Genomic DNA, 72,089 nt, shown 5'->3' with positions numbered 1-72,089 from the left:
GTCCTGTGTTATATTGAAACTTTTATCTAGTTTGTGAATGCTAAGCTGAATTAAAGTTAGAAGTTTGCAAATTTAAAGTTTTCTCCTGTTTTACACCGCTAAAAACAGCAAGGGTGATACATATTTCTAAATTTAAGTAAACTTCACCGGCAAAGTTTGTTTAGAAAAAATATACGAATAAAAAACTAATTTTTGTAGCTTACTTTTGTTTTTATCTTTACTAATTTCAGAATTACAAATAGTGTTAATAACAATATTTAATAAGTTTTAAAACAACTGCTTATTAACAAAAAAACCAAGAAAAAAAGAATTAACTTACTATGAGTATTGGTATTTTATTTATTTAAAACAGCAGAAATGTTGTACTGTTGGTTTTAGAAATCGATAACCTCTCGTTTTAGAACAAAATATTTAAAACTTTGGACTAAAGGACTATAGCTATTGTATGTAAGGCTCTTAATTAATTTATAAATGTTATAATTGATACAACAACTTGATGAACATTTTTTTAATGTTTTTACTCAAGCAAACTTTAAGAAGGTTTAGTATTTTAGTTATTAAAACCCTGGACAAGACGTTACAAGGTATCCGTGGTTAGCGACTCGATTACCAATAGGTTTTTCGTGCACCAGGTTTTACGACCCAATTTTTTTAGTGGATTTTTTTTGTTTTTCAATCAACTATAATTAAGACAAACTTTAAACACATTGTTTAATTCCTGTCAAAAATGTGAAAACGTAAAAAAATCAGACGTAAATAAGAAGTTTGTGTTTTTATAACATGTTTGTTTAAATTAAACACTTAAATCTAGCTGAATTCAGACTGCAGTGTTTTTTGTTCTTGTAGATTTGTATAAGCTAACAGTATTTAACTAAAACGTTTTAATTAAATTTGTTATGTTAATAATTTTTGGTAAAAACACTTATGCATAAATTACTTAATTTAGATAGAGTTATTTTTATATTATTAGTTTCGTTAGGTCCTCTTAAGATATGTATTGCTAAAAGTAATGATTTTATAGTAAAGAAAAAGTAAATTTTATGTAAACATCAGGTCATAATAAAAAACATTAAATTAATAATTTTGAATTAAGTTATTATCTAATGATTCAATGTCAAGTTTAACAAAGAAACAATATAACTAAAATATTTTTAACATATCGAAAAAAAACATTAAAATGGAACTAAACAGTAAAAATGTTTTGTATTTTACGCTCTAAATAGTTTTTTTTTGTCCATGCGATACCCTTTATAAATAAAATTAATAAGGACATGAAAAATTTAAGGTTATCTTCATTATTAAAAATGAACTTTTTCTTTTTTTGTTACATGATATTATCTTCTGTTTATAAATAGTTGAGATGTACGACCTACGTAGTTATTGCGGAAATTACTTTTGCACATAATTACATTTTTGCAGTAAGTAGTACTAAACTAATTACCATAATTTTGACACCCGAGGAAATAGCTAATTTAACGACAAGGAAACAGCTAATTAAACGATAAAAGTATTTAGTATAAAAATAAATGCTCAATTATTGGAACAAAAACTTCCATTGAAATCGATAGGAAGACAACATGAAATTGGTATCATGTTTATTTATGGTATGTTTAAACGGTTTGTTAGATAGCTTTTATACAGTCATACTTTATTTAAAAATAAAATGTAACTTTTTGTTTCAGTTATGTCAAGTTATTAAATATTTTTATAGCTTTTAACTACTGATAAATACTAAATTTGAAAATATTTAACGTGTTTGTTACTATCTCTTATAAAAAGTAATGAATATTTTTTTACTTTTGTATTCATGCTTATATCTTTCTATAGGATTAAATTTAATTTTAAATTATAAATTTAGATTTTAGATTTTAGATTTAATTTAGATTATTTAAATACAGTTCTGTTTGTAATTCTACAGATTGGAAAAAAATGGTTGAAGTTTTTATATATCTTTTGTTTTTGAGGGCGTAGATTATAACTATTGCAAATTTTATTTTAGCTATTGTCTGAAAAACTATTAAAAGTTAACACAACAGAGTTTATGTTTATCGATTAGTGTAGTTAAAACAGCTTTACATATATAAATTTATTAATAAATTAGTTGTCGCATTTAGTTTTATTTTTAATGTAAGTTTTAAGTCTTTATTATGTGTGTTTTTTTTTTGGTACATTATAGTTTTTATACAAGTATGTGGTGTACTACCAATCTTTTCGTACACCAACTCCTTATACCTATTTTTTGGTTCAACACACTTTTTGTTGTACAGATATTTGAACAAAGATTTTGGATTATCTTTTACAAACTGTTGTTAAGTTTATTGCAATACAACTACACAGCTTCAAGTTACTAAAATTATTAAAAGCTTCTATTCATAATATTAAAAGTTTTAAACTAAAACTAAAAACTTTATAACTAAAAAACATGTAAAGTTTTAAAATAATAAAAAAACACTGCGGAAAAATATAAAAGAGAATCTTTAAATTTTTCAGATTGTAGCGGCTTATTGTGGCTTATCCAATGCAGCTACCGGTAAGTTTTAGTATTTTTAATTAAATGTTAGTTTCTAACTTCACGATAATTGAAAAATATATTAACTTAAGAATTATGATATTCAGTTTTTAACGGTTCAAAATAGTATAAGTTTATGTCAAATATATAACTTTAAAAGCTTAAATTTTGTACCAACATAAAAAAATAATTTTTATAACAATAATTAAATAGAAAAAACCACTGGTATCATTTAAAACCTTATTAAATAGTATACCCTTATGAAATTTTTAAAATAAGAAAGCAAGTTTTTGTGGAAAACAACTTTACTGACTCAAAAAAACCCTACTAACCTAAAACCTATCAAAAAAGTCTTTACAAACTGTTCAACGTTCTCAGATTTGTACTACGTTCAAATTGACGCTTTGATGAACGGATGGGATGGAGACAAGTGCGATTTGTCGCAATCAACGTACCGCAACAAGACCTACCAGTTCTGCATCTCTGACGATTCTGCGCACGGAGGCAGCCCGTGGTGCTACACCACTTTGTCTGAATGGGACTTTTGTCGACGTTTGTTTTAAATTAAGTAAAAGCAATAACATTTTTAACAAAGTAACTCTTACCAAAGCTGTAATCGTTGCAATTGAGAAAAACTTTGCTTTTTGTTTCGGTTTTATTTTGCTTTTAGTTGTACCAAACATGTAATACTAAACAATAAACTATAAAAATCGGTGAATATTTTGTTTTAAATTGCACGAATGTTTAAGGTTATGTTTGGAAAGTGAAGTTTAGTCTCAGTGTTATCTCAAACGAGACCAACGACCACAGAGACAGAATATACTGGTTTACCCAAGACTCGTATTCAGTGTTTCAAAAAAACGCAGGAAACTTCAAAACAAACTTCACCGTCGAGGGCGACTCTAAAACAGGATACAAGGTTTGTTACGTCATAACGTTGTTTGTAAAACAAACCAGGTGTGAATTTATTTATTTACACTATTATGCTGAGATATATACATAATTTTCCATGAAAGCTTAAATTTTAAAATTTCTTTATTGAGTTAATAGGTACATACCTCATTTAAGAAAGCATAACAACTGGTATAAAAAAAAACTTTAGATATCAGCATTATGTTTTTTGATTATAAAATTGATAAGTAGATAAAAAAAAATTAAAATATCATTTTTTTGCACATAAATATTATACTTTTCTCTATCTTTTTGTTTTATTTGGTAATATAAAAGGTAGTCTCTTTAATAAGAAATTAATTTAAAATTGTGAATCACTGTATTTAAAGTTTTAAATGAAATTTTACATAAAACTTTTTATTTTACTCAAATAGATTGTTGTACCAGAAAAGTATAATGAAAACAAAGAATTGTCTCTTAAAAGAAAAATATACGAAGAATCGATGGACAATCTTCGGTAAGGGGTTGAAAAAATGTTGAAAGAAGTATTACTTCTTACAAAACCATTAGTTTTACGTTTTTTTTTAAATTTTATAAAAAATCACAAACGTAGTATGTTCAAATAAAATATTTCTAGGCAAATACTGGCACCGTTTGCCGGTACACCCCATATATTCAACTGGTGGGTCAACGACGTGAATGGGAACAACAGGGACTACTGCATCGTTTACAACTCCCAAAAGCACTTTGTGAGAACGGTCGATTGCGACCTCACCGACATGTGCCTACCTGGTTTGCAGAACGCGGCTGTCGTTATCGAAAATGAAATATTTTAATTTTACATGTATATTTTACAAAATGACGGAAATTTTAGTGCACGAGAGTTTGTAAATTTTAAAACTTTTCCATACTTGAAACTCTACTTATGTCTGATCATTGTAAAAATATTTGTTAGCGATTCATATTCTAATTATCGTACTTGATAAATTGATTTTATTTGTGTTTTTGTCTTGTTTTATAAGCTTGGTTTAAGTTATTATTTTAAACGAAATTTTTAAAAATGTAAAAAATAGTACTTTTTCTATAGCATTAAAGAATGTTTTCGTTAGAAAATAAATATGTATTACCTTAAGTTAACTTTTTAATCAATTATTTAAAAAGCTGAACAGCTACTTAAAATGTTTAATAAATTGATATTTAATATCAAATTATAAAACTTCACCAAATCATTTAAGGGTTTTATTAGTGTTTTAAAACGTACGGCCCGCGGAGTGAAAACTATTAAATTCAAGAACAGATCTACGGAGTCTATAAAATATTAATATTTTATAGACTGTAGATCTGTTCTTAAATTTATTTGAGAGCAGTGAAACGCCGTTAGTCGGAATAAAGTTTCGACACAAAAACATCTGTGGTGTATATATATATATATATATAAAATAAGGTTATGTTTAAACTTAAACACTTTCAACTGAGCCCACTTGAAGGGCTTTTAAATAATTTATTTAAATGGCAATTTTAAAAATTCTGGAACATATGTTTCACAAAGCTTTAATTTTTCATAAAGCTTTGATCATCAGCCAGTTAAATTCAAAATAAAAAGCACTGTACTAAACAAAGATACAAAAGTTATGCAAAAAAACAAAAAACAGTATGACGTAATATTGTACATTACAAATATTCAGTACAAAAATCGATCTACCTTCTAACTAATCAAACAACTAAAATTAACGAAAACAACAGTTAATTGACTATAAAATGCTTCAAAATTTGTTGTGTTTTAAGAGAAGCTTTTTTATATGTCGACAAGACGATATAAATTCGCTTCTCTTATTTAAACAACCTTCCTTTTTTAACGCATACATAACGGCTGTTGATTCTTTTAAGCACAGCCTACAAACAGGGTTGTTACCATCTGCTATTGGCTGTGCTCTTTTTATCACCTCCCAAGTTAATTTAAAATCAATGTTTTTGCGCTTAAGGCCGCAAACATACTTCGAAAGCTCAGTTTCATTTTCGTATACACCACCTTTAAAGGATTTTTTATGGTTGGCATACCGAAATCTGAATTGAGTGGAGCATAAGCCGATGTAGAACTTCTTTTCAAGGTCAGAGTTAACTGTTGCCTTGTAAATAATGTTCTCTCACCGGCAATTGCCCCCCTTCAAATTGTATTTACAGCCACCGGCGCAATTACACTGATTTTTGATTGAATTACTTTTGTTTAAAATCCTTTGATTATGTGACTTGATTAATCTCTCCAAATTCGCCATACATGAATAACTGATTCGCATATTATGTTTGTTAAATATCTTTGATAATGGGTTATTTTTGTTGAAATGTTTTTTTACTAGATTTATAAATTCTCTGCCGATGTTTGTTTTAACTGAAGTACAGAATGGGGGATTATACCAAATTATATTTCGTTTTCTTTTACTTTTATTGGTCGTTTTGTTTTTTTGCTCCGTTGTTTCAAAATTAAGTTTATCATTGTAACCGCATTTTTTCATTATTAGTTCGTAATCTTGTTTTGTCTTTAAAAAGTTTTCTTCGTTGCTTGATCTTTTATTTAAACGTTTATTAATTATTTTTGGTATTTGGTTTATAATATTTTTTGGGTGGCTAGAATATTTATTTATATACATAATTTTTGCGTTTTGCTTTTTATAAGGCATATAGGAGAGATCATGCAAGTTGAGCTTCACATCCAGGTAGTCAGTCGTCAACATTGGTGATTCAATAGTGACTCTTAACCCCATAGACTTGAAGAAGGCGTGCGTTTGTTTTTTAAGCCTTTCAACTATAAAGCCAGAAGAATTGGGCAGTACAGCTAGTCCATCGTCCCTGTACAACCCAACTCTTTCTAAACCAAAGATATTCTTCAACCCATCTAACAAAAAAAGACCTACTAATTCACATAACTCTGCACCCATGAACGATCCCTGCGCTACATCAAAAAGAGAGCTGGTGTTATTTGCTCTCTTCTTGCGTATGTTTGCGGCCTTAAGCGCAAAAACATTGATTTTAAATTAACTTGGGAGGTGATAAAAAGAGCACAGCCAATAGCAGATGGTAACAACCCTGTTTGTAGGCTGTGCTTAAAAGAATCAACAGCCGTTATGTATGCGTTAAAAAAGGAAGGTTGTTTAAATAAGAGAAGCGAATTTATATCGTCTTGTCGACATATAAAAAAGCTTCTCTTAAAACACAACAAATTTTGAAGCATTTTATAGTCAATTAACTGTTGTTTTCGTTAATTTTAGTTGTTTGATTAGTTAGAAGGTAGATCGATTTTTGTACTGAATATTTGTAATGTACAATATTACGTCATACTGTTTTTTGTTTTTTTGCATAACTTTTGTATCTTTGTTTAGTACAGTGCTTTTTATTTTGAATTTAACTGGCTGATGATCAAAGCTTTATGAAAAATTAAAGCTTTGTGAAACATATGTTCCAGAATTTTTAAAATCGCCATTTAAATAAATTATATATATATAACTAAAATACACAAAATAAACTTTTGCTTCGGACAGCTGTTTCTGCGTTTAATACGCGTTTTCAGCCAAGTTTTATTCAATGAAAAACAAAATTGTAAGTACAGCAATAAAATTATACAAAATTAGGTATTACGTAATAATAGAATAGATAGTTAGTTTTTGACAAAATTATTAACAGAGTTTTTAGATAAATTGTTTTCTCTAATGTATGCAGCCAGTTTGTAATTTGTTTCTTTTGTTTAGAGATTCAGATTTTTTAACTTTTAAAATTTCGATTTTTTCCGCATTGCACAATTTACATCCGTTTTTTAAATTATACTTATTTTTCGTTCTTGTTAATATTTCCCACTGAATTTAAAAATTGACCTTGTAATTTTTTAGTTTCCAAATATACTGCGATAATGTTGTCGTATTTTTATGTTTTACGTGTTTGAAGCTGTACTTGTGCTTTGTGTAGCGATTCTTGAACGATAGTCCAGTCGAGCCGACATAAAACTTAGTCTGATTTTCAGTTATGACTGTTGCTTTATATATAATATTTTCCGTTTGGCAACTTCCATTTACCGGGCATTCTTGTTTTTTGCAGTCACACATTCGCCTCTCTTTGTCCTGCGTGTCTAACATCTTTCGATTGTGTGCCATTATAAGTTGTTTCATGTTTGGCATGCAGGAATAGGACACTTTTAGTGTCTTCTTGTTAAAAACTTTACAATATGGATGGTCTTCAGTAAAGTTTTTGTCCACAATCTCTAGGAAGCGCTTCCCAACCCGTGTTATTTGCTTGGTTAATTTTTTATATACAAAAATATATTAAAGTTAAAGTCAAATAAAACTTTTTTATGTGCCTTATAATACACTTGAGACTTTCTGAAAATACAACAATTTATGCAAAATCATTCCATATCATGGATTATATATAATATTTCTATACTTCTTTTATACATATGTATACGTATATATATATGTATACATATGTATAAAAGAAGTATAGAAATATTATATATAATCCATGATATGGAATGATTTTGCATAAATTGTCGTATTTTCAGAAAGTCTCAAGTGTATTATAAGGCATATAAAAAAGTTTTATTTGACTTTAACTTTAATATATTTTTTGTATATAAGAAATTAACCAAGCAATTTCATTAAGTATTGACTATGATCTTTAAAGACACTCTTTCCTATACTATTTTCAAGCGTTTATAATTCCTTAGTTAAAAATGTCATAATAACAATAATATAAAAGTGTAAATCTCATTTTATTCATAACGTTTCTTAACTATCGCATCCACGTAGTTTTTATACAAAGTTTTAAAGTTAGTTGTAAAGCTAAACATAGATTTGAAATGTACTATGCTACTACAATCTTAAAAACAACCGCAGTGTAACTGATACTTGCTTTTAACACGACATACAGCTCATAAAAATAAGTCTTTTTTTATCTTATTAACTCAATTAAAAAAACTTTGTACACTTAAAAATCTTCGCAATTCAAAACAAGTTTTGTTTAAATCAACTTAAATGTTTTGACAAAATCAATTTAATTAATATGCTACACAAAATATCTATTTAATCTTTGAAAATTAGTATTTTTCAACTAAGTAAAAGAAATAATAGTTATATTTTAGCAATGAAAATATATTTAAAAAGGTTTAAAAAGCTAAGAAATGTTAATTTCCTAAAACTTGCAACTAAATTTCTAACATATTTAAGTGTTGTTTTATAGCTAAAACCTAAAACTTTTATTAAAACACGACTAGGTAAGTTTATAGAAACTACTGAAAGAAGTTTTGTTATATGTGTAGTTTTTTTAGTTGCAAGTTATAAATATTAACATTTTATCTCAAATAAAAGCATAAGTTTACTTTTCGATAATGTTTAGTGTTCGCAATTTAAATTTTCAAGTAGTAATTGTTTTTTGAGACAAACCAAGTTTTAATCCAAAAGTAATCAATGTCAACAGTTGTTATAAATATCAAGTGATATAGATAATGTATTTATTTTCTAACTCTAGTTTTATAAGTTAGCTTGTACTTTTAGACTAAACAAGGTTTATAAATAGAAAATAACGCTAAAATCAGTCCAGGATACGGTCAATTTATTGGTAGTGATGTTTCTTCAATATTAAATACGGAATTTGAAAATGCAATTCAACTTGTATGTTGTCCAACGAAAATATGTAGACTTTTCTAAAGAATTGTTTGATTTTTTAAATCTTTTAACAAAGTAAAGAAACATACAAATCGACATTAAACACAATATTTTAGATTTCTGAGAAAGGCTTGGTGCGTGATCAAAATAGGTGCCCGAAACATTATCAAGCCCGAAACACATTAAAATTAATTTCTGTATTTTACAGTACAACGATCTTACTCTTGAGTATGCACTTCCAAGAAACAAACTTTGGCTCGTACTTTTTAACATAACAATTTGTCTACAAAATAGTTTAATTGTACGCTTTTCTTTGTGAGTACGCGATGTTTGTCTGTGTTCAAAGTGTGTACCCAAGTGAAATACTACTGTACATTTAAAGTTATATACTGTATAGTATTCAGTATAAGAAATTTTTTAACTCTTTAAATTTTTAGTAGAAATTTGAATAAATACACAATAGTTTAAACTGCTTTTATGTTGGGCTTTAACATTTCTATGGTAGATAATATTAGTTGTTATTTAAGTATTTTTTTGTTAAATATTTTTTTGCTTATATTAAGAGTTAAATGGGCTACTACTTCTGTTAATACTTATTAATTAAATAAAAAACTCTTTTGTAACTTATTGTTTTATTATAAAACTAAAGGCAAAAAAAGCGCTTTTTTAGATATTTAGAACAGTTACTTTTAGAAAGCGATAAGAAATAACTACAAACATATTAACAATAAAGCATTATATAAAAGCTCAAGCAATTTAAATTTAAACAGTCAATATAAATGTGATAACTTTAAATAAGTTCCAAATTCTATAGCTAATCATTAACCTACAGTACATGTTTAAACATTAAAGCTATTTTAAATCTAATCGTATTTGCCAAGTATAACCAGCAACATCAAACTTGTGAAAATCATTGTTGTTCGAAATACCCGGGAGCCAGGACGGGACGATTGTCCAGCTGAATGACGTTGCACAGCTGGCTCATGAAGAAGTCCACGTCCAAGTTTCTCAGGTCCTGGGTCACCCTCGTGTAGTTCACCCACATCCACTCGCAGCGCGGCTCCACCCCCTTCGCCTTGCCGTCGTTCTGGTAAACGACCAGTTTGTCGCCCGGCATGAAAAATGGCGCCAAAACGTTCTTGGCGCGCACGAACGGGTCGACCGTTTTGTCCGGCAGCAGGACGACGAAGATCCTGGCGACGCCGCACTTCCTCGGGATCCTCCAGCCACCCACGGATATGCGGAGGGGGCCGACGCGCGTGTCGACCCGGTAGTCGTTGCGGTTGATCGAGGCGCACCGGGACGACAGCTGGCCGGTTAAGATTCTCACCAGGTTGTTGGGAGTGGTGTCGTAGATGATCACTTGCTTTTCCATTTGAGTTGTTAAAACAGTTCTGTGGAAACTAATTTTTTTATGCTGATCATATTAAGACAAACGTTAATTGCAGTGATAAATTTTAAGTTTATGAACTCTTTAAAATTGCAAACAAAATATAAAAGCTAAAAAAGTTAGTAATACCGACTTAAGTTCTACTAAAACTGTGTAGATAGATCAGTAAAATTAATTTACATATATTTATAAGTCTAATCAGATGAACTTTAAAATAACTCGTTTTACGTTACAAAAGGCCCTTATGACTGTAATTTTATACGCTATTTTAGTTTTTTTTTTAAATTGAATAGTTTCAATTTATAATATAATTCGTACCATGAAAAATATGAAATATCTCGTTTTGTGTTAAGACAATTAAAAAGCACTTTTTTAAAATTTATCAAAGTGTGAACTTTATAATTTCTGCAAGCTGAAATATATGTTTCTTTATTCAAAACTTATTATTATTTTCAAAATTTTGAAACATGATATAACTAAACAACACTATTTTAAGACGAGCGTTAACTTAGCTCGATTAGCACATTTTGCAATTTAAAAAAATGTCCAAACTTTAGATCCAACTATTTTCCTTGTCTTTAAAGCTAACTAAGATTTTTTTTTATTCTAGACAACTATCCTTTGTCTAAAATTAAAAAAAAAAACCATTGGATTTTGGTTTGAATTATTGAGTTGGGCCCCTTAAAATTTTTTTATTTTTTAAATTTTACTGTGCTGTGTTTTCAAGATATCTAATATTTTGATAATATAAACAAATATGCTCAATTGTAAATTTCAAAAACCTTCAATTTTCTAACGGTCACTGTAGAAAATTGATAGTTTTTAATAACTTATATTAATACACTTAACAATGACCATTTTAAATGGTCCACGCTTTTTTTTAACAATCTAATATGTTTTTAAGTAAGACATAACCCATGTACGTTTTAATAAAATTATCATTTTTTGAACGTGAAATCCCTCATATTTCTTTTTAAGCTGGATTCCATGTTTAAATAATGATATTTTTATTAAAATCAATATGGGTTATATCTTACAAAAAAACAGTTTAGATTGAAAAAAAGCCTAGAGCATTTACAATAGCCATAATTAAGTGCATTTAAATAAGTTAAAAAAGTTTTCTTTTTTTTTGCTACAGTAACCGAAAAAAAAATTGAAGGTGTTTCAAATTTACAATGGGGCATATTTGTATATATTATAAAAATGTTAGAAATTTGAAAAAAAAAACAACGTCCCTTGAAAACACAGCAAAGCAAGAATAAAAAAATCTATTTTATGGGTAAAAAATCAGTTAGAGTAATAATTAAAAAAAGTTTTCTGAGGGGCTCCATTCAAACATTCAAACCCCAATCCAATGTATTTATTTTAATTTAAAGGCAAAGGAACATTCTCTAGACTAAAAAAAATCTTGGTTAGCTTTAAAGATAAGGAAAATAGTTGGATCTAAAGTTTGGAAATTTTTTTGAAATTGCAAAAAGTGCTAATCGAGCTAAGTTAACGATCGTTATTTCAAGTTCCATTAAAATATTTTTGTTTAATAGTATTTCAAAAATTTTATTAGGTATGCTTTAACTTTTCTAAATTTTCATTATTTTATTAACACCTAAATGTTTTTCATATTTTACTTTTAAGTAAAACAACAAACAACGTTAAATGTAGATAGCAGCTAATTGATTTTAAATATATACCTTTTGTTTATTTATTATTTTAAAAGAACTGACATATAACATTCATTACAACTTTTTCAAACTGATTAGCTTAACCTTTTTCAACATAAGCTGGAACTGCGACTCGACACCTAGCTTAAACATTAGACAACTGCTATTTTTTCTTAAGCTAACTATTTTTGTTATCGCTTGAATTAATTTCAATCAAAAATAGCTTCAAATTTCCACTTGACTAGCTACAAAATAATTATCTCTCTCACTTATAGCTTAGTAAATTGATATTTCTGTTAACTTATTTACTTGTTTTTCATTGCTCTTTGTTTTTTAAAACTAAAAATATTTTTTTTAATGTTTTCTATTTAAAGAATACAACTGATAACGTTATTTATTCTGGATATAAAAGCTTAAACCAGCAGAAACTATCTATTATTAAAACTTAAAATTAAAAACTAATATATATATAAATCTAAAACTGAATTAAAAGTTTTTTTAGTCAAACTAAATTAAATTTTAAAAGAACAAACAGTATATTGATCATGATCAACTTAAAAAAAAGAAACTACAATAAACATAAAGTAACAAAACAACACTAATTATATAAAAGAAACAGGTTAACATACAATAGTCATTAGTTAAAAAACTTTTTTAATTTAAACTTATGTTTATACTTTAAAAAAATAAACAGACCTTAAGTCTTTTATTTTAAATGTAATAATTACGTTTCGGGCTTTCATGTAAGAAAGAACGGTTTTATAACCTTAAAAACTTTGTGTTCATTTTTGTGGTAGCTTTTTTAATTGTTGAATTTTTGTTTTTAACTAAGATTATTTTTAATTCCGGTGTTAACAAAATTAATTTTCAAGCCTATGGTAATGATATCTGAAACATATTGTAATTGTATTATTTACCTTACCATGCAATGTAAACTATTTGAACAAAGCTAAACTAAAAGTAATGTGTACAAAACCTTTCATATTAGTCTCATATCAATTTAAATTAAACAAGAATAAAAATATTTCATAATATAATGTTTAACATAAACAATTTACTCATACTAAACTAATACTTGTCAAACTTCACTAATCAAAGTAAAACCTCATTTTAAACTAGCTAAAACAACATGAATCAGCTCATTTATATTTTTGCTAACTGCTTTTAATTTAGTTGCATAAATTCGTATAAGAAAATAGTTCCAAAGTTCCACTCCACTAGTTTTTTATTTGATATTTCTCACTCTTTTCCCTTGTAATACGATATTTCTGTTAGTTATTTTGTTGCTTTTTGTTACGTTTACAGCTTTGAAAAAACTAAAAACAATATTTGCAGCTAAATCAATAACTGTTTTTATTCAGTTTATAAGTAAATAATTTTTTTAAACAAAAACGATTATAAATTAATAAAAAATGTTGGTCAAGGACTTAGGTGTACAAAAAGACATCTTGGTTATTGTGTAAGTACCATTTAAAATAGTCAATATATACAATAAATTTTAAACGTGTTATATTTTAGTTTGTATTAAAATTAACATCATTTTAATACACTATGAAAGTTTACTGTAATAAACTAAAGTGTTAATAAAAGTAATAATAAATTAACATGATACGCGACAAAAAGGTTTTGCTGTTTACATCTTATACTAAACTTTTATAAGACTTAAAAAATTTAAATAAAACCAATTTGTGTTAGTTTAGTTAATTTTTGAAGTTTGCTTAAAATTCAGCTTTTATTTTATTTTTCACTAAAAAACATAATTTTAGCTAAGAATAATATTGAAAATTGTAAAAAAAAATATAAACTTCTTTTTAAAACTTAACATATACGACAGTAATATTTTTCTCTAAATTAACTTAGTTACAATTTCAAAAACTGGGTGTTACTAATGTAATGTTTTTAATTATTAAATTAAATAGTGCAGACAGTTTTTGAAAAAAAAAATTTGAATAAAAGTGATAGCATAATTTTGTTTTTTAATTAACTTCAAATTATTTCCCATAATCTACTAATAGTTAAAGTTATATTTATTTGCAAAGCTTTATGAAGTAAAGTTTATACTTTCATCAAAAAAAAACCAAAAATTGTTTTTTTTTTGTCATACTTTAGAAAAATACGAATAATTAAAAAAAAATTATTAGAAAAAAGAAACCAAAGCTCAAAAAAAAATGGTTGTTTTTATAACAAACTTTTTATTGTTTAATAGTTTTTAACTTTTAACTCAAATTTACATTGAGGTTTATCATTAGTATATTTTGAAGGAGATTTTTTCTAGATTTAGTAATTGTGTAAACGTATGTAATTGTAAACTTTCAAACATCTTAAGCAAATTTATAAGATTACTAACCGATAGGATAAGATATAGGAGGAATTGATCAATTTAAAAATAAAAATAAAGTTGTTTTAGCTCTGCTGTACATGTATTTTCTATAAATTTCTATCTTATATATCTATTAATTTATTATATTGATATTTTTATGAAAAAAAGCGTATGAACTCAACTTTTCCTTAACTATGTGTTCAAAGATTTAAATTATTTCATCTAAATTCCATAAAATATATAGTGTTTAATACTTTTTTACAAGTTTAAACAAACATATATTGAATCCACATTAATAGTATAGATCAAGCACACAGCTTGGTGCGTTTCTGCTAATCTGTAGAAACATATACTTATGTGCAAAAAACTTGCTTTTATTTCAGCTTGAAAAGACTCTGCTTTCTTAGCATTTAGTATTCATTTGTACTCAATTAAGCACTCCTGAGAAATAGTTTTGACATATATGTGCTCTTTAGCAATTTTAGTGTCGTAAAAATTGAACGAATTAGATACATCTAAACTGTATACATTTGGTTTACTATCATTTCTAACCCAATCACTTCTAACCCGATCACTTCTAACCCGATCACTTCTAACCCGATCGTTTTTAACCCGATTGTTTCTAACTAGATTACTTCTATGATAACTAGATCATTTTTAACCCGATCACTTCTAACCAAATCAATTTTAACAAGATCATTTCTAACCCGATTATTTAAAACCCGATTTAACACAATCATTTCTAACCGATCATTTCTAACCCGATCATATCTAACCCAATCATTTCTAGCCCGATTGTTTCTAACCCAATCATTTCTAACCCGATATGTATTAGTATGTTTGTTTATTATTGTTTTAAAATAAGGGTTTGTTTCAAAAACAAATTAATCTCAACAAAGTTATTTTTTTAATAAAAAAATTAGTTGGTTTTTTTTAAATAAAAATTAATTTTTTTACAACTTTTGTTAAAATTTGTTATTTGATATTTATTGCTAATGGAAGTTTGTTTTCCTACGCTAGACCCAGGCATCAAAATCTGAGCCAGTTAAACTGAATGACACTTAACAAAGGGACGAAAATTTATATACTTTAAAATAAAAAAAATACAGTTTTATCCAATATTTATAGATTAACAGCAAAAGAAATCAACACTTTAGTTTAATACTAATTGACTTATTTATGATTTGAAGGAGAAGATTTTTAACAAAATTGGTTTTAACTCCTTAATAAGCAAATTTAACATCAATTATTTTATCGATCAGTGAGTTCCAATAAAATCAAACACAGCTGCACAATCTTTCAATTTAGAATTAATTTCCAATTTAATTTCAACAAAAACTTTTTTTGCGAAATTCAGCAACATGTATTGAGACGATTTAGTAAATTATTTCAAACATTTTAGTGCAACAATCAGCAAAATAGTCTGAATCACGCACTTCTTCATTATAATAAGGTTCATGATTACTTTTGTAAAATTCATTTAGAACATACTAGAATGTCAGAATTCAAACAAACTACAAAAGTTCATGAATAAAATTAATTCATGTTCAAACACCAACCGGATATACACATCCTGAGTTAGGTTCTGTACATTGGTGCAACCTTTTGGCATTTCATTGTTTTTTTATCAGTTATTTTTGTCGCTATGCCATAGCATATTCGCTACAACTAAAATAAACATTATTGGAATAAAGGTACAGACAATTGTTAAAAAAAAAAAATTCAAGTGCATTTACTAACCACTAATCTTAAAATTTTAGTCCAAAGCACATTAAGAACACAGGTCAAATAAATATCTATCGAAAATATTGAAAAACGGTTTATTATTTACAGAGGAAAGGCGCTGCTAATAAAATAAAACTACAAAATAAATATAATACTACATATTAAATCAATGGTTTATAAGTTTAAAAACTTGTTAAATTACTGATAGTTTCTAGTAAAAAGTATTATATCTTAATCAAGGAATCTTAAACCAAAGTTGTTAAATTTTTTTTTTTGCAAAAAATAGTTTTGTTTGGAAGCTAATTCCACATCTAAACTGAAAGACAATTATGACCGCATGAGTTTTTGGATTTATTTTCGTGGTAATTAACTATTTTAATATGGCTTAAAAATGGATTATAAATGAATTGTAGTGAATTAGTTTTAAAAAGCATTAAGAAAAGTATAAGTCTTTTGAACTCTAAAGATTAGGTATTAAGTTTTGATAGTCGTCAATGTAAGAAATATAGTGAGTATTGCAGCCGTAAAAGACTACACCGTACTTTTTCTTTGAAGAAATTTTATATGGTTAATATATATTTTTCAAGTATGGAAACCAAATTGGCAAGTTGCATTCAAATTTAGGACGAATTTATATGAAATACAACTTTTAAAGATCATTATATATGAAACTAGTGATAATACAGTTATTAACATTTAGTAATTATAATTAGTATGGTGGTTTAGTTCAAAATTATTAAATTATTAAATTTTAGGTTCTTAAAACGAAAGTGTATACTGTTTAGTAAGTAAAAAGTAGAGGTAGACGTTTTTTTAATATTTAGAACCTGTCTTTTAATCAAGCTTAAATTAAATTTTCTTTTTTTTAGCAAATGGTAATTTTTATTTAAAGATTAAATAAGATATATTATATATAACACTTAACTATAAAAGTAAAGTGTCGAAAAACTTATTTTTTTTTTTTTCTTTCAAAATATGATGTATATAGAGCAAAATAAAATTACATTTTTATGAAAATTTAAAAGTTTTGAAAATTTAAAATTACAAAAACAGTTTCTCACCATTAACAGTAGAAACTTCTTTTAATAATTTCTTGATATCTTTTAAAAGTTATTGTTTCACAGGTTTCCAAAATCACAAAAACTTAAGATTATTAGCGATAATTAAATATGAAATATTAGTATAAGTTATTAGATTGATTTATATAACTTAAAAACATATAATATAAATATAAATTTTGTTTGTTTTGTGAAACTCTAATGTAGGTTTAAGTTTTCAATGAGAAAAAAAACTCATGACATTTATAGAAGTTTAGAGGTGCAAAAAAACACCAAGAATAAATTCAATAGACTTTAAGCTGGCTTTACTATAATGAATAAAAAGTAAATATGTTGAGTATAATAATCGTCTGAAAAAATAGTTGTTTAAAGAAAACAAGGAACTTGGTGGAATATACTTCTGCTTTTAGTTATACTTAATTTAACTAAAATTATTTTATTACTCTATTTCAAAATGTTTTTTCGTACTTATTTTGTTTTTCTTACGTTATTTCAACTGTTCATAATAAATTAAAATTTAAAGAATTATTTGTCAACCAAAGTACTAATTTAAGTCGTAATTGAAACATTTTGTATATTATATAGATTTAAGTGAAGGTTTTAAAGAAGATTATCTGGGCGAGATTAGATTAACCTCGGACTTGTTATACAAATAAACATGTCTGTTTAATTATTAGTGACTTTTTTGCTCTAGGACTAAGTAGGAATTTATTAATGATGGGAAATCAAGACGGTCAATCGACGTAACATACTTTTGCGGTTTGTTATATGACATAACTGTTTTAATATCTAGGTTATCCCTAAACATCATGCTTTTATACTTTATATGAAAAAGTATTTAATTTATCTTAGTGCTTGTTTGAATTCCATTATCTTAATAGGCCTATGCAAGTTAAATAAAAGTTTGTAAAAGTTCATAAAATGAAACTTAAAACTAACCTACTACAAAACGTTAGTACATTAGTCAGCAATAATTCAACATTTACAACAGACTTACAATGTAGTTTTTAGACCGTAATATAAAGGCTATGGATCTGAATATTACAATTGTAAAGGTTTACTTTTTAAAGTTTGCTTATGTGAAATTTATTATAGTTATGTGTATTATTATAAGATCCAAATTAACTATAGTTATAACTGCTTACTTTAAAATCCTACAAAGAATAGTTCAAAGTATTGTAAAGTAAACGATTTAGTGAATTGTCAATGGTTAACGAAACACGTCTGTTAAAGTAGATTAAAAGAACAAAAATTTATGAAGTAATGAAAAAAAATTAAAATAATGTGTAGGATTAAATATCAAAAAATGAGGTAAAAAAAATAAATTAAACTAATGTTAAATTAACACTAAAATTTATACTAACAATTTTTTTACGTAACACATTAACTCATAATGTTTTAAACAAACTATAAATAAAAAAAAATATGTTTTAACAACTTTATTTAGACTATTTGTTTTAGAACGAAATCAAGATAGAAAAAACAAAATAAACAAGTAGAATGGGTTAGAAACGATCGGGTTAGAAGTGATCGGGTTTGAAATGATCAGGTTAGAAATGATCGGGTTAGAAATGATTGGGTTAAATCGGGTTAGAAGTGATCGGGTTAGAAATGATCGGGTTAGATATGATCGGGTTAGAAGTAATTGGGTTAGAAGTGATCGGGTTAGATGTGATCAGGTTAGAAACGATCGGGTTAGAAACGATCGGGTTAGAAATGATCGGGTTAGAAATGATCGGGTTACAAATGGTCGGGTTAGAAGTGATCGGGTTAGAAATAATCGGGCTAGAAGTGATTGGGTTAAAAGTGATCGGGTTAGAAATGATCGGCTCCCATACATTTAGCGCAATAAAGATTTAATTTGTCATAAAAGCTGCATTGCAAAATTGATTCTAATGGAAGATGTAGCTTTTTCTTCAAAAATGAAAATCATACAATTTTATGTTACAAAAATTTGCATAATTTAATGTTGTTTCTATTGACTACGTTAAATGTTTGATTTTTAAAACAATATAAATGTTCTTGAGTTAATTAAAGATTTTCTTATACTTATATTCAATGAAGGTTTATGGGTTTACACAGGTTGTAAAATTTGTAAAATGTTCTAACTTTGTTTGTGACTTGTTTTCAAACTTGCTTCAAGAATTTATTTAAGTCGATGATTTATTTATTTTAAACAACACAAACAACAAAAATACAAGTTAGTTGTTAATGTTGCTTGCATGCATATCAAAATATTGAAACTAAGTTATTATGTATGTAGCTAGATTTTTTGTTCTTTTTAGCAAGACGCTCGTTTTTTTATTCTATTTCAAAAATCTTTTATTATTCAATCATAGTCTATTTCTTTGGCACTACCAATAATGAAAAAAAAAAAATCTGCTTAAAAATCTTATAATTTTTAAGGTATTGTGAAGAGCAACAGGTCTAAATTGCACGAAGACAAAAATGCACGAAGTTACTAAATTGCACGAAGCCAAATTTTCACAAATTAAAAATTGCACGAGATCACAAAGTTGCAAGAGTGAACAAAATTGCACGTAGACGATTTTGCACCAAGGGTCAATTTTGCACGAGTTACATTTTTGTACGTGAGTAAAAAAACTAAGAAAAAATAAAAACAAACAGAATAAAAATACTGTAAAAAAATAATAAAAAAAGGAAAAAAAGAAGTTACTGACCGAGGGTAAGAGATAGGGGTAACAGTAATAGTAAACAATAATAATAATAAAAAAATTTAAATTAAAAAATAAAAATAAATAAAAACATATTTAAAAAATAAAAATACTTACCGACCAAGGATAAGGGTTAGCGGTAACAGTGATAGTAAAAAAATATATAAATAAAAAAAAAAATAAAAATAATATTTAAAAAAAATTATAAAAAATTTTTACCCGTGTAAAATCGTTTGCAACTGTCTTCGCACCAAAATTACCCTTCGTGCAAAAGTATCGTCGTGAAATATTATTTCCTCGTGCAAAAAGTATCTTTGTGCAGTTTTGTGAACTCGTGCAATTTTGTCCCCTCGTGCAATTTTGTACGCTCGTGCAATTTAGAAAGTTCCCCATTGTGAAGATCAGTGACTAAGTGTAGTATTTTGAAAAGAGGTTACAAAAAATTAATGTTTTTCAAATACCAAAGATGTTCTTGTGTTAAAACTTTATTTCAACTAACGGCGTTTCACTGCTCTCAAAAAAATTTAAGAACAGATCTACGGAGTCTATAAAATATTAACACACATTAGAAAAAAAGCAGAAAAAGAATGTATAATTATGTATAGTGTTTATGTAGGTAGTAACTATAAATTAACTTTATGGTTTAAAACAAAGTTTGGGATTTTTTTGAGCTAGTTAGGAACTGTTTTACTAAATTCGTTGTCGTGCTTTACTTTAGTTAGAGTTGTTAAACGTCTGGCTGTTTTATTATTTGCTAGCGTTATGATTAAAAACTATTTTATTAGTTTTACTAGTAGATCTATCCATTTTATTTATTATAATGTTGAAAGAAAATTACCAATTCATTAAAACATAGCTATTTTTAAATATATAACACAGTCTCATTCAAAAATCAGCAGGCGGCCCACGAGCACGTTTTTTTGAATGGAATGCGGCCCGCGAAAGAAAGTTTTACGGCCCGCGAGCATGTAAATGTGGCCCGCTGAGCAAAAGTCTATTTTAAGCTATTTTTTCGGTAATTTACTATTTACTGCTTTAGCTTAAAAATGTTAAAAAGACAGATTAGCATTCCACTAGGGATTTTTGTTTCTTTTTCATAATAACTTTCTTCTTACAACAGCAAGTTATTATCTGAAAAATGATTGTAAAGAATGTTTGGATTTATTAAGTTAGTTATATCATACCTATTTACCAAATAAACTAAATGCAAATGTTTTTCAACTTGTACAAAAGTAATGCACAGTAGTTAACTGAAATCTAATTTCTTTACAGTTTAGGTTTTTTTACACATTTTTTATACCTAAATTTCTTTTACAGATGTTTTATTACTATATAATATATTTGAGTGTTCACAAAAAAACTTAAAGTAACAAAATAATAAGAACTAAGGTTATTTTTGTTTAGACACACTTTAAATTGTTAGAAGTTTGCTTTGCACTTTACATTAATTTCTATGCACACCAATGTACAAAGATGCTCACATTTAAAAAAACTTTTTATTTAATACTTAAATTAGATTAAGTTTAGTTTATGCATAATTTTCTTACATTATTTTTTCTACATGTTATGTTTAAGTGTGTACAGACACATTCAAGCCAATTTAATCATAATTTTAGTTTTAGGCTTGAAATGCTTTTTTTATACGAAAGTATCAGGCTAGTTTTTAATCACTCAGGTTTGCTTTTTTACTTTTAAAGAGTGGCAAACTAAACTTATGATGTATGTTTTGTTCAATTCACAGTTTTGGTTTGAATTATAACATATGTTAGACTTTATGTTTTACAGGTGGTATAATTTGAAATATTAACTATGGTATTTGTATACATACAAGTGTTAAAAATCAGTGTTGCCAAAAAACTTGAATTCCGGAAAAGCTTGATACTTGGAAATATTTGCTTTAAAAATCTGGAAAATCCTTGAACTTGAGATTTTTTTAAACCTGGAATTTTCAACAATTTTTACATGTAAAGTAGTGAAATTTCGATTTGACACAAAAAATTGTACTTTCAAAAACTTTAATTGATGCATTGCACCTTTGCTTTTAAAATTTTGTGCTTTGCATTGGAACTAAACCTAGAATTTGTTCTTATTTGACAAATTAATAAAAAACCTCTAAAAAAGATTCTCGGATGAGCAATATTTGTTGTATCAGTGCTCTCATCTTAACCAACTGGTTTAAATCTTAGTTTGATCTATGCGCGGCTTTACAACCTTGAGACATTTCTTAAACATGACTTCTTGTTGTCATTTAAAAAATAAACAAAAGTCGTATACTACATCCAACACAAATTATTTAATAAAGTTTTCAACTCTTTTTAAGTTTTTAGATTTTTCAACTTTTATTAAAATTGGACTGTTCTAATATAACTCAGACATGTTTGCTTTTAAAGTGGCAACAATGTAAAAGACTAATTAATTACTTTTAAGGTATTTTATAAAAGTTTTCGAGCACAAAGTATGTTAAAAAATTTGTTATAGTTTACGTACGATACAAAAAGCTTTTACTTTATTTAATAAACTAACTACTGAATTTTTACAGAGTGCAGACTATTTAAGATGCAAAAATTATTTTTCAAAATTAATATTTTTAAAAATATTAAAAAGTCTTTCATAATATAAAAAATGTATGAAAGTGACCCATAAATTTTTTCCAGGCTCAGTTTTTATAGAGAGTTAGGTTGTAAGTAAAGTAATAAAAGTACTAAGTTTAACTTATTAAGTGTTTAAGTAAGTACATGGTTTATTAAAACTTGAGATTATTAGTCAATATAAATATCCAAATAAATACTTATAATTCAAATAGGCATTCTATGTGCAGCAAAAAGTCATTTAAAATAAAAAAGTGAATAAAAGTAAAACTTTCTCTAATGTGATTAAAACTAAAACAAGTTAATTATTTAAATGACATTAAAACTAAAACTGTGGTCCGCAAATATTTTAGAAACCTTAAATTTTGTCTGCGAGTACTAACTGCCTGCCGATCCCTGGTTTACTTAAAGCAGGGTTTGCCTAACTCATTTTTATAATTGACCCTTTTTCGTAAAATAAAAATATAGATCGCAACCCTTTATTAGAAACCCTAGGATTTCTAGTTTTAGTAAGTATTTGCCGGCTTCCTTATTATCTTGCCAAAAGTTTTAAAACTGTTCCACCCCTTGATACACGGTTTTAGTAATGGCCACCTAAATTAATTAAAACTCCACCTTTAAGAAACCCTGATCTAAATGTACCCAGTTTTATTTTTTAAAGAAAAACAAAAAATAAAAAACTTTATCTATAAAAAATATTTTTTCAATTTGTATATACAACTAGTTGGCCAACAAACGACTTCGAAGTTTTGTTAATAACAAAAACTTTAACCAACTTTAAAACTATGTTATTTTATTTTAAACTTAATTTCTCTATATCCAAAGTGGTTTTAAAAACTTACACAAAATATTGGTTTTGGAAGTTAAACTTGCTTAAAAGCAATATATCATAGCTCAAAATTACTTTTATGTAATAAATTTTTTTTGTTTGTTTATCGTATAAAACATTTCTTTTTAATCCCAAAAATTTAATATTTTAAAGAACGGGTCTATAATTTGAGTAGCTGTCAAATTTGCACGAGCGTACAAAGTTGCACGAAGGGACAAAGTTGCACGAGTGCACAAAATTGTACAAACATACTTTTGCACAAAGACACTTTTGTACAAGAAAACAAAATTGCACAAACATAGAATTACACGAAGGCTTTTTTGCACCATCAGTAAAGTTAATTAATTAACACGGAGACATTTTTGCACGAGTTGTATTTTTTTATTAGTTTTTTTTTTTAACTTTTTCATAAATTTTAATTTTCCTTTTAAGTTTAATTTTTTTTTGTTTTTATTATCACTGTTACCCTAACCCTTACCCTCGGCTGGTAGCTTTTTTTAAATTAAATGGCTTGTTCATCTTTCATTTATTTTCAAATAGTAACTTTATTAATTATTTTTCATTTTTACTATCACTGTTACCCTTAACCCTTACCCTCGGTCATTAACTTTTTTTTCTTTTTGTTTTTTTATTAATTAATTTTTTTTTCTGTTTTTTTTTTACTCTCGTGCAAAAATGTAACTCGTGAAAAAATCACCCTAAGTGCAAAATTGTCTTCGTGCAATTTTTTTTGTAGCAATTTTGTGCTCTCGTGAAAATGTGTCTTCGTGAAATTTTGTGCACTCGTGAAATTTTGTTCTCTCGCAATTTAGTCCCCTCTTGCAATTTAGTAATCTAGTGAAATTTGATATGTGCAATTTTAACCCGTTCCCCTATAACTTATGTTAAAATAATTTTACAAAAAAATAAATCTAAGCATTAAAATAACAAAAGTTCTTTCGTATTTTAATTTTTTTATCATAAATTTCGTTATAAAAGTACTTTTTTTACAAGCTTAAATATATTCTAACTTTACAACAAAAACTTAATTTACAAGCATATTTAAAAAGTTGAACTATACGCAACTGGTTAAAATAAAAAACTCTGGGCACCAATAAAAGGCAAAAAGTAACTAAGGGACTTAATATTAAGCAAAATAAAATATTTTAGCTTACTGACTTTAGAGTATTAAAACTATCCTGTAATTTTTCAAAAATATCAAAACAATATGAGTTTTGTCAAAAGACTGCAAACTAACTTAAGTCAGCCTGAAAATTTCAAATAAATTAAAAATAGGTTAAATTTAAACTAGCCTGAGTTAGCCTTGGTTAACATGAATCAACCTGAAATTTTTGAAAAATATTAAACGAGCATAAACTTTCTGAGTAGCTTATATGTACAACAATCCTGCTCTTAGTCTGAAAAAAAAATAAAATGTAAGTATTAAAAAGATTTAAATTAGTGTTCTAAGGAATCCAAAAATTTTGGATCTGGCCGTATCCAAATCTTATTATTAAATTAGGACTCGGCAGGATTGGGATCCAAATCTTTTTTTGAAATTAAGATCCGAATTTATTCACTTTAATAATTGATGAATGAAATTGAGTTTAGGAAACCCTGCTTTAATTAGACTGTGCTATTTATTTAAAGATATATTTTTTTGAATTGATTTGTAACTTTTTTATATAAATCTTAACAAACTAAAGGCAGAGATCTACTACTAAAAGTAATTAAAATAGTTTTTATTTTAAATAAGCCATAAATTACCAAAAAATCCAATGGTTTAACAACTTCAACTAAAGTAAAGTGCAACAACATGTTTAGTAAAACAAAAAGTTATTTTAATTTTTTAAACAATGAAACCACTTAAAACCAAAATCAATTTTTAAACTTGGTTCAAATAATTAAAATAAGTACCTAAAGTTCTAAACTAGCTTAAAATAATTGTTAAGTTTGAAAAATATTTTGACAGTAAAGTTTTTGTGTAACCTCTTTCCAAAATACTACGCTTAGCTAACACTAAATTATCTTCAAAATAATTACAAAAAACTAAGACTTTTAAGCTGTTTTTTTTTTCTTATTGGTTGTGCCAATTGGTTACACTGTAAATAAATACCGAAACACTTATAAAATTAGATTTACTTTTAAGAAAGACGCTAGTAGAAAAATAATAGTTAAAAGTAGTTTAAACTTTTCTGCTTTACCAAGTAAATCTATTTGTTTATCATAAAGTGCTACTGTTATACTATTAAAGACTGTAAAACACGTTTAAGAAATTGTATTTGAAGCTTTAAATAAATGAACTTGTGTGTATTTAAAATTATATATTTTAAAAAATGCAAAAGTCAATAAAAATATTAAAGATGAACTGTTTTAACATGAAGTTAAAACTACTAATATTACATATAGTGTCAATTAGAATCTCACATATAAACTAATAAAGTTCTAAGTTTAGTTTCAAACTTGTTTTAGTAGAAAACTGGCAACAGCTATAAAATCATTATGTTTTTAGTCCAAAAGCAGTGCAAGTAAAACCACTATATAAATAGTTTATTGGTATATAACTTCCGTTAGAATTAATTTTCATGACTTAACTTGACTAGCATACAAACAAAGTATTACATTAAACTATTTAACTCACTTAAAACTAACCTTTTTTTTTTCTTAAAGCTAGCTTGTGGATACTTACAATTGAAGCATACTGTTGCTTTTGTTTAAATTAAACATAAAGTCCCATTTGTAAAAGTACAACTACTTCAGAAAATACAGTCGATAAAACACTTGCCACCAGGCCTGCCATTTTAATTTGCAAACATCGATTGAAGTTAAATTTTTATGATATTTTAGTTTCGAACATACAAAAGTTTGCAGGAATTAAGTAATAGTTAGAATAGCAACTTTAGCATTGTAAGACCTGCTTGGTGCCGTTTTCCAATTGCAGTTACTAAACTAGCTATGAGTATATCGCCACACAGTTGCTCCAGCAAGACATTTTATATATAGATACACAACTTATTTAATTGTTATCTTTATGCATAAACATGTGAGCATAATAGGCGAATTTCCTACGAGAATGTCGTCAAAAACCATTTAAGCATGACATTTTAAGTTAAAACAAATAGTTTTTTAGTGTTCAGTATAATTGATTTTTAGAATTTCGGCGACTCTTACATGGAGTACATCTTGTATAACAAATAAAAATTTAATATTTTAAAACATTTTTTTTAATGTTTAGACCATTTAAACTAGCGGTGGGCAACGTACGACCTACACTGTTTATAAGTTTAATGTATATAAAGTTTAAGTAAAATCCGGTACGCAAAAGGTAAACTTGCTGGCATAACCGAATTTGAAACTTAACCTAGATATTTTTGATTCGAAACGAAAAGCAAAAAAAAAAGAAATATCTTAGATACTACTTACAAGAGATTTAAAACTTACACTAGATATTTTTGATTCGAAACGAAAAGCAAAAAAAAAAAGAGTATCTTAGATACAACTTGCGATAGATTTAAAACTTACACTAGATATAGTATAAAATACTTAAAACTATTAGTTTTTCAAAATGAACTAGACAATTGAGGAAATTTTCTTAACTAATTAAATTAAAATGCTTCGGCTTGCCAGGGGCTAAAATTTTCCACATCTGGTCAGCTGACTAAAAACGTTGTCCATCCCAAGTTTAAATTAAAAGGTATGATTAAAAATGTTAAGTGTTAAATAATAATAGAACACAAAAGCATGATGTTAAATAGTATATAATCCCTTTAATTGAATATTATGACCATCAACGACTTACGTATGTAAATAAATTATGTCGATGTTGTCATTTTAGATGGATTTTCTTATGTTAATCAGTTTTAAATATGTCTTTGGCTTAATTTGTGGACTATTTCAATAATGCACCAAAACTGTGTATTTAATTTAGTTTTAGTTAAAAAATAGTAAAAATGCAAATTCGTGCTGAAAAAAATGTAATGTATATATAAGGGACAAAACAAGCTCAATGAAGTTAAGAAACTTCAGAAAAAAAATCAGGTACGGATGCGTTATGACGTCATAGGGGGAACAGAGTACCTAGAACACTATTGTAAATATTTTTTAGATATGCAATTTATTCAAAACTTTAAAAACAAAGGAAATGTCTAATTATGAGGAACAACTGCTCTGCACCCCCTTATACTTCTTACTTGAGCATCTTATGTGTGTTTGTTAAAATTTCCCCTTAAAATGAATTAAAAAAAATTATGAAAAAGATAAGCGAGGCTTTAAAATTAATACATAGTTTCAAAAACAGTTGATTTGAATTTTCTACATATCTATTATAGTTTTTAAAACAAAGAATGATAAATAAAGCAGAAGAAAACCATATTCTAACAAACTGAAACAACAAAACAAAAAAGATCTTTAATTTTTGGCACATTACAATTAAAAAAAATGTTTGTGACTGACAATAACTTAAGTGAAAAACTTACTTTATAAGTTAATTAGACTTTTTACAATACCAGCTATAAAAAAATTATTATTTAAAGTTAAAAAAATTAACAACTTCAAAGCAAAGTTAATTACAAAAAAATTACGGCGGTAAATGTTTTAATCGTCCTAAGTTAAAAAAGATATCAGTAGTCAAACAACTTCTAAAAAAGGCACAATTTAAAAACTAAAAAAAGAGTAAACCATTAAAAACTTCACAAAAAAATAGTTTGACCATTTTGCACTTATCTGACAAAACTTAATATAATTGGCAAACTTAAAAAAATCAAAATAAACCTTATAAAAAGTTCAATAGATATAAAGCAAAAAAAATCTTGATTTTTTATAAGTTAGTTATCAGCAAAACATAACAAATTCAAAAGGAGAATTTAAATTCATAATGAAAAAACACCTTAAAAACATTAATAACACAAACTAAATCAATGATTTGCGTAAAAAAGATACAAATAAGTTTTAATTATAAGGCTTTTTCCAAACATTTGACAGTTTTTTTCTTAACTTTGAAAACAACTTGTTACTGTACAGCAACTCAGCTTCTTCTATTGTTGAGGGAAGGTTTTTTCCTCTTGTCTCAGGCAGGAACAAGGCTAACAATCCAGCCATGAACGAAAACCCACCGAAAAAAGCCTGACGAAAGTATAAACAATTGGAAACTTTAAATAATAATAAAAAACTTGTTATCTGCAATAAAACTTAATTAATTGTATTGATACTTTTATAACTCAACTAATAGAAGTAAGCCTAAAATTGAAATGTTTATATTTCTAACTTTTTTAAGACAACCGTTCTGTTATAGTTTAGTTTATTGTTAATAATTTGTAACTGTGTTTATTTTAACTCCAAAAAGACTAATAAGCCACAATACGAGAAGTTTAAACCATAAAATTTCTAGATTATCTTTCTTTATTTATTCTAATGTGTTATTAGTTTAGTTATTTTCATGTCAACTAACACTAGTAAGCCACAAATTGAAATGTTTGAACTGCAGTGCGAACGGCATAACCAGGTTCGAAGTCATTGAAGCCACAGTTGCTAATCCTACAGCCGTTCCTCTGAATAAATTTATTTTAAATATAAATTAAAGATAAAATCTAAATGACAAAAGGGGTAACAAGTGTTAATATTGACTACATGTACGTTTAGTTTTATTATTACAAATATTAAGATAAACAAAAGTTTATTTTGTCCTCTGTTTGTTAACAATAAGTGTTATACTAAAGGTAAATTTTAGTTGGAACTATTTTTTGGAATACATGTTGTGTTATTAATTGTTTTTGCTTTAGGTAACGTTACAAATAAAAGTAGTTTAAACTCCGAAATACAACATGGATATGTGTGTTTTTTTGCCTCATACTACATTTTCTAAGTATACAAACTTAACTTACTAGTAAAAAGTAAACTTTAAGTAAGATTTATTTCTAATTTTGTACAGAGTTTTAGTAAAATTAATGTAAAATTAACACTTCAGGTAACAATAATTTTTATACACAAAAATGCTTTTACAAAGGCTTAAATAAGTGAAAATATTAAAGAAATACAAAAAAAAAAGTTAAGTAAAGACTAAATTAATTGTTGTAAACATGAATGAATGTAGTGTATAGGTCGAAAAATAAAAATAACGAAGTTAAGGTGTAACTTTGGGTGTACTAACTAAATTAAAAAAAAAAAATTGAAACCTAAGAAAATACTCACACAAATATATTACATTATAAAATGAACAGACCTCAAAGTAGTAGGGTAGAGTTCAACGGTGTAGTTGTAGCACACTGCAATCGACCCGCTCACAGCGAGTTTCCCGAGAATCGAGAAAACTGTTGCTGCGTTCATAATTGCTGCAAAACGTTTAGATAAAAAATAAGTATATACAAGTTGCTTTTAAAGCTTTTAGCTATTTTTACCCGTAACGTAATAACATCTTTAACTTAAGCCTAAAGTTTTTTTTTATACTTTTCAAGCACTTATCAGTACGTGTTCAATGATTAGTTAAATGTTTTAGTTGATTTTAGTGTATGAACTTTTTTTTGATTTTTTGTTTCTACTTTTGGTGCTCAAATTTTCTAGTCAGAGAGCAGTATTTACAAGAAAAAAGTAATTTATGGGCCGAACTTTTAAAAATTAATTTGCAAATGACGTTATTTTTAAATTTGTAATAAAATATTTAGATAATTATTAAAAAACAAATTTACATTAAAACAACTACTGTATGACTTACTGTGTACTGAAAACTAAGTTTAGACTTATGATAAAAATTCGTTTTAAAAAGCTCTATTTTTTTTTGCCAGAGTTGTATTTAAGCTAAAAAAAAATGTCGCAAGCCAGAGATTTCTGCTTGGCAAGCCGAATGTTGCCAGCACTTTAAATTTTACCTTAATAAGTTCAAGAAAAATAATGATAAATGAAGTTGGTGATTTTTAATTTGACTTAAGTAGGACTTAGACAACTTTTCTTTATTAAAAAAACTACTAGTTATACAAAAATAAATTAGAACTTTTTTTATTTAACTTGCAAACTTTTTTGTTTTTAAAAACAACATTGATATAAAATTAAAACCCAACTGACACGTGACCCCGTAGGAAAACCGCGTGCAGATTGCCGCACAAATGCAAAAAATTCCCCCGAACAGAAGATTGCCGCTGACCACCGGCCGCCTACCAATCCTGTCTATGGCAGAGAAGGAAATTATGATGGCTATCAAGTCCACCAGGCCGTTCAGAAAGTTGTTCAGGTAGGTGTTGCCTGCAGCGATTGGTATTAGAACTAAATAAATACAAATGTTTGAGTTATTTTGTTTAGTTCATTTAGTTTTATTTTATTCATTACAAGAACTTAATCAATTTTTCTGAAGTAGATCTTTCATCATCATGTCATGTTTCAAGTTTTCAAACACTAATAAATAAGCTAAGTGCAAATTTTATAAACAACTACTTCCGTTTACGGCTCTTGTAACCACCTACCAGACAAAGTTTCGTTGTTGAAAGAAAGTCCGAAGAAGAGAAGGCCGTTGACAAAGGAGACGAACATGATTGCTATCGTTACAGAGCACATACGGGGTCTTCGGAAAAGCTCCATTGGTGAATAGATCACGTCTTTGTCGTCCTGTTTTTATTATTTTGTTAAGATTAAGCAAGTTAAATTTATATATATATTACGATTTTATATAAATCTACGTATTTAACTTTCCGGTAAAAAAAAATATGTAAGGGTTTTAGAATGTTTTTGGAGCAAGCTTTATTAAAAAAATATGTTTTATTTTATTGTAAAAGTTAATGTTAATCTACTAAATAAAAGTGGTTGAGTTAAATTCTAACTTTCCGTATTTAAAAAGTACACGTCTTTATTTTGTAGTAAAAAAAATATTGCAACGGTTAAAAAATCGTTTGCAAAAATTTAATTGAAAGAGTAGCTTAAGAAAAAATTCTAAAAGGTAAAACTTTCAATTACATTCAATTTAATTAAAATATTAGTCAATTTACTTTCGACTCATTAGTGGCCGCTCTTTCCCACAGGTCGCTGGACAACTTGCTTTTGTTTCTATTCGCAATCAACTGAATTATTTTCTTTCCCTCTCTCGAGCGCCGCTTGTCGAACAACCATCTGGAAATCATTGATGCAGAAAATAAAACGGTGAGTTACAAAAATCAATCAGAATTTTATATTGCAATAAGTTAACGGTTGTTTTACCTTTATTGAATAAAAAAGTAAGCTAAAATACTCAAAAATAGTTTGGACTAAGGACCTAGGTGTAGGAATGTAGCAATAAATAATTTTAAGTTTAGGACTAATGGTTTTTCCATAATAAATTACAAAAATTTAAAATTAATCATTAAAAAAAACAAAAAAGCAAGTTGAATAAGTTGAAAGAGTTGGAGTTAACAGACTAGTAAAGTTTTTACTGATGTTTTAATTTGCAACATAACTTTAAAACTCATTGAACAAAGTAATTTTGTTTTTTTTTAATTAACTTCTTACTTTTCTAAACTTATGCTTGATATATTTTTTGTTAATTAGTTCTAGTTAAAGAAAGTTCTAATTTAACTGATTGTTAAACTGTTAAAGTAAAAAAATGTAAACTATAAGCAGACAACTTGTAAACTTACCTAGGAGATTCAACAAGAAAGAACCAAAACAAGAAGAAGGGAAGAACTGTAAAAGATACAGCAAACACGAGAAGTCTCCAAGACCTAAAACAAGTACATTGATATGTAATTAAAGAAATTACATTAAAATATTATTACAAAAACTGTGAACGAACAATATTAGCCAACAGGATTTTAACAACAGGCCTTTAATAACAATTTTGAAATAAATGAAGCATTAATGTTTTAAAGAATAATAACTGCGGATGAGCAGCGAACGTTAGCAGTTTCCAGGAAGTATGTAAACAGGAAAAGCTTTAAGTAGAAAAAAACTTAAGTTGAAAAGACAAAGTAACATAAACATAAGCATATCTGAGGTCTCAGTCAGTATTTAACTTATAATTTTCTAAAAGTGAAATTTGTTTTTTCTATGTCTAAACAATACTTTTAAAACCTATTCAAAGTTTTTATAAAATATTCAAATCACTGTAAAGATTTCAATAAAGTTTTAACTAACATAAACAAGATTTAGTTGTTTTGTCGAAGTCATATATTTTCCCAAAGTATTAGTGAAAGGTTTTAGATAAAAAACTACAACTCATTTCTACCTGAAAAAGTATCCGAGTCGGATAAGATCATTTGTGATTAATAAAACAAATCTAATTAAAAATAATTAATTAGTAGTATGCGGGTGTGGATAACATCATTTGTAAGCAACAAAAATAAAGTTAGTTATTAGCCGTATAAGTACCTTAATAAGGATAAGAACCGACGCTTGCTTAATAAATTAAATTGAAGTGAAAAACTATTTTACTACTGGTAATATCATGTGCAGCTGATAAGAATTTTATAGATACTTGAAGTAGTATCTAATTACGAGTAGAAACATTAACTAATAAATATAAATTATTACTTGAAGCAATACCTGAATACTTGTAGGATCATGATTAGTTAAAATAGATAAATTACTACCTGAAAAAGTACCCAAACACGGATAACATCATGTGTCCCAAGGAGAATCCGATGTTGAAAAGAGCTCCGACGAAGCTTCTCTTCGCACTTCCAGTCATCTCCATCGCTAAAATTTATTTTAAACAATTTAAAAAGTAATTGTTTTTATGAGCTTAGCATTACTGAAAGTTTTGTTTAATTGGTAAATTAGTTACCACAAAACTTTAAGTCGTTTCTATAAATGAAGTATATATTTTCTTAAGACAAAATTTATCACCCCAGAGAATCAACAAAGAAAAAAGACCTTTACATTAAAAATTTATTTTTTAAATCAGTTAGGTTTTTGTAATATATTATAAATAAAACAATAAAAAATAGGTTGAAAATTCTAAACCAGTTAAATTTTTATATGAATTATAATCGAAACATTGTTTTACTTAAAACGTATTTTACCAGATATAACGGACTTTCTACTTAAGTTTTAAAACATCAAAGGAAATACTTAATTAAGTTAGAAAAAAAAGTATATTTTAGAACTTTATATTACTTAATCAAAGGTAAATAATGAAAAATTTGAAGGTTGCAATGTATTATACTAAGTTTGAATGACAAAATAAAATTTTAACTGACGTTTGGCAGCTTTTGCCAAGCGTTTACCAAAAATATTTTTTATACATGCATCGTTGAACACGAGTAATGTTCAAATAACAAACTGAGTGCACCGTCGGAAGAATTTAGACTTTTTTAACTTCACTATACGCATAAATGTTGAGAAAAACCAAACAACAAGTTTTTTTTCTATTTTGATTTTATACTCAAGTGATTTCAATAATCAACTTAATTAGTTTGGTATCTTATTTATTGATTAAATTAATACTTCATGATCTTGAGAGTTGTAACATAATTAACAAATTATAGAAACTATTTTACTAAAATACCAAATATGTCTAAAAAGACTTTACAATAAGTTTTAAACCGCCTTATTCTTTCTGTGCCCAAGTAAAAGCTGAGTATTTTAAAGTTTATTAAATTTAATATTGCATTAAAAAACTACTACAATACTTCTTACTTTAGTTGCCCTAAGTGAGCTTTTTGTAAATAAAGTTTTTTCTAATTTCTGATGGCTGTTATTTTTGACATGCATTTATTCTTGATAAGTTAAGTTAAAAACGTAAAAATATATAACTGCTTATCTTAAGAAAGCTTGATATATAAAAGTTTTCTTTGAAAATAAACTTACGATTGGCTACGAATTGTTGCCAAATTGCTACCTACTTACACTAATTTACTAATTACGATTATTAAAAAAATGAACACTACCAACTACTTATCTACTAGATTGACTATCAGGACCCGGATCCGGTCGGACACCACCTATTTAGATCCGGATCCGACCGGATCTTAGTTTTAAAAATTATCGAGTTCCGGATCCGACCAGACCTAAGTTTGAAAGAAAGATCCGGATCCGGTATATCGCTACTACCCAGCACACACATGCCGATTTACAGAGGTCGTCGCGTTCACAACCGCCGGTTTTACAAAATCTCAGGCAACTGCTCACCGTAAACGTAGCCGCCGATGAAAGCGGTCTCGCTGAACACCGCCCCGACGAACCTGATCGCCACGAAGAGTTCGAAGGTGGACGCGTAAGACGACGCCACCCCCGTCGCGAACAAAACCACCTCCACTATCAGCAACACGTTCTTTCTTCCGTACCTTTAAATTGGTTTTGGTTGTAAAAGTTAAATAAAAACTGTTTGAAAAAACATCTCGACAACAAAAATTGAATTCTTTCCGTATCTGCACGTGTTTTTTATATTATTATTATTTTTATTTTTCAAGTTTTATCTACTATCTAAATGCGAGCAATGTGAAATGCGAGCAACGTGATTTAAACTACCAGAACCTAAAATACCTAAAAGTCAGTTTTCAGCTAATTTTATGAAGTATATGAGTTATCAAAATACTTCAAATACTTAAAAGTTTTTGTTTATAAAAAATATTTGCACCAAACCGCTTGCACATACCTTATGTGATGTCACAAAGACCTTTGATAGCAATGTATGAGTTTAAAACTGATAATGTAAATAAACAACTAAAATGCAAAATAAAGTTTAATTAAAAAAATATATTTCTGTTTTGTATACTTAATCAACGCTTTTAAGCATTGCTCTTATTATGACGTTTTATGTCAGGGGTCGGCAGCCTAATATAACTCGCGGGCCAATTTTTCTAAAAAAATTTTTTTCGGGCCGCACTATTTTGAAAAAAAAACTTTTGAGGGTCGCATTTACTTTAAAAAAGTTCTACTAATTAGTAGAAAAACATTATTTAAGATCAAAAATGTGATAAATTAAGCAATATCAGAGCACTAAAAAAGAGTTTTAATTTATTTAAGAGCCTAACTATATGGTTTTGTTACAAAATCTTTAGTTATTATTGTTTTTAATATGTATATTTTGACTAAAAAGCAGCTTGCGGGTCCTTATTGTGACTTTGAAGGCCGCATTTTGCCAACCCCTGTTTATGTAGTAGTATTTAAAAGTATTCAAAATTAATTTGAAAAAAGATGGTAACATGCTTATATTTTATACAAAATAAACATTTTATACAAATGTTTTATACAAATTAAACATTCTATTCCAGTAGTAAGCTTATAGCTACACAAAGTTTAAATAATATTTTGCCAAAGCGTAAGTTAGGAAGAACGATTTTTTCTTAGTATCCCTTAAAACTGTTTACTTTTCAGTATTCTTGTTAAAACTGTCAAGTATTTGGCCGCAAACAGCTGTTTTACTATTTTACTTCATTTGATTTATAGAATCTAAACTATTCATCACAACAAATTACTACTTAGTACATATATCTTAATAAACCTGTCAAGAATATATCCTCCAACAACAGAACTAATGAGAACTCCGAACGAAAATACAAGCAAAACAACGGAAACGAGCAACTTTCTATCACACACCATGTTCCACTGTGGTAAAATACATGTGTTTAATAAAGAAAAAAAAAAATTTAATTAAAAAACGGATATTTAAGTAGTTTACCTTAAAACACTGAAAACTATAATTTTTTAAAACAACTTTTGATAATATTTTGTTTTTGTTTTAGTAGCGTTTTCTTGCTTATACTTGATATCAATTAACTTAATTTTAGCTTTTCAATCTTGTTAGAAAATAAACGTAGTGCTGTAACGATTTTTAGCATAACAATAAGTTTAAACCTTTTTAAACACAAACCTCTGTTACCATGGTGTTTAAAAACACTGATTTATCGAAGACATATTTCCCGTTACAGCCAGTAATACTTGAGTATGACGTCACAGCTTGTTTAATGCAGCTGGTGTTAAGATGAGGACATGTGTTTGTTAAGTTTACGTTGTACACCGAGCATTGCTGTTAGCATGTTTATAAAACTAAATACATGGACATTTTATAGTAGCTGTATAAGTTTTAATTTTCTATAGTACAACTGTTGTCATTCAAAATAAAATTTGAAAAAATCAAACTACAAATTTTATCCCTTGCTACGTATAAATTAGAAAAATATAAAAAAACTGTATTACTTTTTTATAAAACTTACGAGAGTACAACGGTTTGGTAGTTAATTATTATTTGATTAGAAAATATGTTTAATAACAAAACTCACATCAAAATTTAAATATTTATGTTTTGGAATAAAAATATTTCTTATTTCATTTTCACTTAAACTGTGTGCAGCATCGTCTATTGAAGGAACAAAACACCTTGAATGTTACAGTAGAGTAGTTTAGTTGTTACTTTTTTTTATAAAGGTAAAATAAATTTACAACTTAACTTTACTTAACCAGTTAAATTAAATGGTTTTTTAAGATAAAATTTTATCGTCAAATTTATAATTGTTTGTATTATTTAAATAAATCTATTAGAAGCATTAACTTTTATGCTTAGAAAAAAACAAACTTTGTATAATTTTCTTTTGTTATTAATTGAATAAAAGGACTATACTTATAGAAACATTTATTAAAAAAACATGCTTGATTTTAGGTTTAAATAATAGTGCAGTTTATTAAGTAAACTTTTGTTTTGCCTTTTAAATTGTTTGCCTTTTAATTATACTTTGAAAACATTTTGCATACTCATAAGACTTCTAAAAAATTTCTTATCAAATAATCTTCTTTTTTTTACAAACATGTACAAACATTTACAAATAGTTACTTGTCAATTAAGATTTAAAACTATTTTTTATATTCTACCAATCAACAAACGGCCAAACGAAACAGTTTCAAAACAAAATTCCAAAAAACAACTATGATGAAAGAAGTTAACCGCTGAAATTAGCAATACGCATCGAACTAATTAACTTTAGGTAATAAAGATCGAATGCTTTTGACCCCCACATACGTGAGCTAACAGTGGGCGTATTTGAGGCTGAATTACAATAATGCTAAATTTTAGGGCATGGTTTCCCTAAAATCATTTTGAAAAGAGCACACTGAGCAGAAGTCTAACTAAATTATTTTTTCTGTGTTATTTTACTGCCTCACTAGTTATTGCCGTCTGTTAGTAAAATTGTCATCCACTTTGAAAAACTTTGATTAATACCAGAACTTTTATTGGTTGGCAAAGTATTGATATTTTAAGTATCAAAAAAGTGTTACTAGAAGCATCGAAAAAAGTTTGTTAACTAGAATATAGGAAAAAGTTAATAGGGATCGAAAAATAAAATTATAATAAAATAATAGTAAGTACGAGTTAACTTTAAGTAATTTATTGTTTTATTACTATCAAATATATAAATAAATCTTACTACTAAATAAAAGAACATATAAACCTGTATTTAGGTGTAGCTGCAATAAAAACTGGAGCAAAATCTATGAGTGCTGTGAAAATGTTAAAAAATAATTATAAAGTAGAAAAAATGTAAAATAGATACACATCGCTAAAAAATTTTTAAAAACTAGCACAGTTGAATAAGTTTTGCGATAAAACATTTCTGGCTAAAAAATACAATTTTTCTAAGCTGAAATTGTTAGACAAGTTTCAATTTTTTTTATAATTTAGATATAACTTAACAATACTTGGTTTTTTTTTATTTAACTAATGTGACTCTGTAAACAAAAATTTAATAATAATAAAAATATAATTTTTTGTTCATAAAAGATAAAACAGGATACAATAAAATAAAAGTACTAAAAATAAAATTCAAACTTAAATTACACTAACGAAGCCAATAAGACCCTTATCAACTTTTAAGTTTCGTTTTAAAAACTTTAACATCAAAATACAAAACAGCAAGATTTTTCATTTAAATAAACTAACCATCGGGTATCGCTATCCACGTGACCAACAAAACGAGGAAAAGCTGATAAGTTTTCAAATCGCCAACTTCAGCCATTATGATGCTGAAATCGTAACTTTCTTTTGAACCTTCTTTGGTAACTTTTTCTGTGGATTTTGGTTCTTGTGTCGTTTCCAAATTCTGTCCTACACTTTCGAACGCTTCGTTTTCGTAAACATTAGCTTCCATTTTTTGTTTTTATGAACAGTCTTATATTTTCTGCTATTAAAGTTTTCATTTGAGGTTTAATTTAACGTCATCTTATAACAGTTGTTTAAATTCTGAAATAAATTAGCTTAAAAATAAAACAAAATATCAAAAATAACTTGAAAATAATAGAAATTAGCAGAACTTTTAGTTTTTAGTGAAACAACAAAAGTTCATACGTCCCTATCGTTAACAATAAACGTAATGCCGAAGTCAAGCAAGACAACAAATTTGTATATTCAATATTGCAGGCTTGACTAACTTTTACCAATTAAATTGAAAGTTTTCACACCGCGAAAAATTGTTGCAAAATAAAGTTATTGATGCAATGCGCTCTTTGATTTTGCAATGCAGGCACCATAATTTGACAATGAATACTCTGGTGTAAAGTACTTTTGAAATGTTGTATTTATAACAGCTTAAATGGATACTAAACAGAACGGATTGCAGAATTAAAGATGAAAGTATGTATGTATTGTTTTACTTGAATTTTCTGAACTACTAAAAAATAACAGTCAAGTTTTAGTCGACTGTGTAATAACAAAAACATGTCAAAAATACCAAGAGTAGCTGGATAATTAAATAGTGTTATATTTTCTATTCGTTTAAATTTATAATTAGCATTTAAAATTTGTTGGTTTTCTAAAAAAAAGTTTTAAACTACTTTAGCTTCTGTTTCTGAATTTTTTTCTAAGTCAACTCGTTTAAAAAAAAATACTACTACTATAACTACAACTTAAGTATAAACCAATAAAAATAGTAAACTAGTTTAACTGTATAGTGCTAATACAGTTTTTTAAATTCCTGAATTTAGTTTGTTTATATTAATGTAACTGAAATTTATATTGATGTTGAAAATTCAGACGAAAATAAAATTTTTGACTCGATTTAGAAAAACTATCAAACAATCAGTTTTACACATGTTTTTTTTTGTTGTTTTTTATTATTTTAACACTTGAAATAAATTAACTTCATATTGAGATTTAAAGTTATTATATTTTATTTATATCCTGATGGGTACTTTAAATTTGTGTTTAATTAATTCTTATTTTCTTTTATTCCGTTTTATTTATTGTTTTATTACAAAATATTTAAATATTTAGGAGATAAAAAAATAATGCGTAACAGCTCGTAAGACATTTTATAAGCATGTGATGAACGACTCGATATCCAAAAGGTTCCTTTGTGCACCAAGCCCATAGACCAACTTTTGTGAGCGCTATTTTATTGTTCAATAAACAATAAAATTATTTTTTTTATTTTAAATAAACTTAACACTATCTGGAATTTTAGGTTCGTAAAAACCAACTCTTTTCTAATTTCTAAAACAAAAAATCCGTTATCATTTAACAATCAATAAATTAGAATTTCATAAGTATAACTGTTTTTCATTCAGAAATTAAAATGGGATGAAGGTAGTCTTCCTCTTTTGATTTTAAAGACCGGACAGAATTGAATTTTAAATAAACAAAATAAAAATGGTAAGAACCATTAAAAAAATCAGTCACAGTCTTATACAAGCACTTATTCAAATAGAATCTTAATCAAATAGATAAGTGCTTGTATAAGACTGTGACTGATTTTTTTAATGGTTCTTACCATTTTTACTTTGTTTTTCATTCAATGAAAGTTATGTCATAATATACTCTACTGACATCAAACATACTTAAAAAAACCAGTTTCAAAAATTGCACATTGTAAAAACAAAAAAAAAACATAATTTTTTCACGCTTTTTAAAATAAAAAGAATAAATTTCAGGCTTTTCACATGACTGTTTCAATTCACCATACTGTATGACTAAGGCTTTACGAGTAATTTTTTCTTAAAAATTAAAAACAAACCTGCGATAAACGCAAAATTTTGGATGTTGTAATAATTTTACCACTGTCATGCAAAGCAGGACAAATTTATTAAGCGTAGCAAGTGCGTATAAATAAATGGAAATTTGTTTGTTCATAAATTTAATTTGAACAGCATATAATTTTTTCATGGATTATTTTATTAACACTTTTATTTTTATTTTTGGATAGATCTCTAAAGTTTATCAATTTAAGTAGACAAAATTTTTTAGCCATGAAAAGAAAAAAATAATGTATATAAAGCGTGCTTTTGCAATAAAAAATAGTTTTTTTTTTTTTGAATAAATTACAAAATTCAAAAAAAAATTGTTATTTAACTACAAATAAATAGAATCAAAAAAGGCATGGACAAATTTTTTGGTTGTTTAAAATTCAAGACTGTATATAAAACAAAACCGAATTAATTAAGGTCATGAAATGAATTTTTACTAACAAAATAACGAAAATCATTTACTATCTAATACACCGATAAAAACTTCTATCAAAAAAATCTACGAATAGTTTTAAATCAACAGCTTGTTTATCGTATAACTTAATTGATACGTAAATCGTACGTCAGTGACAATGAGAATGTTTACAAAAAATACAGTTATACACTACATATGTTAAAAGTAGTTTATGATTATTTAGAAGTATGTTATCAAAACTTTAACTTTTTTGTTTAAGGAAGGTATAAAAAGAATAATATTATTATAAACAATTAGTTATAACTTTGGTTTAAAATTGTTATTTATTATTTGAAAAAAATGTTTAAAACACGTAAAAATTCATGTATGACTAGTAATGCAATTTAAAATCAAAATTAGGAAATGAACAAATTTGTTTATTTTATGATTTTTTTTTTTTTTGAGTTACCGCAAAACCAATAAAAGTAAAACAAAGTAGTTGTAGTTTACGGATACTTGAAATTTATTTTTGGTAATTTTTAACACTTAAAATTTGTTTTAAAAGTTTTATCAGTATATAAAAAATAAATGTATTGATTTTAAAACTACGTTAGCAACTAAGTACAATAAACTTAAGGGTGTATCAAACTATTGCAAATCTGCAAAAACTTTTAAAATGCTACAATTTATAAATAATAATTTATTTTTATCACTGATAGTGGTATACAATATAAACTTACCTTAAATAAAAAATGTCGACATACACATTGCATTTTTGTGATAAGTAGAAAATTTTTCAAAACACACTTATCAACTGCTGTCGTGTATAAATAAGCTGTAAAATATAACATTAATATGTATAAAAGCTAGATTATCAATACGTCATAATGAGTTTAAAGAAAAAATCCGGAATGAATATTGTTTAGATAAGAACCGAGTAAAATTAGATACACAATACTTTTAAGCATAAGAAAGTAAGTAGAAAACTTAATGTTGTATCAGGATATTTCAATAAAGCATATTCATACAAATTTTTAAACTATATAAACGTAAAAAAAATAATGAAAAGCTATGAAAACGTTTGAAGTAAAATAAAATTATCAGAGTTTAGTTATTGTAACTATTTAAAAGGAATAAAGCTGTAGTATTTAGTAGTTAAAGTTTCAGAACAACTACACTAAAATATACTTGCGCAAATAAAAAACAGTATTTAAAACTGAAAAATATTAAAACAAAATTTGAAAATAAAATAAAATAAAACTATATCAGTTTGTACAAGTTAGTATTGTAAACTAATTTATAGATTTTTATAAAAAGAGGTCGTAAAACATTTAAATGATAATTGTTACGTCCTTTGGTTAAAATTGTAAATTTGTTGTAAAATAGTAAACAACAAATTTACAATTTTAACTAAAAGACGTAACATATTTTAACTAAAGGACGTAACATAAGTAAAATTAAATCAAACATCATAACTACTGCCAAGTATTCAACCCAAGACAAAAACATTTGCATGTAGCTTTATACTTATTTAATAAAAACGTTTTAATCGAAAACGACTTTAATATTTTGAAAACAGTATACAGATATAAGCTTTAAAGGCCAGTCGGGATTTTCAAAAGTAAGTACACTTTAGCTGTTTATAACTTACTTTTTTCAAAAAATATAGCCAAAATAATAATGTAGCACTCTAACGTAAAAGTTTCTAGTTTTCACGTTAGACACCCACTAAACAACAAACGTAAAAAAAATTATAAACGCCACCAGCGCTAAAGAACTTCTTTTGGAAGCAATTTTGAGACAATAAAATCAGGTTAAAAGGCATTTCTATTAGAGAAACAACAAAATGTGAACGAAAATTTAGTACAAAAAAATTGTCTTCTGACAATAAATGCGACTCATTCTTCGCGACAAAAGTTGCAGCAGTTCACGTGAGACTTTGAGGCCGTAGACGTGAACTGCAGTGTGATGCAAAAACTTTTCATAAAAGCCAGTCTGTTCAAGACAGTGTCAGACTAGATTTAGAACTTTAAATAGTTTCACACTGGCTCATTGTAAACGGAGTTAAACTAAATGTTGGTTAAACAAATTGCTGAAAAGTTTTTTTAATTTTTTGTTTCACAAGCTTTATTATTAGTTTTATGGGGTTTTTCTCAACTTTTTTTTTGAAAAAAATATTTTACTTAATTTGTAACAACTCTAATAAGCGTTGAAAAACTTAGCTTTAAAAATCAGTCGGAGTAATCTTGAGCCACGTTTAAGAATATTTTTGAAAAGATTTACAATTTTCTATTTTAAATAAATATTGATTTAATTCCATTTTTAACTTCAGCACGATTCTGGTCTACCGTGTTGTTTACATACGATTAAAATTGCTTACTAGTTGTCAAAACAATGCCCGCGAGCAAAAGAGTTTATTATACCACTTGTAGTGCTACTGAGCTACTACAGTTGTTCGAGCATGACTATATAAACAATGTTCAAGTTTTAATTGCGGCATGCATAAATGTTTACAAGTTGCAAAAAATTGTTATAGTTGCAACTTTTTATCTAGTAAACCTTTTATTTAATTAACGGGCAGTTTCGTTAGAAAAAAAAAAGCTATAAGTATCGCAATACAAGTATCAAAATAAAATAAAACTCGATTATTGTAGCAAAAAAAAGTTAATTTGTAACTATGTTTTTTCTTCTTTGCTTTTCTTTTTGACCTTTAAGTTTTTTGCTACATTAACACACTGCAAATACGCTGTTTTACATGTTAGCTTATTTTTGTTCAAAAAACTTGTAGTGCTTAAATAATGTTTTTATTTAGTTTTTTAAGCTAGTAAGCTACTTGATATAAAGTTTGTTTTAGTTTTAGTATGGTTTATGTTGATTTTGTTTATTTTAGACATAAAAAATACATCTTTGAGTTAATTTTGTAATATAAATGAAACATATTTTTCATTTATAGAAAAAGTTCTCTTAAATAAAGTTTTTAAAAAACTTAGAAAATTATTATAATTTTGATAATGAACTTTACAAAATGTTTGTAATGACACTTAATATTTTTTTTAAGAATACTTTATTTCAGCTATCTATCTAAATTAACTCATCAGTAAAAGTTATTTTATTTTTATTAGCGTTACTACACTTAATAGTTATAAAGCCACTAAATAAAAACTAAATATACAAACTATTTACTCGGAAAACTAAAAATTTAAGGTACTTTCTACTTTTAGTTTGTGTAAAATAATTATAATTAAAAATAATTTTCTACATAATTTAAAAACTTCTGAATACTGTACATAAGAGAGTATATTTAACTACACAAACTATAATAATGTTTAATATTTTTACGTTTTATTAAATGTTTTGCGTGAAACAGAAGCTATTTACTTTTAGAGTTCTTTAAAAGGACAATAATTTTTTTTTAACTTTTTTAAAACTTTCCAGGTCTCAAATTTAAAAAAATATTTCAAAGAGTGGTAGTATGACTGAAGAAACTAATGCTACTAGTTCATCTCAAATAGAGTCAAACTGTAGAAAAGAAAAACTACAAAAACCTCCTAAAGCAGGTGAACTAAATACAAAGGAATTCAGAACATATACATTGATTTTAAAACAAAGTTTATCCGGGTGCATTGAAAAAAACTTGTTACTATTTTGCATATATCAAAACAAGATTTATTTTTTATATATGCCTATATGTTTATATTATTGTTTTTTAACCTATAACCTTACTTTAACCTATCTTAACCAAAAATGACAATTAAATCGAAAAAAAAAAGTTTAATAATTAAATATAAACGTAACATGATTAACATATTATTATACTTAGTATTGTTTTGATATGTGCAAATTAGTCACATGTTTTTCAATCCACTCGATTATCTAGACGTCTACCGCAAAACCCATTTTATTTTTCGATTTTACCTATGACGAGATTGACACTATCTCATAAGTAGTTTTTTTATCTTAAATTGATGCCTCAAAAATATTATAATTTAAAATTAGTTTCTACATTAGTTATTTTTTTCTTATAGAACTAATGTTTCAAATTATTTTCTAACAATAATTAGATATGGTTTAAAAAAAATTGAAACTTAAAAAACTAATCTACATGATTAAGTCCAATTATTTAATACTATTGTAAAGTATTTAACGAAAGAGATTTTCTTTTAATAATCTTTATCAAGGTATGTTATAAAAATACTTTTTTAGACACTCTATGATTAAATTATTTTATTTATTCTGATAAAGTATAAAAACTCTTGAAGTAATAGCTTCAGCTAGTAAAATAATTCAGTTTTATAAATTTTAACCTTCACAAATAAACTAAAAACATTTCACATAAAATATAGACGACAGTATTTATAAGAGTTTTATGAGACATCTTATTCGAAATTAAAAGCTAGAAGCACTGCTTTTTTATATGTATAACTTATAGAGTATAAATTGTATAACTAAAGTAACTTAACATACTTTTTTTTAGTTTCATACAAAGTTCCTTAATACTGTTGCTTTTTTTTACTATGAAACATAGTATCTTTAAGCAGTGTACCAAAATTTGTATACACTGTCGTAGTTTTTGGCGAACTGCTTTATTGAAGACTTTTTGTTTTTAGCTGGGAAATGGGCTTCTGCAAGGTTCTGCCTCGCTTATCTGGCCTTTTTTGGTCTTGCCAACATTTACGCACAAAGAATAGCGCTCAGTGTCGCAATATTGTCGATGGTGAATTCGACAAACCAAATACAAGAGAGCAGCACGATATCAAACAGTTCATGCGCCCAAGTTCAAGTTGATACCTCAAGTCAGGAGGTTTGTGTTTCAAAAGTATATGTGAAATACTAAATATATATAAGATGCATAAACTTTTACAGTACTTTTAACAGTTTACAGTTTTGTTGACACTAGCTAATTAGATATTTTAAATATGTACAAAGAAACAGAATTTAAATATAAAGTAGTATTGAAAAAATACTTTAACAAAGTTTAGTTAACAAGACTAAATACTAATATTTAAATTCTAATGTAAAACTGTAGTTTTAAACTTTTTCAAAAGTGCACCTAAACTTTAAGAATACTCAATTTAACTTAAGTATAAAACTTAATATTAAGTATAGTTTCAATTTTTTCAGTAAAACTTTTCAATAAACAGCTTAAGATTATTTTACAAGCTACCAAAAATAAACTTTAAACGTGTTATTAAAACCGTTAGTTTAAAGGATAAAGAAGGTGAATTCAATTGGTCGAGAACGCAGGAAGGTTTGGTTTTGGGGGCTTTTTATTACGGGTACATGGCATCTCAGCTGCCTGGAGGTTATCTAGCAGGAAGGTATGTTTGTGATGAAATTTTAACATACATACATGAATTTATTTCAAAACAAATTATACAATATCCTTTTTTGTACAACTTGTCATTATCACATATTCCAGTGAACTTGTTTTGCTAGGATCTCTTGTTAACAAACGCTTAAGTCTATATTTTCAATAGTTATAGTTACAGTTATATATTTCGCAACTCAGTAAAGTGTTTAAAGTTTTTTAAACACTTTGGTTGTATAGTAGTTCATATAAATTATTTTAAACATTGTGTATGACACGCCTTATTACTTTTGAATTTTCTTTAAAATACTAAGGTGTTCAAGCTGTACTTACTTCTTAAGTTTACTTAGGTACGGAATGAAGATAGTGTTTGGTGTTGGTAATTTGGTGTCTACTGCAATGACCCTAATATCACCTGTAGCAGCTAGAACCAGTTTTGAGCTTTTTGTAGTTGTAAGAATAATACAAGGCTTAGCCCAAGTAAGTTATGATTTTGCGTTTTAACAAAGCTTAGTTTGCTAATTAATATATTGCTTATACGTGCCTTACTTTAGACGAATTTAAATAAAGCATATGAAATATTTCATAGTACATAATCAATATTTACACTAATTTTCTAAATTATTTCATTTCTTGAGACACTTAATTCAAGAGACTTTATTGATCTCTACATTCCTACACTTGTTGTACTTACATACTTTTTTAGTAGCTTTGTAAGCTAGTATAGTAAACTTTATTTGTGTAAAAAACTTTTATTTTCATATGTTACGGTTAAGAGCTTCTAAAAACTTTAAAATCTACCGCTATAAGCAACAAACAAAAAGCTTTCTACAATACAAACAATTAATTTTTAAGATGCTTTAAGGTGTCTGATGAAAAAAATAAAAATTTTATAATGTCATGGACAAAAAGTTAAAAGGTATCTGTGGTGTGCGATTCGATAACAGAAAGGTTTTTTCGTGCACCAGGTCCTAGGACAAAATACTTTATACATTTTTTTTGTACAATAAACTACATATATATTAGCCTAAAACCAAATAAAAATTTACAAACATACATGTTATGACGTATATTTCCAAGCTTGAAATACCTGCAAGATACTTTTTTTGCTTTGGTAAGACGCCTTTTACCGTTTAAACAACTGTAAGCAAATTGAAAAATAGTTGATTTCTATATCAAACATGCCTTTATCCCTGCAAAAAAAAATGCATAGAAAATTTTGACATATATAAAAAGAATATATTGACAAGTGTGTGTTTTGACCATCCAAGGGAGTGTACTGGCCGTCACTGAACTCAATGTGGGGCAGGTGGTCGCCACCGGTCGAAAGGAGCCTCCTGATGACCATCTCCTCGATAGGATCCTTATTCGGAACCATGTTCTCCCAACCCGTTTCAGGAGTGATCTGCTCTTCTGATCGTTTTGGTGGGTGGCCCTCCGCTTTCTACGTTTTCGGTTTGTTGGTTTATAAGTTTTTTTTTTATATATACTTTTTTAGACAGGTTAGGAGCTTTATATTAATATTTTACTCTAGATCAGGGGTGGGAAACGTTTTTATAGGCGGGCCGGATCAGTAAAATTTTAGTCCTTAATGGACCGGGGTATTTAGAACCAGTAACCTATCGGATCCAGTAAACGGAATTTATACATTTTTATATATAGAAATTATTATCTGATTTCGGCCGGATATTAATTTGTGAATCCGGTTGATCGATGCTTCGAATCCATTTAGTTCACAAAAATTTCTTGTATGTACAACTTAAGTTAATAATTTTTAAGTATTTATACTTCAATATATATTATAACCCTTGACAAAATTATTTATAATTTTATAAATGCAAGACTTAACTACTAAAAATTACTCGAGATAAGCTATAACTTGTTAAGTGCATCATAAATTTTGTAATTTTTTTAGCTTTGAATTTTTCTATGAGGGTATCGGTTTATTAAAGTTCATCGTCACAACAAACTTATTGTCAGCTAAAACTGTGATATTAGTGCACTTTTCGGTTAATATCACTCATGGTTCTGGATTTGCAAGCGTTGCAAAAGGCGTCAAGTTATTCTTACGGAAGTGTGGAGAAAATAATTATAACATTAACCTTATAGCCTAGACTACAGAGTAAATTTCATGAAAAAAAGTACCCTTACTTATTAGTTTTGTATTCTGATCGTTTATATGCCAAAACAAACTTATTATGAATACAAAATCTAACTACCAATATTTATTTGAAAATTGAGTAAAGTCTTTATACTTTTCTTTTAATTTTAAAAGTATTTTGTTTTGCAGCTTTAGGTCCCAAATGCATCTTAAAACTTTAATTAAACTTTGTTAGAATGTAAAGTTAAGCAGTTTTTTATGAAAATAAATATCAATTACTATTGGAAAATATAAGAAATTGGTTTGCTTAAAATTGACATAAACAACTCATTATTTGTTCGGGAGAAAATGTCGTTTTTGACATGTCTATTGTTTATAAATGTCATCTACATGGTAGATTGACAAAAATAGTTTTGAATAATTTTCAACTTAAAGTAAAACATTAGGTTAGGGTAATTTGACAAATTTCAAATGAATTTAAACAAAACAAGATATTAGGACAAATTGGTGTTTTTAACAATTACACTAAAATGGAAAAAATATTTGATATGATTTTGATTCTAACTCTTATGTTTTGTTTTGTAAAATTTTATCCAAAGTTTTATACAAATTTTGACCTTGGCGGTCACTTCACTTGCGGACCGGTTACTTTCATCCGCGGTCCTGACTACATTGAAATTAAAAAAAAGTTTGGGGCCCAACGTTGCCCATCCCTACTTTTAAAATACGGACGAAAATATTATTCTTTCAAAAAACTGGAAGATATTATGAAGGTTTAACAGAAACTTCAATAGACCTATGACATTTATGTATATAGTATAATATTAATATAGCTTTAATTGATACTAAGTCTATTCAAAATTTATACATATATAGAACATTTTTACTTAAAAAAGTGGTTGTTTTAAATCAATTTATTTATTAATTATGACATGTTTTAGTATACTACTTATTTAAGATCTCAAAAAGTTATAAGTCAACAAATTTTTTTAAATAAATTAACATAAACTTAGGTGTTTGTGGAGTAATTTGGGGATTGTTTTGGTACAAATTTGCGCACAACAGTCCAGAAGAACATCCTACAATTTCAAAAGACGAACTCGAATTTATCAATTTAACGGTACCCCAGGTTAAATTTTACAAAATTTGTACGAATATTTTAGTTTGATAACATTTAATATATATTTTTGTTGAAAAACTAGTAATTAATTGTTATAATTCAAAACTTTTGAGTTCAACATAAAAAAAAATTACAGCCCTTATAAAAACAGGTGAAAAAAGATGATAAAACTCCATGGAAAGATATATTAAAAAGTCTACCTGTTTGGGCTCTAGTAGCAGCTCTTACTTCGTTTTCATGGGGTATGGAAATGCTCTTCACTTTTCTTCCAACTTTCCTTAAAGATATACTTGGATTTAAAATTTCACAAGTGAGCTACTTAATATTTACGGAAATTATTTGTTTGTATGTTTTTAGAATATTTAAACGTTAATTTGAAATAATTTTTATGCAGCTACTACAGTTTCTGATAAACCATATTATTGTTCAAGTTTTATTTACCTTCGATATTTAACAAGCTAGCTTAGACACCATCAAATGACCTTAACTAGTATTTACAATAAGCTTAATTTTGCTGGCTAAAAAAGTCCTAAAACTGTAGCTCGTTGCTAGCTATATGTTATATGTTATAAACGGTTTTTTTTTCGGAGAGAAAGTATTGTTGAGAAGAGACTGCGTTGTTGTTTTGTGAGTCCTTAAAGTAAAATAAATAGAATGCAAATTTTATTAGTTTATTTATTTTGAAAATTGCAGCATTCCGGCAACATTCTCACCCTGTATTTTAAAACCAAAATAAACAAAGTAACAATAGCTTAATATCAGTATTTTTAATCTAATCAAAATCTCACACAAAATTCAGTTCAGTTTTGTACACATATATGCAAGCTGTATACAAAATTGACAGAGTGGATTTTTAGCATCACTTCCTTATTTAGTGATGATGATTCTGTCTAACGTCATGTCATACATTGCTGATTACCTGAGAGCAAACAAATACTTGACTACAAATCAAACCAGGAAGATTTTCAACACGACCGGTAGGTGTTTAAACTTTTTTAGAAAATACGTTTCTTATAACACTGCATGAACAACACTTATAAAATATAAAATCACTAACCTATAGATAGTAAGTGATATCAAAAATAGTACTCTATCTCATTTAAAAGGTTTGATACAATTCTGTAATATTAATTGCTGCCTACTTTATTATTTTAAAGTTTAGTTATCTTACACAAGTAGTACTACAACAATGACACTAGTGTTAGTACTTTGGTAATTGTTCAATTAAAGACTTTCTACAAAAAACATTCATTTTAAAAAGTAATAAAAAAAGATTAAAGGTAGTTTTTGTTTAAAAGGTTTGTACTATCGTTCTATTTTTAAAGTATAAACAGATGATTATCAGTGGTGGACTTTCTAACTGTTTAGAAATTTTGCAACACACAAAAGTCGTTCATTACTAATTTGATGTTATTGGAACAGGTCAAGTAGGAGCTGGCGTGTTCATGATAATAACCGGATACGTGGGTTGCAACCCATCGTTAGCAGTGGCCATGCTCTGCTTAGCACTCGGCATCAACACAATGTGCTTTTCCGGGTGCAATGTCAACGCCGTTGATTTGTCTTCCAAGTAAGTATTCTTTAATGATACTGTTAACTGCTGAAGGTATAGTTACATCAGCATAATATGCATAAAACAAACGCTGTAAGTGTTCCTTGTTGTACGCAAAATATTTTGAAACGTAATGCAAAACTACAATTTTAAGTGACGACAAGATAGTTTAAAATAAATTTTTAATAAGACCACAAAATGAATTCGTATGACAACTTGGTATGCAAAACTTAGTTGTGTCCTTAAGTACGTAAAAAGTATTATTTTTATATCTTATCCAAACTAATCGCATCCACTGTTGCGCTATATCACTGAATTTAACCTTTGAAACAGTTATTTAAAAACAGATACTGTGGAATAGTTCATGGGTTTGCGAACACACTTGCCAACATATCCGGGTTCGTCGCTCCAACTATGGTCGGGATAATGACAGAGAAGAATGTTTGTTGTTCTTTATAAAGAGAAATAGTACATTGTTATTTTAAAAACTCAACATTTTCATAATTTTTTTATTCTTAAATGTTTAAACAAAAACAACAACTATAAACTTTATAATATTGTAAGTATATTGAAGTTATTTTTTGCCTATTTTTTAAATATCAGAATAAAAACTATTTTTTACACATTTACATTTTTCAGTTGTGTATAACAAATGGTATGTAACTAATTTATAAATAGGCTACATGTTATACTACACAAAAGTTTATTCTGGTTTTGTAAATGATTTAGTATATAAGTATCTAGTAGTTATATTTAACAACTAATTATAACTTATGTTTTTGCTGAGACAATTATAAAACTAACAATTAACCAGCACTAAACACTAGCTGTTACTTTAATTTTGCATAACAGAACACGAAGGAACAGTGGCAAGTCATTTTCTTCATTTCGGCGGCAGTGTACGCTTTCGGCTCAATCACGTTTCTTTTATTTGGTTCTGGCGACGAACAGAAGTGGAACGAGTCGAAAACCAGCGTCAAGTATGAAAAGTGCAACAAATTCAAAGTTGCAGAATGATGGGATCTTGACGATAAACAAAGTTTTAGTTGTATTAAAAATAAATGTTTGTTATGCGTGCTTGTTTTATGATGCGTTTTTCTAAGTTTTCTTTTAGTAATTTTTTGATCAATAAAAGTATTAGTTTGATAAAATAATTATAAAGACTTCTAAATTATTCAAAGAAGTTTAAGTAAAAAAACATTGTTTTCGCAAAAAATAATAATATGTAAAATAGTAAAGTTTTAGGCTTTTTATGCATATTAAAATACATTAGATATAGTTTTTGTACTTTTTAGAGCTTGCTTAACTGTAAGCTGAGATTAATTGCTAATAATATAATTGTAAATATAAAGTAATAAGGAACAACAGATTCATACTACGCTTTTTTTTATTTAAGTCAAGTCATTATACAAAAAGTTTAAAACTTTCGCATACATTTAGTATCTATTGTGTAACGACATTTTTTGTTTTTTTTATTTTTTTGAATAAATTTATATTTTTTTAGACATTATATATTTTTAGACCAATTTTCATATAAAACTCTTTATTTGCTCCTTTATCTTTATTTACTCAATTCAATATTGTTAAAAAACGCTTATTAAGTTATAAAAACGTTCATTAACAAGTAGAAATGTACAATCATTTACTCGTTCAAAGCAAAACTACTCGAATTATGAGAATATTTTAATTTAATTTAAATTTTATGATTTTACGAATCAAGTTTTATTGCCATCTTGCTGGTTTAAGTTTTTTACACAATTTAGTTTAATAACCTTTAAAATTCATTTAGATAGTTTTTCTTTTTTAATTCCTGTAATATTTAAACTAATTTTTGTTTTAAAATACTAGCCAAAAAACTTTTACGATTGTAAAACAAAAGTTTATCTTAATATATATTTTTAAAACAGTTTTATTAGACAAAGTATAAAGTAATAATAAAATTTCATAATTACTTTATTTTTTCAAAGTATATTTTTTATTAAATTCTTGCTTTTACAATCGTAGTAAAATATTTTTTTATTTCTACAAGCCCTTAGGCCACTTAAAGCATTTGAATTCTGTGCGGTAAAAGATATGTGTCTTGTTTTAAATCAACTACGTCTTATCAATGTAAAGTTAAATTTATCTAAAACGTTTTTCAAACATCATAAACGGTCGCATTGAATCGTAAACTTTTTTAACTTTGCACTTATTTTTTTTGAAATTTTCGAAAGCAATATAACTGTCAAGCAATTACTTTAAAAATGAAGAAACGTTTAAGATATCATTTTTACCTCCCGTCTATTGCTATTACACTTCTTGCTATACTATAAGTTTGGCTGCTAGAAAGCATTGCAAGATTTATAGTTCATAAAAAAATATATTTTGTATAAATATTTTGTCAAAATATTATTCAGCGAAAGTTATATTAAAAGGTCAATCTCAGATGAAAAAAAGCTGAATCAGCAATTTTTTTTAAATCAATTTTTTTTATTTTATTTATACCATTATTCCTAACCCAACTTACCCAAACATATTAAAAACTAAATAAAAAAATAAAGCTAAATATTTAAAATTAAGAATATCATCATAATAAATACTTTTTGCTGACTGAGCTTTTTTTCAGCTCAGACTGACAATTAAGTATCCTTGCCCTATTCTGCAAGTTAAGTTTTAATCAAAGAGAAGGTCAGTTAATGAAGTAAATACTTCTGAAAAACATGTAAAATTTAATGAAAGTATATTGTTAATTGAAGAATCGTTAAAGTATAAAACAAAAATGGACAGTTAAGATCAAAACCAATTATCGTCATGGTCAAAAGCTAAATAATTTATAAATAAGAAAATTAAATTAAAACTACCAAGTCATAAAATTAATATTTATTAGTTTTGAATATTTGCGGTTTAATTTAACATTTCAATAAAATCGATCTGCTTTAAGAGCATAAACTAGGTGACTTATAACATCGATTAGAAAACTTATTTGAAAATTTAAAATCATCGAGTTGCTTTATACATTGAATGCTATATTACGCTATAGTTTACTTATGAACAAATAAGAAGAGTAAGAATAAACAAAACTTAGTTTTTGCTTTGTTTTTAGCTTTAAATGGTTGTAAATCTTAAAAACAATTACCATTGTACTAAATATTAATTTTTTAAGCTTGATATTATTACATGGTACTAAATATAAATAAAACGTTTATTGTTAGCCTATATTGCTCAATAATATTTTTATTAACCTTCAAATGTTAAGATATTTTTTTCAGTTTTTTAATTTTTTTTTTCATTAAGAGTAGTTGAATTTATAAAGTATTAACTTTAGATAGAGCTTCATTTTAGCTGGTGCGATTCTTGCAGCCGGCAAGGTCAGATTAATGAGCTAAAATTAAATGTCATGTCGTATAAGATTATCATTTATAATAGCCGTTTTGTAAGTTTATAACCTTACTAAGTTGCGTAAAGTTATCAATTGAAATAAGTAATGAGTAAAAGTAATAGTATAAATAGAATAAAGTAAGAGTATAAGTGAATAATAATTGTTCAGTTAAGTTTATTTGGAACGACCAAGTTTCACTGCTAAAAGCAATTAATTAGGTTCAACTATACAAACAAACAATGATCAAGGAAATTGTCTACATTTAGATTCATAATTGGTGTAGATGTGTGTTTAATAAGGGAGAGGGTCTGAATAAAACGGCGTCACTTTAGCACGGTGGGTCACTTTCGCGGTCACTTTCGCACGGTAGGTCACTTTTGCACGGTGGGTATTTTGAACGGGATTACTTTAGCACGGTGCGTCACTTTAACAAGGCGTGTCATTAGCACTGTGCGTCAATTGTGCACGATGGGTCACTTTTTCATGGAGGGTCACTTTTGCACGGCGTCACTTTAGTACGGGGGTCACTTTTGCACGATGTCACATAGGCACGGTGGGTCACTTTTTTTAGGATCGTCACTTTTAAACGGCGTCAGTTTATCACCGAGCGTCACTTTTGCACTATTTCTTTCTCTTCTATACTTGCTTGAATTTTCTTTAAAAAAAAGTTTTTTGATTGAGCGTAATTTCCACAAACCAAACCTTTTTTAACCTTCATTTAAAGGTTTTTTGATAATAAATTATTAATTATGAATATTTAGAACTCGGTAATAAATGTCACACGTGTTAAAAGTCAAATTAAAAATTAAAAGTAAACACGCATTAGATTCGTAAAAAATCAAACTTGGTTTAAAACTTTATTTTGGAAGTATTATAATAGTTTAGTTTACTACTAAGTAAAATTTTATCTAAAACAAGTTTGTGTTGTATGCAAGTAAATTCAATACTTGAAAATATATAGTTATTTATAAAAATTAGTATAAATTTTTTTTAAGATTTTTTGTCAATTTAATTAAATTTATAGGGAATAATTTAATTAGATATTCGTTGAATAAAAAAAAGTTTTATACTTATTAATGCTAAATTACTTTCAAGTTGATTTTTTTTTTCCCCTTCTTAGTTTATATTTTATCGCTGAAATGAAGGAAACCCTGTCCATCCATACATTATTGCAAGATTTTTTTCTTGAATCCAATTGATCACTTTTATACAGTTATGCAGTTAAAATATAAATATAAAAAGTACGGTTTTCTTAAATCAGGATCCAGTTAAGATTTATTTCTCACCTTCTGCTAGCAGGAAACATCTTTTTGCAAAAATTTCCAGTTTTTGAGTGCGTTTTAGCATTATAAATTGTAAAACTTTTTAATTATGTTGATTTAGTTTTAAGTTGGATCTTATTTTCTTAATTCCAGAATAGAAGTATATTATGTTTTACATAGAGTATATAAAATATGCCAAGTTTATTAATCACGATAAAAAAATTGAACTTGATATTGTGATAACTAATCATAAATAAGATTGTACATACTTTGGGTAAATTTAAATAGTTTTTCACTGTAGTATTAAATTTTTATAAATACTTATTTAAAAACACTATTCTTTTATTCATTTAAATATTAAATCTGCTGGTTTTATGACAGTTGATAACGATTAAACATAAAACGAAGAAGCTTTAAAATATAAAAAAAATTATTTTGTTTTTTCAAACATTTATACTTTGTTGAAGATCAAAAATGATCGCTATGTTATCAATAGATTCATGTCAATCAAGAGCGACAATTTACTTTTAAATTAGTTTTACCTAAACAAAACCGCTATATGAGTAACAGGTTAACTACTTAAACTTATTTTAATATTTTTTAATCTATTTTATTCATTAAGTATCAGAAACATGGAGTTTAAAATTTTTTAGTCGACAGTCAAAGTATGCCGAAAAATAACTTTGCAGAAAGTACACTACAGACATAAAAACTATGCTGAGAATTCGAAGATTTGTTTAAAGTGTTTGAAATAAAAGTTTCAGATACACTTGAGTTTTATAAACATCAATTAAACAGCTTTAACCTAGTATGAGTTTAAAATAAAATAGCATGTTTGCTTGGCAACCTTTATAACCTGGTCACAAAATAAAGTTCACAAAATAAAGTTCACAAAATAAAGAAATACCGAAGTTTATAAACAGTGATTTAATTATATAACTAAAACAATTATTGTATTTCAGCTTGAATGGACAATTAAGTTTTTAAACATATTAAACAAATTTATAAAAATTTGTTAACCTTTTTTATTGAGCATTATAGAAATTCTGCAATAAATAAAATAATAAAAATATTGCAATTAAAAAGAGCAAATGTGAATTATAAGACGAGCTGTGAGAACTATAATACGTTAGTTTGGAGTTATTGCGAGAAGCGAAAAAAAAACAAATCGCTTAAGTCAGTTTCAACAACGCACATAATTATTTTCAGTAACAACAGACTGATCAGAAAAAACTGTTTAGGCAAGTTATAAAGTAGCAAAAGTATTCACTATAAAACATACCGTTGATAATTGAAAATATATTCAAATAATTTGTGTTGGGGTTAGTAAAATATTTTTGTTTTTTCTTCAATATCAATATTGTCGTGTTTAGGAAATGTCTGAAAACTATAAAGCCGCATAAATCAAATTAGGACTTAAATCAATCTGTTAAGATGCGAGAACTGATACAACAGATATTGCTAATTTTAGAATTTTTATTACAGGTGGTCTTACTAATTTTGACAATTTAGAAGAATTTCTAGGTTTAGTTCCAATACAAAACACAACTATAGGTAAAGACATTTTAAAAGCAAAGGTGCAATGCACCAATATAAAGTTTTTAAAAGTACAATTTTTTGCTTCTATTTTAAGCATCTAATTAAGTTAAAGGTAAAAAAAATGTCTTAAATAATAATAAAAGAATTAAAGAATACTGTTAAAATACTTTAAATGTGTTTTTTAATATAAAATATTTATATGGTAGGTTTTTTGTGTCAAATCGAAATTTCATTACTTTACATGTAAAAATTGTTTAAAATTCCGGGTTTTTTCAGATTTTTTAAGTACAAATTGTCAAATTCCAAGCTTTTCCGTGATTTTTTAACAACACTTACTGTTCACACTTATATGTTTACAATTAATATAAAAAACAATTCAAAATATATCAGCTTAAAGACTTGGAATTTGAAATATATTCTAACTTAAACCAACACTGTGCATTGAACAAAAAATACATCATAAATTTAATTTACCACTCTTTAAAGCAAAAACGTCAGTCCGAGTGACCAAAGCTAGCCTGATATATTAGCATATAAAAAACAAAAGCCAAAAACTGAAAATGACTAAATTAGCTCGAGATTTGAAGTCTTCAAATAGTCATAGTCTGATTGTGTGGCAGTTGTTATTTGTTTATTGGATCGAATTTGAACTATTTTGATTAAAAATGTACAAACTTAATAAATTACCATTTCTCAATCTAGTTTGTATTAAATAGGTAGTTCCAAAAAACAGCAACTGTTTATATTAGTATGCAACGCATAAAGATTAACTTATTTTGCCAAAACATGCTATGAAAAACCAAAAAGTATACCTAACAAAAATTTTTTTAGTTTATGTCATATATATTGTTTTAATTGTTTCTGTACACACTTAGAAATTACATGTAGAAACAATAATGTTAGAAAACTATGCATAAACTAAATTTTTTAAGTATTAGATAAAAAGTTATTTGAAACATTAGCATTTTTGTTCATTGTTGTGCACAGGAATTAAAAAAAAATTAGAAGGTAACTTCTAAAAAATCATAGGTGTCAAAACCAAAATAAAGCTAACCTATTTTCTTCTCATTATTAATATTGTGTATTTTAAACGTTTTTGTGTAAACTAGAATATAACATTTAGAAATAAAACTTAGGTATAAAACATGTGTAAAAAAACTAAACTAAAGAAATAAAATTTTAGTTAATTACTGTGAATTACTTTTGTACAAAACGGAAAGAGTTTGCATTTAGTTTTTACCAAATAGGTATTATATAACTATTTTACTAATTCAAAGCACTTTTTACACTCTTTTTTCAGAAAATAATTTACTGTTGCAAGAAGAAAGTTATTATTATATTGAGAAAAAAAAACCTGGTAAAATGCTAACATTTCTTTTTCTCATTTTTAAGCTAAATCAGTAAAGTCTTTTAATTGTTTTAAAATGTTTTAAAGGAACGTAAAACAAAATTTATCTGACAAAATTAACTCAAAACATATTTTTGCTCAGCGGGCCACATTTACATGCTCGCGGGCCGCAAAGTTTTCTTTCGCGGGCCGCAGTTTGCCGACCCCTGATATAATGTATCTTATACAAATATAAAAACTTAAGGTCAAAAAATTATTAAACATTCAGAAAAAACACAGTTACTAACTAAATACTCATAAAGTGGTGCAGTTTAAGTTTTTATTAACTTAAAAGTATATCATAAGTTTTATTAAACATAAAAATATTTAATAGCAAAGCGCAACTTCATTCGCACAATCGCACACTGCTTTGCTGTTTGTATGAAACAAAAATTTCGCTTTTGTTTTGAATTTTTTTGTTTTAGGTTTACTTCTTACTATTAGTTTAAAAAAAAGTAAATTCCATGTAAGACAAATTAATGAACTGTTAAAATCTTTAACCTTTGTGATTCAAATAGTTCAAGAGTTAAGTAAACTTATTATTAAGATTTATTTTTAACTTATTAACAACCACTAAAGTTGAGATATACATAGTTATCATAAATCAAAATTAAGATATTTTTTTTTGAAGTCAATAAACTTAGATTATATTTTTACTTTTATGTTTGACATAATTAACATTTAATCTGAAAACTTTCAATATTTGTGATTAGGGTAAAAACCGATTCAAAATAATTAAAAATTTTACAACTATTAATGCTAATTTGAACTAAACATATAATCTTTTACTAATTCAGTATCTAAAACATGCAGTTGAAAATTTTTACACTCGACAGTCAAAGTTTGCCAGAAAAGAATTTATATTAGATAAATTTATAGAAATTTACTAAATCATTAGATTATATTTTTACTTTTATGTTTGACATAATAAACATTTAATCTGAAAACTTTCAATATTTGTGATTAGGGTAAAAACCGATTCAAAATAATTAAAAATTTTACAACTATTAATGCTAATTTGAACTAAACATATAATCTTTTACTAATTCAGTATCTAAAACATGCAGTTGAAAATTTTTATACTCGACAGTCAAAGTTTGCCAGAAAAGAATTTTGCAGGAAGTATCTTAAATATTTTTTTGTGAAATTCTAGTTTAGAAAATATTTTTTTTGAATTGTTAACCCTGGAACTAGGCTAGTAATTATTTTGAAATGTTTTGAATTGTTTTAATTTAATAATTAATTTAAAGATAAGCTGCTTTGTAGCCATTAATTACAATTATATGCTTAGGTTTAAATTATAATACGTTTAAACGATTTCGGAATCATGTTTTTGTATTAAGTCTTATTTGTTTGTTTGTTAAATTCAAAAAAAAACTAAACATGAACTGTGCTTTAAATTAACTCTAAAATAAATTTTAAAAAAGTTTAGTTAAAAATCAATAAAAATAAAAATAAAAGTTTCTCATTCAAAATAATCATCATTATAAATTTACTAAAATGTTAGGCTTATATATTTTTCACAATAGAATTAAAGCAGAGCTTTATTTAAGCTCTTAAACACCGGAAATTGTATACTTATGACATCACGTTTTAGAGTACTTTATTATTTGTTAGATAAATAAAAATACTTAGTTAGCGAAAAACATAGTTTTATTTAACTAAATACTTATTAATTTATGTAAATGAAAATGCTTAAATAATAAAATTTATACATTTTTTTCTGCTAAAAATAATAAAAAAAGTAGCAAATTAATAAGGTACCAAAGTAAAAAAGAATTAAATGTTTAGGTTTCAACTTTACGTCATTAAACAGTTTTGGAATCTTTGTTTTTGTATTAAGTATTCTTTATTTATTAGATTAAAAAAAAGACCTGTGTTTTAAGTTAACCTGTAGGTTAATGTAAAAAAGATAACTAAAAAACCAATACAAATTAAAAATAATTATATATTTTTTTGAATCAATCTTACTAAGTATTTATTTAAGGATTAGATTTTTATATTTTTCACAACAGAATTAAAGTGAAGTTTTACTAAAGCTCTTAGACACCGGAAGTTATATGACTATGTCACACTTTTTAGTGTATTTTATTATTTGTTGGATATAAAAAAATACCTAGTTAGCGACAAACACAAATTTTATTATATTAACATTTTTGAAATTCTGATAAACGAAATTATTTAACTAGAAAAACCTATACAGTTATCTCTGCTAAGAAGAAAAAACAAAATAAAATTAAAATAAATAAAAAAGTAAGTATAATAAAAATTAGATAAACATCGGTTAATAAAAAAACAAAGCCACAAGGTATTTACTGTAAAAACTGCATAAATTTATTAAAAACATGAAGTTTGCTATATACAAATATATATACTTTATGTCATAAGATTATTAAATATTCAGATATATTAAAGTAACTAACCAAATACTCATACAGTGGTGCAATTTAAGTTTTCATTAACTTTAAAGTAAATCATAACTCTTGATTAACATAAAAGTATTTAATAGCATAACAACCTCGCCTTTAATCTTGCACAAAGCAGTGTTATTTTTATGAAACAAAAATGTTTCATCTATGTTTAAAGACTTCTTTATTTTCTTTTAGTTTTGAAAAAGTAAATCCCGTACAAGGTAAACTAATTAACTGTAATACATTTTAAATTTTGTGGTTCAAATAACTTAAGAATTTAGTAACTAAACTAAAGTATAAATTAATTCGTTTATAATCACTAAAGCTGAATCTTACTTATTATCATATGTTGAAAAAAATCATTTTTGCTGCCAGCAGATTTAAAACAGATATTAATACATTAAACTTGGTAAGCAGCGTATTTTTAAGGAATTTTTTTTATTTTTTTTTACCGAATAGCTAAAACAAAATTTTAACTGAAAAAGGATTAGTTTCATTCAAAAAAGATTTTTTTAAATAAAGCTTGTATATAGTCTTAGATTTCAACGATGATCAAATGTTTTAGTTTGAGTATAAATTCTTATACTTAAAAAGTGTACTTGTTTTAAGGGGTAAGCTTGCTTCCAATCAAATAGTTTCACTAAATAATATTATACAAAATAAGGATTTTAATAGAGTTTGATTTTGTAGCTTTAATTTTATGATAATTTTGTTAAGATTAAGGCAATTTTAGGAAATTTAACATGGTTAAAACGAATTAAAACAAAAAATATTTTTATTTTAAATACTCTTATACTGAAAAATATTTATTACAAGTTCAGAAAGTTGTTAAGTTTGTACAAAAGCCATATTTTAATGCATAATAAGCGTAAAACTAGCTTGAATGGTTTTTTTTGTATTTTTTTTTTAACCAAAATTTAAAACAAATTATTTTCAATTTCTTTAATGCTAACTTGGAATTTTTTTTTCTTTAAACGTTCTTTTGCTTAGCTTTTCACTATAATTTTCATCGGATTGCGGTTTTAGTTTTGTAGTGGGGCCCCTTTAAAAATCTAATGTTTTTTTGCATTTTTTCACTTGGCAACGTTTTTCTCCATAACAGTTTTTTTAAACGTTTTTATTATTAACATACTTATTAAATTAGGTTTCAAAACGTTATTAATTTTATTTTTCAGAAAAAATATTTTGTAACATATGCTTATATAAATTTTTCAGAAAAGTTCCAAATTTGCACGGTTTTGTTTTTTTTACAATGGTTTTATAGCATAGCTAAATTATTTTTTTACTAAGTTTTATTTTTAACAGTTTTATTAAGTTTTATTTTACAGACTTATATAATTAAGTTTTATTACGTTATTATATTTTTTCCCAACTTATTATGATTTTTCAAATATATGACCCATTTAAGTTTTACTTAAATTCTTAGTATTTGATCAAGAAATACCTCTAATTACGTTAACAAAAATTTAGGTAAAATTTGTATTGGTCATATGTTTGAAAAATAATAATAAGTTGGAAAAGAATATTACAATATTATAAAACTTAATTATATAAGTCTGTTTAAAATAAAACCTAGTAAGAAAATAACTTACTTTAGCTATGAAACCATTTAAAAAAGAACCAAAACCGTACAAAATTGGAACTTCTTTGAAAATTTATTTAAGCATATGTTGTGAAAAATATTTTTTTTTTTTTATTTAATTAATAATGTTGTACAACTTAATTAAATGAGTATGTTTATAATTAAAAAAATTGAAAAAAAATATTTTTGTTGGAGAAACACGTTGCAAAGTAAAAAAATGCAATAAAACATTAAATTTTTAAAGGGGCCCAACTACAAAACTGAAACCCCAATTTGATGAAAGTTTTGTGAAAAGCTAAGTAAAAGTTAATAAATATAAAAAACGTTTCAAGTTAGTATTAAAATAATTGAAAATAAATGGTTTTAAAGTTTGGTTAAAAAAAAATACAAAACAAAAACATTCAAGCCGAGTTCACTCTCGTGTCATACTTTTATGTTTAATATGCCACATTTTTCTTGAACTTTACTTTTTCATCTAAAGCCATTTTATACTGCATAGTGCGAAGTAATACAATTCTAAGTTTAAGTATAAAAACTTAGTTTGTAGAAAACATACAATTAGTTCTACTTTTTTTATATAGTTTTCAAAATTTCAATCTCAACTTTAACTACATTTTTTTTAGTTTTAACCATTACATAGTATTCTAAGCTATAAAAATATGTTTTTCTTAAATCTAACAAAATTTTGACTAGTGTCAACTGGGTATTTAAAATCCAAATATTTTAATTCTATTTTATGTAAATTAATTGTGCGAATGTAGTTTCTCTACATTGTTTACCATCAAATCTAAATCTGAAAACCGACTTGACGTTTAATCGGACTTACATTGCACATTATCAACTACATCCCAACAAAGTTTTGTAAAAATTTTGAAGAAGGACATCATCAACTATAAATTAAACTTAAAGCATAAACTTGAACGATATTTTCCTAAAACAAATACTTCTGGTATTTAAATACTTCCGGCGTTTAATTTACAGTCTATGTTTGCCAGAAAATAATTCAGCAGCAAGGACAAACCAAAAAATAATCTTTGCGAGATATTTGTTTAGAAAATCTTTTTTTTTTTTTTTTTATTAACCTCATAACTATACTAGTACTAACTTTGAATTGAATAAAAATTGACATTTAAAGATAAGCTACTTTATGGCCGAAGCTAAAATTAAATGTTTAGATTTAAACTTTATATCATTAATCAATTATGGAATTTTGTTTTTGTATAAACTCTTATTTATTTACGTGTTAAATTTAAAGTATTAAAAAACTGAGCTGTTTTTTAAGTCAACCTGTAGTTTAATTTAAGAAAAATAACAAAAAATCAATGCAAATTAAAAATAATTATGTTTTTTTCAGAAATAATCGTTATAAAATAATTATTTAAGTATTACGTTTTTATATACTTTTCACAACAGAATAAAAGTTGAGCTTTATTTTATCTCTTAAATACCGGAAGTTACATACCTAACACATCACTTTATAGTGTTTTATATGTTACATTTATAAAAATACTTGGTTGGTGACAAACATAAATTTAATTCTATTAAACATTTCATAGTCTAAATATACGGAAATAATTAAATAGAAAATCCGTATATGTTTATTTCTATAAAGAAGAGAAAAAAAAAACGAGTAATGAATTAATTAAATATATAAGTAAGTAAAAAAAAAAAAAGTTAACCTTGGTTCATGAAAAAAAAGCTACAAGCTAAAAAAAGAAGCTACTGTTAAAACTATGTAAATTTATAATAAACTTGAAGTAAGCTTTACAAATATAAATACTTTATGTATCAAGATTATTAAACATTCAGATATATTAAAGTAACTAACCAAATACTCATACATTTGTTCAATTTAAGTTTTTATGAACTCAAAAGTAAATCATAACTGTTAATTAACATAAAAGTTTTTAAAAACATAGCAGCCTCGTTCTTAACCTTGCGAAAAGCTTAGTTATTTCTATGAAACAAAAATGTTTCGTTTATACTTAAACATTTCTTTTTTTTAGGTTTACTCTTTCAGTTAAAAAAAAATAGTTTGCATACAAGATAAACTAATTAACTGTTATCTTTTTTAAAATTTGTGGTCAAATATTTTAAGAATTTAGTAGCTAAAATTAAAAAAATCTATAACTTGTTTAAAACCACTGAAGTTGGTTTAAACTTACTTATAATATATTAAAAAAAATAGTTACAGCCAGGAGATTTCAAACAGATACTAAAACATTAAACTTGGCAGGCAGCGTAATTTTAGAGAATATTTTTGGAAATTGGTAACTGAATAACTAGAACCAAAGTTTAACTGAAAAGGCATCAGTTTCATTCAGAAAAGATATTCTCAAAATTGAGCTTGTATATAGTCTTAGAATTATATGTTGATCAAATGTTTAAAATTGAACTTTATAGTCTTAAACTAGAGTGAATTTACTTGTATTCGAAGGTAAAATATCTTTCAATCAAATAATTTTACAAACTAATATGTTACAGAATAAGGATTTTTTAAGAGTTTGGTTAATGTAGAATAAATTTACAATAATTTTGTTATGATTAAGGCAATTTTACCTAATTTAAAATGGTTAAAGATTCTAATACTGAAAAAAATTTATTATAAGTTCAGACAGTTACTAAGTTTTTAGCAAAGTCATAGTTTATGTTTAACAAACCACACTTTTTTTGTAATAAACTGTTTCAATTTAAATCCATTTTCTACTGATTAGTGATACAATTATAAGTTTAAATATAAACAATTATTTAATATAAAACAATCAATAAATTATACTTAATATATACGGTTTTGAAGATTTCTAACCTAAATTTAGATAGATTTATTCCTGATGTTGTAGAATAACCTAATTAACCACTATATAGTATTTCAAGCTACTACAATATGTTTACAAAATAACTTAATTATTTAGTATATAGTATTTAAAATTTATACAATATGTTATTTTAAATCTAACTTAAAATTTACCAGTTTCTTATAAGTTTTTGCATAGTTTGTGATTTTATTAGTTATTTTTTTTTACAGAATCGCAGTTTGATAAAAAATTTAGCGATGAAACTTAGTAATTGTCTAAATTTGTGCTGAAAATTTTTAAATGTAGCTAATGTAGGAATTTTTTAGTACAAAGCTTTAATATTTCTGAGATTTAAGAAAATATTTCTAGATAGTGAGAACAAGTTTTTTTTTTTTTAGTTTATTTATTTTTATGTTATAAACTTATTGAACTAGTGTTGCATGATTTCACCGCTTGACTGAGATAACTTCGAAAAATTTTGAAGGAGGATAATCATCGACTATCTACAAAACTTAAAAGATGAACTTGTACGATATTTTACTAAAATAAATAATTCCGGCATTGTGATGGAACTAACAAGAAATACTTTTCTAAGTAACGTTGGGAATTTTTATGAAAGTATACAAGAAGAATTATCAACCTAATAAAGATTTGCAAAAGATGAGTTTAATCTTGCAACCTTAAGGCGATAGAGATTATAATGCAACGCTGCTGTTTACGAATAGGTATTTAAAATCTGAATATTTTTATTCAATTTTGTGTAAATTACTTGTGCGTATGTAGCTTATTTACATTGTTTACCATCAAACTTAAATCACGAAACCAACTTGACATTTAATCACAAATTAGTTGCACATTATCAACTTCTTTCCAAGAAATTTATCAGCTCTGTGTGAAAATACAAAGACAGCCTTTACATTAAACGTACCAGTAGTTATTCTGTACTTTCGTTTAGCTTCACTTTTTCGTATTTTCCTAACTAAATACTACCTTGTATAATTTGAAAATTAATTGGATAAATAAATTCAGTTTTATCTCTCTTTAAACATTATAATATGTAAACAGAAAACAGTTTTACAACCGCTATTCCAATAATTATTACATCATTAAGTTTTAGCATCTTGTTTAGTATATAATTTTTAACTAGTTTAATCAAAGTTAAAAAAATGTTCTACATGTTAACTATAAAACTGATTACATGTTAGCACACACTTTCTTTTTCTAAGAAACATTAATATAGTTACTCTCGCATGTTAAATACAGGTAATTATTGAAATAAATGAGTTAAATATCTTAAAAGTTTAGTAAGTAAGGCAAAAATGTATTTCAAATTTTTAAATAGAATTAGTATTTAATTAGCAAACTTATCAATATTTTTAACTGTTCAATAAACTTAGCTTGTTTTGTTTACTTTCATGAAAATCTTGGTAAATATAAAATCCAAAAGTTTCAACACCAAGATCTGGATAAAAACTAAATCTAGATAGTTAAAAGTTTTAAAACTTTTAAAGGTACATTTAATTTTAAACATATTTTTCTTATTTGCGAAGTACTTTTATTAGGAGTGGTAAACCTTTTTTATCGACATTCTAGGTTTGCTAGAAAATAATTTTGCGGATAGCACAAGCCAAAACTTAATCTTTGCGAAGTCTCAGTTTAGAAAATCATACCAGTTTTTTTTATTAATTAACTTCATAATTATACTAGTTCTAACTTTGAATTAAATAGAAATTAATTTAATTAAAAAATACATTAAAAGATAAGCTTTTTCACATCTCAAATTAAAATTAAATCTTTAGGTTTTAATTCTATTTAATTTAAAATACTCATACAGTGGTTCAATTTCTATTTTTCTATTAAGTCTTATTTATTTACTTATTAAAATTAAACTTAAAAAAAATTAATAGTTTTTTAAGTTAAACTGTAGTTTAATGTATAAAAAATTAAGTAAAAATTAATGCAAAATTACAAAAATAATCGTTAATAAATGTTAATTCAAATACTGCATTATATATTTCTCACAAAAGAATAAAAGTTGAGTTTTACTTTAGCTATTAGACACCGGAAATTGTATGCTTATGACATCACTTTTTAGTGTATTTTATTATTTGTTGGATTTGTAAAAATACTTATTTAGCGACAAACACAAGTATCATTTTATTAAAACCTTAATAATTTTGATAAACGAAATTATTTAAACAGAAAAAACGTATATACTTATTTCAGCTAAAAAAAAACCAAGTAGCATAAAAATTAAATATAAAACTATGTAAAACAGAAAAATGAGGTTAACTTTATTAAACAAAAAACAAAGCTACAAGATAATTACTGTTAAAACTATATAAATTTATTAAAAACACTTGCTTTACAAATATAAATACTTTATATCAAATAACTATTTAACATTCAGATATATTAAAGTAACCAACTAAATACTCATATAGCGGTGCAATTTAAATTTTTATAAACTTAAAGTAAAATAATAACTCTTATTAAACATAAAAGTTTTTGATATCATAACAACAAATGTCTTTAACTTTGCATAAAGCTGTGCTATTTGTATGAAACAAAAATGTTTCGATTATGTTTGAAAACTTCTTTATTTTAGGTTTACTCTTTACTTTCAGTTTTAAATAGTGAATACCGTATAAGATAAACTAATTAACTGTTATCTAATTTAAACATCATGATTCAAATAATTTATGAGTTTAGAAACTAAAGTTTAAAAACAATTAATTTTTTATAACCACTTGAGTTTATTTTACTTAGTTATCATAAATTAAAAAGTATATGTTTGCTGCCAGCAGATTTCAAACAGATACTAAAACATTAAACTTGATAGGCAGTGTGATTCTAGAGAATATTTTATTTAATTTTTAGTCAAATAACTAGAACTAAATTTGAACTGAAAAGGGATTAGTTTATTTCAAAAAAAAGATTTTCAAAATTAAGCTTGTATTAAACTTAGATTTCAATGATGATCGAATGTTTAAGTTTTGAGTAAAAATTCTTATACTAAAATAGATTTACTTTTTTTTGGGTTTAAACTTTCTTCCAATCAATTAAATTCACAAACTATTATGTTACAGAATATGCGTTTTAATAGAGGTTGATTTTTGTAGCTTTAATTTTAGTATAAATTTGCTATGATTAAGGCAATTTTAGCAAATTTAATAGGGTTAAAACGAACTAAATAAAAAAAAATACTTAAATTTATTTATTACTAGTTCAGATAGTTGCTGAGCTTGTAGGAAAGTCATTTGTTTATGTTTAATATACCACACTTTGTTTGATCTAAACTATTTTCATTCAAAGCCTTTTTATACTGCATAGTGATACAACTCTAAGTTTATGTATAAAAACTTAATTTGTATCAACATACTAAAAAAATTACTTAATTTCTATGGTTTTTTTAAATATTTATCCTAGTTTTAACTATAGTTATTCTTGCTTGTGTAAAATAACCTAAATAACTGATAATAGTATTTAAATTTTATACAATATGTTCTAATATAATGAAAATTAATTTAAATCAGTTTCTTATTAATTTTTGCATATTTTGCAATTTTATTTTTCTATAGACACCTAGTTTGATTAGATTCAGACATACACTGTGCATTATCAACTACTCCCCATACATTTAGCTGCTCGATGTAAAATAACAAGAGCAGCTGTCACATTTAACGTAATAGAAGTTGTTTGCTATTTTCATTTAAGTTTCATTATTTTCGTATGTTACTAAATAAATACTACTTTATGTAATTTTAAAAATTAACTGGATAAATAAATTTTATTTTTAATCTTTATAAATTAAAATACAAATAAAATTAACAAAACATGTAACTGTGTTTAAAAATAAGTTGATATATTTTTAAGTAATTTAAACTATAGACTAACGCAACTTAAAAAAAGAATTCTTTCATTTAAAATAATCGTTATTGAATATTTATTCAAAGTTAGGTTCTATTTTTACAATAGAGTTAATGTAAAGTTTTACTTTAGCTCTTAAACACCGGAAATTGTATGCCTAAGACATCAAAACTTAGTGAATTTTATAAAAATACCTAGTTAGCGACAAATATAAGTTTTATTTTATCTAACATTTAATGTTTTAGACAAACGAAATTATTTAAATAGAAAATCGTATGTATTTATTTTTGCTTAGAATAAAAAACAAGTTATAAATTAATTAAATACATAAGTAAGTCAATTATAAAAAAGATACACTTCGATTAATAAAAATGAAAACCTACAAGATACTTACTGTTAAAACTACATAAATTTTCAAAAAAACCATGAAGTATAATTCATAAAAAAACTTTACGTGAAAAGATAATTAAACATTCAGATAAAACAAATTAATTACCGAATACTTATTTAGAGGAACAGTTGAAGTTTTTATTGACTTAAAATTAAATCATAGCTCTTAATAAACATAAAAGTTTTTAATAGCATAGCAACCTCGACTTTTATCTCGCACAATGGCTTGTAATTAGTATGTAACAAATATGTTTCATTTATTTTTAACAACATTTTTTTTAGGTTCACGCTCTTCTTTCAGTTTAAAAACAATTAATCTCATATAAGATAAACAAATCAACAGGTATCTATTTCAAACTTTGTGATTAAAATTGTTTAAAAGTTTACTAACTTAATAAAAATATTTTTTAACATATTTAAACCAAACAAAGTTGATTTATACAAAGTTATCGTAATCTATAGTTACCATTTCTTCATTGCGGTCAATAAACTATGCATATTATGTTTACTTTAATGTCTAACATACTAAACATTTAATTTGACAATTTTTAACGGTTGAGATCTGGCTGAAACCGAATCAAGATAATTAAAAAGTTTTACAACGATTAATGCTAAATTGCTCTCAAAATATAATTTTTTTATTCATACATTAACTAAATATAGAGTGAGAGTTTTTTCTAATCGATTGGCAAGTTTTGTTAGAAAAGGTATTTGCTGCAAGCAGATATAAAATATTAGACTTCGCAGACAAGATAGTTTTAAGGTATTTTTTTAACCGAATAAATAATTCCGGTATATTGATGGAATCAGCAAGAAATGCTTTTCTACGTAACGTTGATGATGTTCCTGGAAAGATACAAGAAAAATAATGTACTTTTAATAAAGATTTGCAAAAGATGAGTTTAATCTTGCAACCTTAAGGCGATAGAGATTATAATGCAACGCTGTTGTTTACGAATAAGTATTTAAAATCTGAATATTTTTATTCAATTTTGTGTAACTTACTTGTGCGAATGCAGCTTATTTACATTGCTTACCATCAAACTTAAATCTTGAAACCAACTTGATGTTGAATAAGACGTTTGTTGCGCATTGTCAACTTCTTCCCCTGAAATTTATCAGCTCTTTGTAATAAAACAAGGACAGCCTTCACATTTAACCTACTAAAAAATATTCTTTACTTTCGTTTAGTTTCATTTTTTTGTATGTTCCTAACTAAATACTACCTTGTATAATTTGAAAATTAATTAGGTAAATAAATTCAGTTTTATCTCTCTAAACATTAAAATATGAAAACAGAAAAAAAACTTTACAACCGCTATTCTAATAACTATTACATCATTGAGGTTTATCATCTTGTTTTGTATATAATTTTTATATTAGTTTGATCAAAGTTAAAAAAAATGTTCTACATTTAACTATAAAACTGATTACATGTTAGCATACACTTTTTTTTTAAGAAACATTAATAAAGTTACTCTCGCATGTTAAATACAGGTAATTATTGAAATAAATGAGTTAAATATCTGAAAAGTTTAGTAAGTAAGGCAAAAATGTATTTCAAATTTTTAAATAGAATTAGTACTTAATTAGCAAACTTATCAATATTTTTAACTGTTCAATAAACTTAGCTTGTTTTGTTTACTTTCATGAAAATCTTGGTAAACATAAAATCAAAAAGTTTCAACACCAAGATCTGGAAAAATAAATCCAGATAGTTAAAAGTTTTAAAACTTTTAAAGGTACATTTAATTTTAAACACATTTTTTAGTTGCGAAGTACTTTTATTAGGAGTGGTAAACCTTTTTAATCGACATTCTAGGTTTGCTAGAAAATAATTTTGCGGATAGCACAAGCCAAAAATTAATCTTTGCGAAGTCTTAGTTTAGAAAATCATACCAGTTTTTTATTCATTAACCTCATAATTATACTAGTTCTAACTTTGAATTAAATAGAAATTAATTTAATTAAAAAATACATTAAAAGATAAGCTTTTTCACAGCTCAAATTAAAATTAAATCTTTAGGTTTTAATTCTATTTAATTTAAAATACTCATACAGTGGTTCAATTTCTATTTTTCTATTAAGTCTTATTTATTTACTTATTAAAATTAAACTTAAAAAAAATTAATAGTTTTTTAAGTTAAACTGTAGTTTAATGTATAAAAAGTTAACTAAGAATTAATGCAAAATTACAAAAATAATCGTTATTAAATGTTAATTCAAGTACTGCATTATATATTTTTCACAATAGAATAAAAGTTGAGTTTTACTTTAGATCTTAGACACCGGAAATTATATGCTTATGACATCACTTTTTAGTGTATTTTATTATTTGTTGGATTTGTAAAAATACTTATTTAGCGACAAACACAAGTATCATTTTATTAAAACCTTAATAATTTTGATAAACGAAATTATTTAAACAGAAAAAACGTATATACTTATTTCAGCTAAAAAAAAACCAAGTAGCATAAAAATTAAATATAAAACTATGTAAAACAGAAAAATGAGGTTAACTTTATTAAACAAAAAACAAAGCTACAAGATAATTACTGTTAAAACTATATAAATTTATTAAAAACACTTGCTTTACAAATATAAATACTTTATATCAAATAACTATTTAACATTCAGATATATTAAAGTAACCAACTAATGCTCATATAGTGGTGCAATTTAAATTTTTATTAACTTAAAGTAAAATAATAACTCTTATTAAACATAAAAGTTTTTGATATCATAACAACAAATGTCTTTAACTTTGCATAAAGTCGTGCTATTTGTATGAAACAAAAATGTTTCGATTATGTTTGAAAACTTCTTTATTTTAGGTTTACTCTTT

General features: G+C 25.9%; 2 protein-coding genes across 2 annotated transcripts; one reads left to right on the top strand and one right to left on the bottom strand.

The window, feature by feature from the left end:
- Positions 1-27,877: 27,877 nt before the first annotated feature.
- Positions 27,878-38,329, bottom strand: LOC145829636 (organic cation transporter protein-like). The gene is made up of 14 exons (XM_082937488.1): positions 38,098-38,329; positions 37,610-37,658; positions 36,446-36,542; positions 36,037-36,192; positions 35,668-35,771; positions 34,353-34,507; positions 32,813-32,918; positions 31,862-31,945; positions 31,238-31,358; positions 30,719-30,860; positions 30,324-30,500; positions 29,488-29,596; positions 28,717-28,816; positions 27,878-28,391 (listed from the first exon to the last, which is right to left on the bottom strand). Exons 1-14 carry the CDS (start codon positions 38,303-38,305, stop codon positions 28,218-28,220), a joined length of 1,782 nt encoding a protein of 593 aa, XP_082793614.1. The 5' UTR covers positions 38,306-38,329; the 3' UTR covers positions 27,878-28,217.
- Positions 38,330-44,002: 5,673 nt separating this feature from the next.
- Positions 44,003-52,198, top strand: LOC145829553 (sialin-like). Its single transcript, XM_082937392.1, has 11 exons — positions 44,003-44,126; positions 45,177-45,370; positions 45,778-45,887; positions 46,228-46,357; positions 47,149-47,332; positions 48,992-49,107; positions 49,250-49,408; positions 49,943-50,075; positions 50,521-50,668; positions 50,998-51,091; positions 51,503-52,198. The coding sequence occupies exons 1-11, from the start codon at positions 44,042-44,044 to the stop codon at positions 51,665-51,667; spliced, it is 1,518 nt and encodes a 505-aa protein (XP_082793518.1). The 5' UTR covers positions 44,003-44,041; the 3' UTR covers positions 51,668-52,198.
- The last annotated feature ends 19,891 nt before the right edge of the window (positions 52,199-72,089 follow it).

The sequence above is a fragment of the Thalia democratica genome, chromosome 2, assembly GCF_965202585.1.
Source record: "Thalia democratica chromosome 2, ktThaDemo2.hap1.1, whole genome shotgun sequence".
NCBI classification, from domain to species: Eukaryota; Metazoa; Chordata; class Thaliacea; order Salpida; family Salpidae; genus Thalia; species Thalia democratica.
The sequence above is the reverse complement of the archived record's forward strand: the minus strand, read 5'-3'. Positions and strand labels throughout refer to the sequence as shown.

What these genes read in the sequence shown, in the direction of transcription:
- LOC145829636 (XM_082937488.1), bottom strand. Translation starts at nt 38,305, where the DNA reads ATGGAAGCTAATGTTTACGAAAACGAAGCGTTCGAAAGTGTAGGACAG. An exon ending in TAAACACCATGGTAACAGAG is followed by an intron (nt 35,772 to 36,036) that starts GTTTGTGTTTAA and finishes ATTTTACCACAG; the next exon opens with TGGAACATGGTGTGTGATAG. An exon ending in TTTCTTGTTGAATCTCCTAG is followed by an intron (nt 31,359 to 31,861) that starts GTAAGTTTACAA and finishes AATGATTTCCAG; the next exon opens with ATGGTTGTTCGACAAGCGGC.
- LOC145829553 (XM_082937392.1), top strand. Translation starts at nt 44,042, where the DNA reads ATGACTGAAGAAACTAATGCTACTAGTTCATCTCAAATAGAGTCAAAC. An exon ending in TTGATACCTCAAGTCAGGAG is followed by an intron (nt 45,371 to 45,777) that starts GTTTGTGTTTCA and finishes GTTAGTTTAAAG; the next exon opens with GATAAAGAAGGTGAATTCAA. An exon ending in TCAATTTAACGGTACCCCAG is followed by an intron (nt 49,108 to 49,249) that starts GTTAAATTTTAC and finishes TTATAAAAACAG; the next exon opens with GTGAAAAAAGATGATAAAAC.